We start from the raw sequence: 61,349 nt of genomic DNA, 5'->3' as shown, positions 1-61,349 counted from the left end.
CCCCCGACCCCTCTGTATATAGATCAGTGACCCCCCCGACCCCTCTGTATATAGATCAGTGACCCCCGACCCCTCTGTATATAGATCAGTGACCCCCGACCCCTCTGTATATAGATCAGTGACCCCCGACCCCTCTGTATATAGATCAGTGACCCCCCCGACCCCTCTGTATATAGATCAGTGACCTCTAACCCATCTGTATATAGATCGGTGGACCCTGACCAATCTGTATATAGATCAGTGACCTCTAACCCATCTGTATATAGATCGGTGGACCCTGACCCATCTGTATATAGATCAGTGACCCCCCCGACCCCTCTGTATATAGATCAGTGACCCCCCCGACCCCTCTGTATATAGATCAGTGACCCCCCGACCCTCTGTATATAGATCAGTGACCCCCCCGACCCCTCTGTATATAGATCAGTGACCCCCGACCCCTCTGTATATAGATCAGTGACCCCCGACCCCTCTGTATATAGATCAGTGACCCCCGACCCTTCTGTATATAGTTCAGTGGCCCTAGACCCCTTTGTATATAGATCAGTGACCTCTGACCCCTCTGTATATAGATCAGTGACCTCTGGTGATCTGTACATTATTGATTAGTGATTCTCTGGTGATTTGTAGAATTATTGATCTCTTATAATTTTCAGTCACATCCTCCATAATAATATAAACAGAGCGGCGCTCAGCGGGCAGCCTCGGACTGTACCATCGTAGTGATGCCGGGGGTGGGGGGAAGACAGGCGGTGTCGGTGCCCTGTACTGCTCCGGTGGGATTTTTAATCCTCCCGTATAATGGAGGCGCCGGATGAGAAATTGGGGGTCATTCTCTGTACCCCGCTCCCCTAATCTGTATAGGAGTTCCTCCCCAGACCTAGTGGTTCAGTCCTAACTTTGCGCAGCCGCAGTATGCTCGGATCACCCCTGCCCATGCGCAGTGCGGGTGGTGGAGGCTTCGCCCGCCATGTTGGCTCCTGGCAGGGGACGGTTTACTAACAGACGGTGACTATGGACACCCGCCGTACATGTGAGAGCAGAGCGGAGCCGCCCGTTATCGGACAGCCGTCCCCGTCCCGGTGTGCTCCATGACCCGCACCCCCAGCACCGGTGAGTGTTTACATCGCCCCCCCTGTGCGGTCTGTGAGCGTTAACCCTTCACTGTGCGCTCTGTGAGCTTTATACAGCCAGCCAATGGAGCTCAATGATATTTCCAGAGTAAACCAGGACCTGCTGAGTAGAAAAGCCTGTCCCCTGCCAGCCTGCAGCAGAGAGGGAGCTGTATTCATTGTGGGGAAGCAGTGGCCTCACTGCAGAGATCCTACACGCCCCCTGCTGGTGAAAGCAGCCACAGCCTGAGTAGAAAAGCCTGTCCCCTGCCAGCATGCTGTAAAGAGGGAGCCGTATTCCTTGTGGGGAAGCAGTGGCCTCACTGCAGAGATCCTACACGCCCCCTGCTGGTGAAAGCAGCCACAGCCTGAGTAGAAAAGCCTGTCCCCTGCCAGCATGCTGTAAAGAGGGAGCCGTATTCCTTGTGGGGAAGCAGTGGTCTCTCTGCAGAGGTCCTACATGCCCCTCTTGCTGAAAGCAGCCACAGCCTGAGTAGAAAAGCCTATCCCCTGCCAGCATGCAGCAGAGAGGGAGCCGTATTCATTGTGGGGGAAGCGGTGGACTCTCTGCAGAGATCCTACATGCCACCTCCTGGTGAAAGCAGCCACAGCCTGAGTAGAAAAGCCTGTCCCCTGCCAGCATGCTATAAAGAGGGAGCTGTATGCATTGTGGGGAAGCAGTGGCCTCACTGCAGAGATCCTACACGCCCCCTGCTGGTGAAAGCAGCCACAGCCTGAGTAGAAAAGCCTGTCCCCTGCCAGCATGCTGTAAAGAGGGAGCCGTATTCCTTGTGGGGAAGCAGTGGCCTCACTGCAGAGATCCTACACGCCCCCTGCTGGTGAAAGCAGCCACAGCCTGAGTAGAAAAGCCTGTCCCCTGCCAGCATGCTGTAAAGAGGGAGCCGTATTCCTTGTGGGGAAGCAGTGGTCTCTCTGCAGAGGTCCTACATGCCCCTCTTGCTGAAAGCAGCCACAGCCTGAGTAGAAAAGCCTATCCCCTGCCAGCATGCAGCAGAGAGGGAGCCGTATTCATTGTGGGGGAAGCGGTGGACTCTCTGCAGAGATCCTACATGCCACCTCCTGGTGAAAGCAGCCACAGCCTGAGTAGAAAAGCCTGTCCCCTGCCAGCATGCTATAAAGAGGGAGCTGTATGCATTGTGGGGAAGCAGTGGTCTCTCTGCAGAGGTCCTACATGCCCCTCTTGCTGAAAGCAACCACAGCCTGAGTAGAAAAGCCTGTCCCCCGCCAGCATGCAGCAGAGAATGAGTCGTATTCCTTGTGGGGAAGCAGTTGTCTCTCTGCAGAGGTCCTACACGCTCCCTCCTGGTGAAAGCAGCCACAGCCTGAGTAGAAAAGCCTGTCCCCTGCCAGCATGCAGCAGAGAAGGAGCCTTGTTACTTTTGGGGAAGCAGTGGTCTCTCTGCAGAGGTCCTACAGGCCCCCTCCTGCTGAAAGCAGCCACAGCCTAAGCAGAAAAGCCTGTCCCCTGCCAGCATGCAGCAGAGAAGGAGCCGTATTCCTTGTGGGGAAGCGGTGGTCTCTCTGCACAGCCCCCTCCTGGTGAAAGCAGCCAAAGCCTGTCCCCTGCCAGCATGCAGAGGAAAAGGAGCCATATTCCTTGTGGGGAAGCAGTGGTCTCTATGCACAGGTCCTATACCCCTCCCCATTGGTGAAAGCAGCCACAGCCTGATTAGAAAAGCCTGTCCCCTGCCAGCATGCAGAGGAAAAGGAGCCGTATTCCTTGTGGGGAAGCAGTGGTCTCTATGCACAGGTCCTATACCCCTCCCCATTGGTGAAAGCAGCCACAGCCTGATTAGAAAAGCCTGTCCCCTGCCAGCATGCTATAAGACGGAGCCGTATTCCTTGTGGGAAAGCGGCGGTCTCTCTGCAGAGGTCCTACACGGCCCCTCTTGCTGAAAGCAGCCACAGCCTGAGTAGAAAAGCCTGTCCCCTGCCAGCATGCAGCAGAGGAGCCTTGTTCCTTGTGGGGAAGCAGTAGTCTCTCTGCAGAGGTCCTATACGCCCCCTTCTGGTGAAAGCAGCCACAGCCTGAGTAGAAACGCCTGTCCCTTGCCAGCATGCTGCAAAGAAGGAAACATTGGTCTCTCTGCAGAGGTCCCCCCCTCCCATACTGAGTCAGACCTATTGCTCTGAATTTAGCAAGCTCATGCTCTCTGCTGATTGGAGGGCTCTGACTCCGCAGAGGGCGTTCCGGACCCCTGCGGAGAGACCTACTGCCTTCCCTCTCTGAAGTTTGCTGGCAAAGGACAGGCTTTTCTGTGCAGGCTGTGGCTGCTTTCAGCAGCAGGGACATGAAGGACCTCTGCGAAAAGACTACTGCTTCCACACAGAGGCTCCTGCTCTGCAGCAATGGCGGCAAGGGACAGGCTTTTCTATCTAGGCTGTGGCTGCTTTCAATGTAGGGGGGGGGGCATGTAGGACCTCTGCAGAGAGACCACTGCTTCCCCACAAGGCTCCCTCTCTGCAGCAATGTTTGCAAGGGACAGGCTTTTCTACTCAGGCTTTGGCTACTTTCAGCAGGAGGGGGGCATGCAGGACTTCTGCAGAGAGCCCACTGCTTCCCCACAAGAAACGAGGCTCCCTCTCTGCTGCATTCTGGCAGGGGACAGGCTTTTCTACTTCGGTTGTGGCTGCTTTCAGCAGTGGGGGCATGTAGGACCTCTGCAGAGAGACCACTGCTTCCCCGCAAGGAACAAGGCTTTCTCTCTGCAGCAATGCTGGCAAGGGACAGGCTTTTTTACTTAGCCCGTGGCTGCTTTTAATGGGGGGGGGGGAAGGGGGATGGCATGTAGGACCTCTGCAGAGAGACCACTGCTTCCCCACAAGGAACAAGGCTCCCTCTCTGCAGTAATGCCGGCAGGGCACAGGCTCTTCCCTTCAGGCTGTGGCTGCTTTCAGCAGTGGGTTGCATTTAGGACAGTTGCGGAGAGACCACTGTTTCCCCCCAGAGCAAGGCTCTTCCTCTGCAGCAGTGCTGGCGGGGGACCGGCTTTTCTACTTCGGTTGTGGCTGCTTTCAGTAGTGGGGGCATGTAGGACCTCTGCAGAGAGACCACTGCTTCCCCGCAAGGAACAAGGCTCTTCCTCTGCAGCAGTGCTGGCGGGGGACCGGCTTTTCTACTCGGGCTGTGGCTGCTTTCTAAATAAAACCAACTGTAGGGAACTGTTTGCATGTCGCTGTTCTTATGCCGCCCCCCCCCCCACATTGGGTTGTCCAAAAAAAAAAAAAACGGTTGGTGTTCTGTCAGCTGACCCCACGCCGCCCGTTTTCTTCTCTGACGTCATCGGGAGCCGGCGGCCCTTTCCGGATTGTCATGCCGCAGTGAATAGGCGCCATCAGGGGCCGGCTGTGTCTGCGGGTTTTAAATAGAAAATAAAAAAAATATAATAAAAGCAGTGATTGCATTCACGATCAAACCGTTAAGCGCCACCTATGGACACTTTTAGGTACTGCAGTTTATCCCGGATTCACAGGGATGTGCAATTTTGACACGTTTGGTATCTATTTACTCGATGCAACTTCGTCTTTTATATTTTGGAACAAAAAAAACCTGAGTGTTATATTGGGTTTGTGCGCACTGAAAAAAAAAAAAGTAAAAATCTGGCCCTCCAGGCCATTTCACGTGGCCCTTGCACCTCTCCTGCAGGTACCCCTTTGTCTCCGCCCCCCACCCTGTCTCAGCAGTCGGCGTCGACTTACACAGCCAAAATGGAAGGAATGACTCCGGCTCGCTCACCTTCGGCATCCTCGGGGTTAATCCCGCCAGGCAGCCCTTCCAGGGCGGTGAATCCCCGCAGGACGCCGTATTTATAGCGAGCGCTTATTTATGCCTCAGGAAGTCCCAGAGGTGGCGCTGCTCTCTTGTCTCACAGCCCGCGGCGATCTGAGGGCACCGCGCTCCCAGAACGCAAAGCCAGCCAATCACGGTGCTTTAATATGTTCTAAGAATACACGGTGAGTGAAGAGTTAATGGGCCCCCCCCCCCCAACCCCAAGCGCTCCACATTTTTCTGGGCACCTCCACTTTTTTGGCGCCCTTGCAGCTTTTTCTCAAGTTGCGAAACGTCCGCCATCTTTCTTTTTTTTTTTTAAGGAAGTCCTTGCAGATGCGACTCCACTTTTGTGGTGGACAGGTGGGAAAATATTGAAATAAAATATAGGGGGCACCTCCACTTTTTTGGCGCCCTTGCAGCTTTTTCTCAAGTTGCGAAACGTCCGCCATCTTTTTTTTTTTTTAAGGAAGTCCTTGCAGATGCGACTCCACCTCTGTGAACAGGTGGGAAAATATTGAAATAAAAATATAGGGGGCGTCGCTCTGGGTCTGGCAGTCTCCTGTTTCCTGGCAATGTACAGAAAAGCTCCGCCCACTATTGTTTACAGGGTCATGTGACTGGCCAGAAACACTGCGAAAATCCTGCTGACTTTGGAAGCTGAGTATTATGTTGAATGCATGGACGATCACTGATGTTGTTTTTTTTTTTTTTTCTCAGGGGGACCCCAATCCATCAGGTCCACAATGCCGCAGGTCTGCGAAGCCAGATTTGGGCGGGGCCGCGACCCCTCGCTGGTCACCTCCCAACCTCCCACCGCCGGCAAAATCCTCACCTCTCTCCGTACCGTCAGCCAAGAGCGATCGGCCTTCTCCACCACGGTTTTCAGCAACGGCATCCCGAAACGGCGCCCCCTGCCTCCACCTCCGGTACTGGAGGAGAAGATCAAGGCGGAGCGCGGACGCAGCACTCAGCGGGTGGAGTCCTCCAGCAGGAAGGGACCCATAAAGGCCGACCACTTTCTGGCAGTTGGCAGCGGCGCTCCCGTCACCAAACCGCCGGCTCAGCCTCTGGCGCCAAGGCCGGGAAGCTTGTCGCGGTCTAAGTCGGTCAGTTATGGAGACCTCAGCTCTGCCGGAAACAAAGTGGAAGAGATCAGCAAAGGACTGTCACGGGTGACGCTCAGGGAGCGGAGCGCCTCCTCCAGTAGGAAGCTGCCGTTGGACCCCGCCGTGCTGAAGAGGAGCAGCTCGCTAAAGAGGCTGAATTCCTTACCAACAATGGAGGCTCAGCACCAACCCGGCGCCGTCTCCGTGACGCCATTACGACCCAACGCTTCCACCAAACCGGCACCCCGAGAGGCACAGGAGAGGAAAGACTCGCAACAGACCCGACCCTCCTGCAGCTCGCCGACCACAGACACCCCAACCGTCATCAATGGGACCAAGACGCAGGAGAGGCGACCGACATCATCTACACCAGTACGTGTGTCGGAGGTAAACCTGTCAGAGGAGCTTACGCTCTAATGTGTCCCCTCCCCCACAGTCCCATCAGTCTGTACCAGAGGAGCTTACACTCTAATGTCCCCTCCCCCGCAGTCCCATCAGTCTCTGTACCAGAGGAGCTTACACTCTAATGTCCCCTCCCCCGCAGTCCCATCAGTCTCTGTATCAGAGGAGCTTACACTCTAATGTCCCCTCCCCCGCAGTCACATCAGTCTCTGTACCAGAGGAGCTTACACTCTAATGTCCCCTCCCCCACAGTCCCATCAGTCTCTGTACCAGAGGAGCTTACACTCTAATTGTCCCCTCCCCCGCAGTCCCATCAGTCTCTGTACCAGAGGAGCTTACACTCTAATGTCCCTCCCCCCACAGTCCCATCAGTCTCTGTACAGAGGAGCTTACACTCTAATGTCCCCTCCCCCACAGTCCCATCAGTCTCTGTACAGAGGAGCTTACACTCTAATGTCCCCTCCCCCACAGTCCCATCAGTCTCTGTACAGAGGAGCTTACACTCTAATGTCCCCTCCCCCACAGTCCCATCAGTCTCTGTACAGAGGAGCTTACACTCTAATGTCCCCTCCCCCACAGTAACATCAGTCTCTGTACAGAGGAGCTTACGCTCTAATGTCCCCTCCCCCGCAGTCACATCAGTCTCTGTACAGAGGAGCTTACACTCTAATGTCCCCTCCCCCACAGTCCCATCAGTCTCTGTACAGAGGAGCTTACACTCTAATGTCCCCTCCCCCACAGTAACATCAGTCTCTGTACAGAGGAGCTTACGCTCTAATGTCCCCTCCCCCACAGTCCCATCAGTCTCTGTACCAGAGGAGCTTACACTCTAATGTCCCCTCCCCCACAGTCACACACTATTATTATAGCTCTGACGTACACTGTGGCTCTGTACTGTGGCCGGTGTGGTGTCGGGGTAGAAGTGGTAGGTGGTTGGTGACACAGCTGTGTGTACATCACCAAGGTCATATCGCGCTCCCTGCGCGCTCGTAGCGTACGTTCCCCTCCCGTCCGCGGAGAGAGAAAGCAGCGTGACTCCACAGCTAATTAATCCCAAGGAGATGAGCTCTCTGATCCACCTTGAACAGTCCCAGGCACAATCCTCTGAGAAGGATGATGAGAGGTTGTCCCTTTAATCCCCGTCATTCTCCCGAGGACAAGCGAGCAGTCAGGACGGGCTGGCCCCCTTGCAGAGCCGCAACATGCCAGGGCTGCCGGGGACCGGTCTGGTTGAACTGCCCCAGAAGCTCCAGCACATGCTGTCCGACAAGAAGGAGGTCCAGGGGAAAGGTGTGGATATCTCGGAGTCTGTGGTCCATACCGCCATGATGGGACTCCTGCTCATGACCAGCGAGGTAATACTGGAAGTCACGGGTTACACAGGGGGCACTAGAAGTCAGATGACACAGTGTTCTGGGGTGCTCTTGATATCTCGGGGTACTCAGAGGGCACTAGGAGTCATTAGATCGCACAGAATGCTTGGGGGTGGTCCTGAAATCACAGGGTACACAGGGGGCACTAGGAGTCAGTAGATGACACAGGAGGATGCTCAGGGGCGGTCCTGAAATCACTGGATGCACAGGGGGCACTAGGAGTCCGATGACACAGGATGCTTGGGGGCGGTCCTGAAATCACGGGGGGCACTAGGAAACATGACACAAGATGCTCAAGGGCGGTCCTGAAATCACCAGATACACAGGGGGCACTAGGAGTCCGATGACACAAAATGCTTGGGGGCAGTCCTGAAATCACGGGGCACTAGGTGTCAGATGACACGATGCTTGGGGGCGGTCCTGACATTACAGGGTACACAGGGGTCACTAGAAGTCAGATGACAGAGGACACTTGGGGGCAGTCCTGAAATCATGGGGTACATGGGGCACTAGGTGTCAGATGACACAGGATGCTCGGGGGCGGTCCTGAAATCACAGGGCACACAGGGGGCACTAGGTGTCAGATGACACAAGATGCTCGGGGGCGGTCCTGAAATCACGGGGTACACAGGGGGCACTAGGTGTCAGATGACACAAGATGCTCGGGGGCAGTCCTGAAATCACGGGGTACACAGGGGGCACTAGGTGTCAGATGACACAAGATGCTCGGGGGCGGTCCTGAAATCACGGGGTACACAGGGGGCACTAGGTGTCAGATGACACAAGATGCGCGGGGACGGTCCTGAAACCACAGGGTACACAGGGGGCACTAGGTGTCAGATGACACAAGATGCTCGGGGGCGGTCCTGAAACCACAGGGTACACAGGGGGCACTAGGTGTCAGATGACACAAGATGCTCGGGGGCGGTCCTGAAACCACGGGGTACACAGGGGGCACTAGGTTTTTTAAACCTTTTTCCTTTAATTCTTCTCTATGGCTGTGCCAATCATAGGAGTTGTGGCCTGATTTGCTGTGGCACTGATCATGGCCACCGTCTCCTGATTGGATGTTCTGATCATGGCCACCGTCTCCTGATTGGATGTTCTGATCATGGCCACCGTCTCCTGATTGGACGTTGTGATCATGGCCACCGTCTCCTGATTGGACGTTCTGATCATGGCCACCGTCTCCTGATTGGACGTTCTGATCATGGCCACCGTCTCCTGATTGGACGTTCTGATCATGGCCACCGTCTCCTGATTGGACGTTCTGATCATGGCCACCGTCTCCTGATTGTACGTTCTGATCATGGCCACCGTCTCCTGATTGGACGTTCTGATCATGGCCACCGTCTCCTGATTGGACGTTCTGATCATGGCCACCGTCTCCTGATTGGACGTTCTGATCATGGCCACCATCTCCTGATTGGACGTTCTGATCATGGCCACCGTCTCCTGATTGGACGTTCTGATCATGGCCACCGTCTCCTGATTGGACGTTCTGCTGGGACTTCAGACGAATTCCCGAGTTCTCGGATGATTGGTAATTTTGGTGATGATTTCCTTCCTGAGTGGTGGAAATTTTTTCAGATTTTTATGTGACACCAATCCCTGTAGAGTTTTTGTTGGAAGTCTTGTTGTCATCCCAACAGAATCCGTATTCCACGCGGTTCTCCCGTGTGCTCTGTGATCTCTTCAGAGGGTGAAGATTCAGGACTGCGATTGGCTAGATCGTCTCCATACATCTGATTGGTCGCAGACTGAATTGTATCTGAATGATTTCTCTTGTCTGTTCTTCCCCGCAGCCTGCTCGTGTTCCCGTCCTCGGATCCGGCCATGTTGGGCTGCGGAATTTAGGCAACACGGTGAGTATCTGGGGGGTGGGTTGTCTGATAGACTTGTAAAGGGTCACCATCCCCCCCATAGTGGGAACCCCTCATAATGGGCACAGCGAGCGTACAGACCCGGGAACTCGGCACAGGGATGGTGGGAACCCCTCATAATGGGCACAGCGAGCGTACAGACCCGGGAACTCGGCACAGGGATGGTGGGAACCCCTCATAATGGGCACAGCGGGGGGGTACAGACCTGGGAACTCGGCACAGGGATGGTGGGAACCCCTCATAATGGGCACAGCGAGCGTACAGACCCAGGAACTCAGCACAGGGATGGCGGGAACCCCTCATAATGGGCACAGCGGGCGTACAGACCCGGGAATTCGTCACAGGGATGGTGGGAACCCCTCATAATGGGCACAGCAGGCGTACAGACCCGGGAATTTGTCACAGGGATGGTGGGAACCACTCATAATGGGCACAGCAGGTGTACAGACCCGGGGACTCAGCACAGGGATGGTGGGAACCCCTCATAATGGGCACATCGGGTGTACAGACCCGGGAACTCGGCACAGGGATGGTGGGAACCCTTCATAATGGGCACATCGGGTGTACAGACCCGGGAACTCAGCACAGGGATGGTGGGAACCCCTCATAATGAGCATAGTGGGCGTACAGACCCGGGAACTCAGCACAGGGATGGTGGGAACCCCTCATAATGGGCACAGTGGGCGTACAGACCCAGGAACTCCCGGAGGATGGAGGGGAGGAGCCGGTACACCAGGAGGATGGAGGGGAGGAGCCGGTACACCCAGGAGGATGGAGGGGAGGAGCCGGTACACCCGGAGGATGGAGGGGAGGAGCCGGTACACATGGAGGATGGAGGGGAGGAGCCGGTACACTCGGAGGATGGAGGGGAGGAGCCGGTACACCCGGAGGATGGAGGGGAGGAGCCTGTACACCCAGAGGATGGAGGGGAGAAGCTGGTACACCCGGAGGATGGAGGGGAGGAGCCGGTACACCCGGAGGATGCAGGGGAGGAGCCGGTACACCCGGAGGATGGAGGGGAGGATCTGGTACACCCGGAGGATGGAGGGGAGGAGCCGGTACACCCAGAGGATGGAGGGGAGGAGCCGGTACACCCAGAGGATGGAGGGGAGGAGCCGGTACACCTGGTGGATGGAGGGAGGAGCCGGTACACCCGGAGGATGGAGGGGAGAATCCGGGACACCCGGAGGATGGAGGGGAGGAGCCCATACACCCGGAGGATGGAGGGGAGGAGCCTGTACACCTGGAGGATGAAGGCAGGATCTAAAAATTTCTATGATCATTACTGTGTTGGGTTTGATTTTCCTTTCAGTGTTTCCTGAACGCCGTCCTGCAATGTTTGAGCAGCACCAAACCGCTCCGGGATTACGTCCTGCGCCAGGAATACCGCCAGGAGCAACACACAAGCTGCCGGACGCAGCAGGAGCTCACCGAAGGTTTGTTGCAATCCTTTCTCCTCCTCTCTGGCTGCATTCTTGCAGCCAATGAGAAATACTGTGAGAGCTGCGATTGGTCACAGCTTTTCACATGGTACAGGGCTGTTGTGAATAGCCCTGAACCATGTGATCTCTGTGATCATTCACAGATTTCACACGTAGTAAGTAATGATGTCAGGAAGTGACATCGTGTTTACTACTGTTCATGTGATCACTGATTGGCCAATCAGTGATCATGTGAATCGGGACCTCACACAGAGGGTCCTGTACAGCGATCTGGTCACAGTGAGCACCGGATCGCAGTGCCGCACACTCCCGGGGTGCGCGCACAGGCAGTGAATGCGGAGGCCATTTATAAACTGCCTCCCGCTCCTGCCCTGCTCCCGTTGGGCCGTTTATGTACATGAGCCGGACGGGAAGTGGTTAAACATCTAACAGGAGGCTCCGCCCAGTGCGCCAATAACACCCGCAGCTCACAATTTAAGGCCGATGAAAGGATAGCGCACATCCCCTCCCTTTTGTCCACTGAGGCCCAATTTATGGATTTCCCCTAGAACTCAGCGCAATGATGTCACTAGCCGCAAGCGAATGGATTCGTTCCTTCACAATTGTCTGTCCTCCTCCATCTTTTATTCGATGTGCCGCCATTTCCGATCGTCTATTTATGTACATAAAACAAGGGCGCTTGCAGGTAATCCACTTAAACCCCGAACTAAGAATAGCGGCGGATTTACTCCCACAATGCCGCAGTGCTCTGGTGCCGGAGAAGTGTCGTTCTTAAAGGGAACATCCCCCACCCCACCAGGGTTTGCCGTATATCCATGGGATTGTTCCCCCAGAATAAGTCTGCCCAGTGCTTTTTCATCGTTACAACTGGAAGTGGGTGGAGTATATTAGGCAGAAAGCGAACATGTTGTCTCTGAAGTCGATGTGTTGAAAGCCAAAACGAAGTTCATCGCAGTTGAGATGAGATTACATTGGTAAAGCCCCCATTAATATTGCACTTGTAACGCCTTCATTGGGATTGCATTGGTAAAGCCCCCATTGGGATTGCACTGGTAAAGACCCCATTGGGATTGCATTGGTAAGCCCCCATTGGGGTTGCATTGGTAAAGCCCCCCATTGAGATTACATTGGTAAAGCCCCCCATTGAGATTACATTGGTAAAGCCCCTCCATTGGGATTGAATTGGTAAGCCCCCATTGAGATTACATTGGTAAATCCCCCATTGTGATTGCATTGGTGAAGCCCCCTTTGGGATTGCATTGGTAAATCCCCCATTGTGATTGCATTGGTGAAGCCCCCATTGGGATTGCATTGGTGAAGCCCCCATTGGGATTGCATTGGTGAAGCCCCCATTGGGATTGCATTGGTGAAGCCCCCATTGCATTTACATTGGTAAAGCCCCCATTGAGATTGGCAAAGCTGCCACTGAAATTGCATTGATAAAGCCCCCATTGAGATTGCATTGGTAAAGCCCCCATTGGGATTGCATTGGTAAAGCCCCCATTGGGATTGCATTGGTAAAGCCCCCATTGGGATTGCATTTGTAAAGCCCCCATTGGGATTGCATTGGTAAAGCCCCCATTGAGATTGCATTGGTAAAGCCCCCATTGGGATTGCATTGGTAAAGCCCCCATTGAGATTGCATTGGAAAGCCCTCATTGAGATGACATTGGTAAAGCCCCCATTGGGATTGCATTGGTAAAGCCCCCCATTGGGATTGCATTGGTAAAGCCCCCCAATGGGATTGCATTGGTAAAGCCCCCCAATGGGATTGCATTGGTAAAGCCCCCCAATGGGATTGCATTGGTAAAGCCCCCCATTGGGATTGCATTGGTGAAGCCCCCCATTGGGATTGCATTGGTGAAGCCCCCCATTGGGATTGCATTGGTAAAGCCCCCCATTGGGATTGCATTGGTAAAGCCCCCATTGGGATTGCAATGGTAAAGCCCCCCATTGGGATTGCATTGGTGAAGCCCCCCATTGGGATTGCATTGGTAAAGCCCCCCATTGGGATTGCATTGGTAAAGCCCCCCATTGGGATTGCATTGGTAAAGCCCCCATTTGGATTGCAATGGTAAAGCCCCCCATTGGGATTGCATTGGTAAAGCCCCCCATTGGGATTGCATTGGTGAAGCCCCCCATTGGGATTGCATTGGTAAAGCCCCCCATTGGGATTGCATTGGTAAAGCCCCCCATTGAGATTGCATTGGTAAGGCCCCCCATTGGGATTGCATTGGTAAAGCCCCCCAATGGGATTGCATTGGTAAAGCCCCCCATTGGGATTGCATTGGTGAAGCCCCCCATTGGGATTGCATTGGTAAAGCCCCCCATTGAGATTGCATTGGTAAGGCCCCCCATTGGGATTGCATTGGTAAAGCCCCCCATTGGGATTGCATTGGTGAAGCCCCCCATTGGGATTGCATTGGTAAAGCCCCCCAATGGGATTGCATTGGTTTAGCCCCCCAATGGGATTGCATTGGTAAGCCCCCCATTGGGATTGCATTGGTTTAGCCCCCCAATGGGATTGCATTGGTAAGCCCCCAGCTGTTGTCCCTAAAGCCTTGGAAGCCGGTGTTGGACAGTGACAGTTCTTGTCCCTCTGCAGCCTTCGCTGATGTCGTCGCTTCCCTTTGGAGTCTGGAGGCTCCAGACGCAGCAAACCCGTCCCGTCTGCGATCGGTGTTCCAGAAATACGTCCCGTCTTTTACTGGATACAGGTGAGATCATCATCGGCACAAATACTGACAATCAAACCACAAGTGCGACTTTCATGCGACTTTAGGGTCTGTGGGACTCGAGTCGCATTAAAGTCGCATCAAAGTAGTTCAGTAACCTTTTTAAACGTCGCTGCGACTTGAGTCGACTTGATTGGAACGGCTGCCATTGAAATTGATGGGTTTCCTCTTGTCACGAGACGCTGGGGTCGCAAGTCGCATGCCAAGTCGCAGCAGTGTGAACCGAGGCATAGCCATTGGGGATTGTAAACTCCACATTACATTCTATGGTGGGCAGTGGTTGGGACCTCTACCTTGCATCACCAAGGTCCTGGGTTTAAATCCCAGCCATGACACTACCTGCATGGAGTTTGATGTTCTCTCTGTGTTTGTACGGGTTAGTTGCTGGGCAGTGGCCTAGTGGTCGGGACCTCTACCTTGCATTACTGAGATCCTGGGTTGAAATCCCAGCCATGACACTACTTGCATGGAGTTTGCATGCTCTCTCTGTTACTTGCTGGGCAGTGACCTAGTGGTCGGGAGCTCTGCCTGGAACCACCGGGGTCCATGGTTTAAATCCCAGCCATGACACTGCCTGCATGGAGTTTGCATGTTCTCTCTGTGTTTGTACGGGTTACTTGCTGGGCAGTGGCCTGGTGGTCGGGACCTCTACCTTGCATTACTGAGATCCTGGGTTTAAATCCCAGCCATGACTCTACCTGCATGGAGTTTGCATGCTCTCTCTGTGCTTGTACGGGTTACTTGCTGGGCAGTGGTTGGGACCTTCACCTGGCACCACTGGGGTCCTTGGTTTAAATCCCAGCCATGACACTACCTGCATGGAGTTTGCATGCTCTCTCTGTTACTTGCTGGGCAGTGGCCTAGTGGTCGGGAGCTCTGCCTGGCACCACCGGGGTCCTTGGGTTAAATCCCAGCCATGACACTGCCTGCATGGAGTTTGCATGCGCTCTCTGTGTTTGTACGGGTTACTTGCTGGGCAGTGGCCTAGTGGTTGGGACCTTCGCCTGGCACCACTGGGGTCCTTGGTTTAAATCCCAGCCATGACACTACCTGCATGGAGTTTGCATGCTCTCTCTGTTACTTGCTGGGCAGTGGCCTAGTGGTCGGGAGCTCTGCCTGGCACCACCGGGGTCCTTGGGTTAAATCCCAGCCATGACACTGCCTGCATGGAGTTTGCATGTTCTCTCTGTGCTTGTACGGGTTATTTGCTGGGCTTTGGCCTAGTGGTCGGGACCTTCGCCTGGCACCACCGGGGTCCTTGGTTTAAATCCCAGCCATGACACTACCTGCATGTTCTCCCTGTGCCTGCGTGGGTTTCCTCCAGGTACCCTGGTTTCCACCCGCACCCCAAAGGTGAAATCTCTTCCTCCTCTTACAGCCAGCAGGACGCTCAGGAATTCCTCAAGTTCTTCATGGACCGGATCCATGTGGAGATCAACAGGAAGTGCAGGAAAACTCCCAGCATCCTCTCTGATGCCAAGCGGCCCGTGTCACTGGAGCCTCAAGACTCACTCAGGTAAGCAGTTGCTGTTCCGACCTGTGTTGGGTCCAGCAGGCTTCCATGGTCCATAAAGCTGTTTCCAGTTTGGAAATGAGGTGGATTTTTGTATTTGCACAAAAAAAATCCAGAAAATACTCACCGTAAGGTGAACCTGTCCTAGTAGATCCAGATATAGGCGGCTAAATGTACACTATGTGGTCAGAAGTATTGGCCCCGCCCTCCCAATCATGTGATTCAGGTGTCCCAATCCCCTCCATATCATGTGATTCAGGTGCTCCAATCCCCTCCCAATCATGTGATTCAGGTGTTCCAATCCCCCCCAATCATGTGATTCAGGTGTTCCAATCCCCTCCATATCATGTGATTCAGGTGTTCCAATCCCCTCCATATCATGTGATTCAGGTGCTCCAATCCCCTCCCAATCATGTGATTCAGGTGTTCCAATCCCCTCCATATCATGTGATTCAGGTGTTCCAATCCCCTCCATATCATGTGATTCAGGTGTTCCAATCCCCTCCATGTCATGTGATTCAGGTGTTCCAATCCCCTCCATGTCATGTGATTCAGGTGTTCCAATCCCCTCCATATCATGTGATTCAGGTGTTCCAATCCCCTCCATATACACAGGTGTATACAATCAAGCCCCTAGGCATGCAGACTGCTTCTACAAACATTGGTGAAAGAATGGGTCGCTCTCAGGAGCTCAGTGACTCCAAGCGTGGTCCCGTGATAGGTGGCCACCTGGGCAATAAGTCCATCCGTGACATTTCCTGGCTACTAAATATTCCACGCTCAACTGTTAGTGGGATTATAACAAAGTGGAAGCAACTGGGAACAACAGCCACTCAGCCACCAAGTGGTAGGCCACGTCACATGACAGGGCGGGGTCAGCGCATGCTGAAGCGCACAGTGCGCAGAAGTCGCCAACTGTCTGCAGAGTCAATAGCTAAAGACCTCCAAACTTGGTGTGGCCTTCAGATGAGCCCAACAACAGTGCGTAGAGAGCTTCATGGAATGGGTTTCCATGGCCGAGCAGCTGCATCCAAGCCTTCCATCACCAAGTGCAATGCAAAGCGTCAGATGCCGTGGTGTAAAGCACACCGCCACTGGACTCTAGAGCAGTGCAGATGTGTTCTCTGGGCTGACCAATCACGCCTCTCTGTCTGGCAATCCGATGGACGTGTCTGGGTTTGGCGGTGGCCAGGAGAACGGTACCTGCCTGACTGCATTGTGCCAAGTGTAAAGTTTGGTGGAGGGGGGATTATGGTGTGGGGTTGTTCCTCAGTGGTTGGGCTTGGCCCCCTAGTTCCAGTGAAGGGACGACATTTTGGACAATTTCCTGCTCCCAACACTGTGGGAGGAGTTTGGGGATGGCCCCTTCCTGTTCCAACATGACTGCCCACCAGTGCACAAAGCAAGGTCCATAAAAACATGGAGGAGCCAGTTTGGGGTGGAGGAACTTGACTGTCCTGCACAGAGTCCTGACCTCAACCCCATAGAACACCTTTGGGATGAATTAGAGCGGAGACTGCGAGCCAGACCTCCTCCCCCGACATCAGTGCCTGACCTGACAAATGTGCTTCTGGAAGAATGGTCCAACCTTCCCATAGACACCCTCCTAAACCTTGTGGGGGGCCTTCCCAGAAGAGTTGAAGCTGTTATAGCTGTAAAGGGCGGGGCCAACTCAATATTGAACCCTACGGACTAAGACTGGGGGGCCATTAAAGGTCATGTGTGTGGAAAGGGTGGGGCCAACTCAATATTGAACCCTACGGACTAAGACTGGGGGGCCATTAAAAGTCATGTGTGTGGAAAGGGTGGGGCCAACTCAATATTGAACCCTACGGACTAAGACTGGGGGGCCATTAAAGGTCATGTGTGTGGAAAGGGCGGGGCCAACCCAATATTGGACCCTACGGACTAAGACTGGGGGGCCATTAAAGGTCATGTGTGTGGAAAGGGCGGGGCCAACTCAATATTGAACCCTACGGACAAAGACTGGGGGGCCATTAAAGGTCATGTGTGTGGAAAGGGCGGGGTCAACTCAATATTGAACCCTACGGACCAGGGGCGGACTGACCATTGGGGAACTCGGGCACTGCCCGAGGGCCCGGGGTCAGTAGGGGGCCCCATGAGATGTCCCTGGTACCTTTCATAGGCACCTTTTTTGGGTGTGGTTTGAGTGTGGGCGAGGACACAGGGGCCCCATGATCCCCTATGAGTTGTCAGTCCGCCCCTGCTACAGACTAAGACTGGGAGGCCATTAAAGGTCATGTGTGTGCGTGTGTGTATATATATGTTCTCCTCATGGACCACATGGAACGGGTTGAGATTTTTGTGACCTGATTGACTCCGAGATATTTCTCTTCTACAGCGACGATGAACGAGCCAATCTGATGTGGAAGAGGTACCTGGAGAGAGAGGACAGCAAAGTTGTAGGTGAGCGTGTGACTATGTACAGGCGTGTATTATCGCCAGGCGTGTGACTATGTACAGGCGTGTATTATCGCCAGGCGTGTGACTATGTACAGGCGTGTATTATCGCCAGGCGTGTGACTATGTACAGGCGTGTATCATCGGCAGGCGTGTGACTATGTACAGGCGTGTATTATCGGCAGACGTGTGACTATGTACAGGCGTGTATTATCGGCAGGAGTGTGACTATGTACAGGCGTGTATTATCGGCAGGAGTGTGACTATGTACAGGCGTGCTTTATCGACAGGCGTGTGACTATGTACAGGCGTGTATTATCAGCAGATGTGTGACTATGTACAGGCGTGCTTTATCGGCAGACGTGTGACTATGTACAGGCGTGTATTATCGGCAGACGTGTGACTATGTACAGGCGTGTATTATCGGCAGACGTGTGACTATGTACAGGCGTGTATTATCGGCAGGCGTGTGACTATGTACAGGCGTGTATTATCGGCAGACGTGTGACTATGTACAGGCGTGTATTATCGGCAGGCGTGTGACTATGTACAGGCGTGTATTATCGGCAGGCGTGTGACTATGTACAGGCGTGTTTTATCGGCAGACGTGTGACTATGTACAGGAGTGTATTATCGGCAGACGTGTGACTATGTACAGGCGTGTATTATCGGCAGACGTGTGACTATGTACAGGCGTGTATTATCGGCAGGCGTGTGACTATGTACAGGCGTGTATTATCGGCAGACGTGTGACTATGTACAGGCGTGTATTATCGGCAGACGTGTGACTATGTACTGGCGTGTATTATCGGCAGACGTGTGACTATGTACAGGCGTGTATTATCGGCAGACGTGTGACTATGTACAGGCGTGTATTATCGGCAGGCGTGTGACTATGTACAGGCGTGTATTATCGGCAGACGTGTGACTATGTACAGGCGTGTATTATCGGCAGACGTGCGACTATGTACAGGCGTGTATTATCGGCAGACGTGCGACTATGTACAGGCGTGTATTATCGGCAGGCGTGTGACTATGTACAGGCGTGTATTATCGGCAGACGTGTGACTATGTACAGGCGTGTATTATCGGCAGACGTGTGACTATGTACAGGCGTGTATTATCGGCAGACGTGTGACTATGTACAGGCGTGTATTATCGGCAGATGTGTGACTATGTACAGGCGTGCTTTATCGGCAGACGTGTGACTATGTACAGGCGTGTATTATCGGCAGACGTGTGACTATGTACAGGCGTGTATTATCGGCAGGTGTGTGACTATGTACAGGCGTGTATTATCGGCAGGCGTGTGACTATGTACAGGCGTGTATTATCGGCAGACGTGCGACTATGTACAGGCGTGTATTATCGGCAGACGTGCGACTATGTACAGGCGTGTATTATCGGCAGACGTGTGACTATGTACAGGCGTGTATTATCGGCAGGTGTGTGACTATGTACAGGCGTGTATTATCGGCAGGCGTGTGACTATGTACAGGCGTGTATTATCGGCAGACGTGCGACTATGTACAGGCGTGTATTATCGGCAGGCGTGCGACTATGTACAGGCGTGTTTATTATCGGCAGACGTGTGACTATGTACAGGCGTGTTTATTATCAGCAGACGTGTGACTATGTACAGGCGTGTATTATCGGCAGACGTGCGACTATGTACAGGCGTGTATTATCGGCAGACGTGCGACTATGTACAGGCGTGTATTATCGGCAGGCGTGCGACTATGTACAGGCGTGTATTATCGGCAGACGTGTGACTATGTACAGGCGTGTATTATCGGCAGGCGTGTGACTATGTACAGGCGTGTATTATCGGCAGACGTGTGACTATGTACAGGCGTGTATCATCGGCAGGCGTGTGACTATGTACAGGCGTGTATTATCGGCAGACGTGTGACTATGTACAGGCGTGTATTATCGGCAGACGTGTGACTATGTACAGACGTGTATTATCGGCAGACGTGTGACTATGTACAGGCATGTATTATCGGCAGACGTGTGACTATGTACAGGCGTGTATTATCGGCAGACGTGTGACTATGTACAGGCGTGTATTATCGGCAGACGTGTGACTATGTACAGGCGTGTATTATCGGCAGGAGTGTGACTATGTACAGGCGTGCTTTATCGACAGGCGTGTGACTATGTACAGGCGTGTATTATCGGCAGATGTGTGACTATGTACAGGCGTGCTTTATCGGCAGACGTGTGACTATGTACAGGCGTGTATTATCGGCAGACGTGTGACTATGTACAGGCGTGTATTATCGGCAGACGTGTGACTATGTACAGGCGTGTATTATCGGCAGGCGTGTGACTATGTACAGGCGTGTATTATCGGCAGGCGTGTGACTATGTACAGGCGTGTTTTATCGGCAGACGTGTGACTATGTACAGGAGTGTATTATCGGCAGACGTGTGACTATGTACAGGCGTGTATTATCGGCAGACGTGTGACTATGTACAGGCGTGTATTATCGGCAGGCGTGTGACTATGTACAGGCGTGTATTATCGGCAGACGTGTGACTATGTACAGGCGTGTATTATCGGCAGACGTGTGACTATGTACAGGCGTGTATTATCGGCAGACGTGTGACTATGTACAGGCGTGTATTATCGGCAGGCGTGTGACTATGTACAGGCGTGTATTATCGGCAGACGTGTGACTATGTACAGGCGTGTATTATCGGCAGGCGTGTGACTATGTACAGGCGTGTATTATCGGCAGACGTGCGACTATGTACAGGCGTGTATTATCGGCAGGCGTGTGACTATGTACAGGCGTGTATTATCGGCAGGCGTGTGACTATGTACAGGCGTGTATTATCGGCAGGAGTGTGTCTATGTACAGGCGTGTATTATCGGCAGACGTGTGTCTATGTACAGGCGTGTATTATCGGCAGTATAATTCCTAAGCGATGTATTATGACATAGACTGTCATTGGAGCTACACGGGAGATTTATAATCAATCTTAAAACTTAAGTTTAATCAGCTTATGTGTGCCTTCCCTGACCCCTCCCCCCTTCTCCCTCCCCCTCCCTTCCCCCTCCCCCTCTCCCTCCCCCTCCCTTCCCCCTCCCCCTCTCCCTCCCCCTCCACCTCTCCATCCCCCTCCCCCTCTCCCTCCCCCTCCCCCTCTCCATCCCTCTCCCCCTCTCCATCCCCCTCCCCCTCTCCATCCCTCTCCCCCTCTCCATCCCTCTCCCCCTCTCCATCCCCCTCCCCCTCTCCATACTAATGACATTTATTAAATAAAGCCTTTCCATTTTCATCACATACTTTACCTTGGAGCCAGTGGCATCATTACAGGGTCTCTGTGCTTCTCTATGTAATGCAGGCAGATCATGGCTGGTGGGAGGAGCCAGTATATGTGTTAGGAGGGAGGATTGGGGGGATATGTGTTAGGAGGGGGGATCTGTGTTAGGAGGGGGTATTGGGGGGATATGTGTTAGGAGGGGGGATTGGGGGGATATGTGTTAGGAGGGGGATTGGGGGGATATGTGTTTTTTTTTTTTTTTTCAAAATGTTTGGACTTTTTCATTTATATAGCAAAAAAATAAAAATCCCAGCGGTGAATAAATACCACCAAAATAAAGCTTTATCTGTCTCAAAAAATGATCAAAAAGTGTCCGGAATGGAAGGGGGGGAAAGTGTCCGGACTGGAAGGGGGGGAAAGTGTCCGGACTGGAAGGGGAGGAAAGTGTCCAGACTGGAAGGGGGGGAAAGTGTCCGGACTGGAAGGGGGGAAAGTGTCCGGACTGGAAGGGGGGGGAAAGTGTCCGGACTGGAAGGGGGGGAAAGTGTCCGGACTGGAAGGGGGGGAAAGTATCCGGACTGTAAGGGGGGAAAGTGTCCGGACTGTAAGGGGGGGAAGTGTCCGGACTGGAAGGGGCTGAAAGTGTCCGGACTGGAAGGGGGGGAAGTGTCCGGACTGGAAGGGGCTGAAAGTGTCCGGACTGGAAGGGGGGGAAGTGTCCGGACTGGAAGGGGCTGAAAGTGTCCGGACTGGAAGGGGGGGGAAAGTGTCCGGACTGGAAGGGGGGAAAGTGTCCGGACTGGAAGGGGGGGAAAGTGTCCGGACTGGAAGGGGAGGAAAGTGTCCGGACTGGAAGGGGGGAAAGTGTCCGGACTGGAAGGGGGGGGAAAGTGTCCGGACTGGAAGGGGGGGAAAGTGTCCGGACTGGAAGGGGGGGAAAGTATCCGGACTGGAAGGGGGGAAAGTGTCCGGACTGGAAGGGGGGGAAGTGTCCGGACTGGAAGGGGCTGAAAGTGTCCGGACTGGAAGGGGGGAAAGTGTCCGGACTGGAAGGGGGGGGGAAAGTGTCCGGACTGGAAGGGGGGGAAAGTGTCCGGACTGGAAGGGGGGGGGAAGTGTCCCGACTGGAAGGGGGGAAAGTGTCCGGACTGGAAGGGGGGAAAGTGTCCGGACTGGAAGGGGGGGAAAGTGTCCCGACTGGAAGGGGGGAAAGTGTCCGGACTGGAAGGGGGGAAAGTGTCCGGACTGGAAGGGGGGGAAGTGTCCGGACTGGAAGGGGGAGGACCATAGACAAGAATGGGCTCAGTGCTGCCCCGTGGAATTCTGGGATATCAGGCCATGAGCACCTTTGTTCTGATTGGTTTTCACATCCTAACCTTTTCCTTCTCCTCCTCCGCAGATCTGTTCGTTGGCCAGTTAAAGAGTTGCCTTAAGTGCCAATCGTGTGGCTACCGGTCGCCGACCTTCGAGGTGTTCTGCGATCTCTCCCTCCCCATCCCGAAGGTATGCAGGAGCCCCGCGGCACAGAAACTTCCCAGCACGCTGGGTCACTCATTCCGGTGATGCTGCAGATTCTCAGAAACAATAAACACCTGGAAGAGTCACCGAGCATGCTGCACAGAACCGGGAACGTATGTCTGATGACAGGTCCACTTCACAGTCAAGGTCAAATGAAACTTTATTTAAAAAGTAGACAAAGGAAGAATTTTGTTCTTCCTTTGTGTAATTTTTAAATAAAGTTTCATTTGAATGTGAAGTGGGCCTGTCATCAGACACGTTTCTGGTTTTGTCTTCCATTCCTCTCCGCTGCGGTCACCATTTTATTATGTCATAAAAATATATTTTTTGACAACATTATAATAATTATACATTATGGAGGTTTATTTACCAAAATGATTATTATTATATATTATGAATCAAACCAATAAAAAAAATAATAAATCCAACTGACGTTTCGGGCGCCCAAACTGCCAATTATAATACACTTCATTTTATTGGTGGCGTCAGATTAGAACGATCTAAGAATGGTGGTGAAGCGCGTTCCTGCCCAGCGTATATTATGGCGGACTGATCCGAGGGGTGCGGCGCTCCCAGCTACACAGGAAATCATACTCATAGGGTCTGGGGGCGGGGTCATTCACAAACTTCGCGCGTTTCTCGGAATCGTCAGGAGACGGGAGGAAGTCAGGATAATGCAGGCCATAGATGGGTCGAAAAGTGGCCGATTCTTCAGCCGAAAAAAAATCGGCCGATTTTCGGATCGTTAGTGGGTTAATCGGTCGGCCGTTTTTTGTGATTTTGACACTTTTTTTTTGTCGGTGATGTTGGAAAAAAATCGGCCAATTTTCGCGGCAATGATGGACAAATCGGCCGATCTTTTTACCGGTTAAAAAAAAATGCGCATGAGCCGTGACCTGCAAGAAGAAGGTAAAGAAGAAAAGAAGATGAAGAAGAAGAAAAAGAAGAAGATGAAGAAGAAGAAAAAGAAGAAGCAGAAAAAGATGAAGAAGAAGAAAAAGAAGATGAAGAAGAAGAAGAAAAAGATGAAGAAGAAGAAAAAGAAGAAGATGAAGAAGCAGAAAAAGATGAAGAAGAAGAAAAAGAAGATGAAGAAGAAGAAGAAAAAGAAGAAGATGAAGAAGAAGAAAAAGAAGAAGATGAAGAAGAGGAAAAAGAAGAAGCAGAAAAAGATGATGAAGAAGAAAAAGAAGATGAAGAAGAAGAAGAAAGAGAAGAAGAAGAAAAAGAAGATGAAGAAGAGGAAGAAAGAGAAGAAGAAGAAGAAGAAAAAGAAGATGAAGAAGAAGAAGGAAAAGAAAAGGAAAAGAAGAAAAAAGAATTCCAGTCCACTATTATATTTGACATGAAAAAGTCTTGCGGTTGCAACAATGTATCTGTTTGTATCCGAATAAAAACATCTGTATCCGAAATGGATACAAATAGATACATTGTTGCAACCGCAAGACTTTTTCATGTCAAATATAATAGCGGAGCTCTCAGCAGGGACACTCCGCTATTATATTTGTCGGCTGTAGACGGGACGAAAATCAGCCGCGTTTTTTAATATTACCAATGGTGGTACCGTTGGCTGATCGAACGACCGATTTTTCTGGTTTTTTTTTAAAAAAGACGGCCGGTTTTTGTGTGTGTATATATGTATATCTGTATACACACACACATATATTGCTACTAATAAAAATACAAATATATGTAACATAATACTACTACTAATAATTATAAAAATACAAACAAATATAATACATATCCTACTGCTACTAGTAATAAAATTTTTTATATATATATATATATATATAAATATATATATATATATATATACACACACACACACATATATGTATGTATATATATATATATATATATATATAAAAATATGATACTATTACTACTAATAAAAGTACAAAAAATATATAGTAAATATAACACTACTGCTATCAATAAAAATACCAAAAAATATGAATATATATATAATACTAACAGTAAAAACACAAATATATAAAATATTACTGTTATTAATAAAAATACAAAAACAATACATATATATATATATATATATATATATATATATATATATATATATATATATGTGTGTGTGTGTATTTTTTTTGTATTTTTATTAATAACAGTATTTTATCGATTTTTTGTACTTTTTTATTATTAGCTGAAGTATTATATTTATTATATATTTATTGTATTATTATTAATATTATTATTAGTAGTAGTATGTTTATTATACATTTTTGCATTATTATTTTTTATTATTATTAGTAGTAGTAATAGTATTATGTTTATTATACATTTTTTGCATTATTATTAATTTTTTTTTTTTTAAATTATTATTAGTAGTAGTAGTAGTAGTAATAGTATTATGTTTATTATACATTTTTTGCATTATTATTATTATTATTTTTTTTTTTACTTATTTATTTTTATTATTAGTAGCAGTATATTTATTATATATGCTTTATATTTTTATTATTATTATTATTAGTAGTAGTAGTATGTTTATTATATATTTTTTGCTTTATTAATATTATTTTTTTATTTATTCTTTATTATTAGTAGCATTTATTATATATGTTTTATATTATTATTATTAGTAGTAGTAGTAGTATGTTTATTATATATTTTTTGCTTTATTATTATTTTATTTTTATTTATTTTTTATTATTAGTAGCTGTATATTTATTATATTTTTTATATTTTTATTATTAGTAGTAGTAGTAGTATGTTTATTATATATTTTTTGCTTTATTATTATTTTGTTTTTATTTATTTTTATTATTAGTAGCCGTATATTTATTATATATGTTTTATGTTTTTATTATTAGTAGTAGTAGTAGTATTATGTTTATTATATATTTTTTCTTTATTATTATTTTATTTTTATTTATTTTTTATTATTAGTAGCCGTATATTTGTTATATTTTTTTATATTTTTATTAGTAGTAGTAGTAGTAGTAGTAGTATGTTTATTATATACTTTTTGCTTTATTATTATTTTATTTTTAGTTATTTTTATTATTAGTAGCAGTGTATTTATTATATATGTTTTATATTTTTATTATTATTAGTAGTAGTATTATGTTTATTATAGATTTTTTGCTTTATTAATATTTTATTTGTATTTATTTTTTTTATTAGTAGCCATATATTTATTATATTTTTTTATATTATTATTATTAGTAGTAGTATGTTTATTATATATTTTTTGCTTTATTATTATTTATTTTTATTTATTTTTATTATTAGTAGCCGTATATTTATTATATATTTTTTTATATTATTATTATTAGTAATAGTAGTAGTATGTTTATTATATATTTTTTGCTTTATTTTTATTTATTTTTATTATTAGTAGCCGTATATTTATTATATTTTTTTATATTATTATTATTAGTAGTAGTATGTTTATTATATATTTTTTGCTTTATTATTATTTATTTTTATTTATTTTTATTATTAGTAGCCGTATATTTATTATATTTTTTTATATTATTATTATTAGTAGTAGTATGTTTATTATATATTTTTTGCTTTATTATTATTTATTTTTATTTATTTTTATCATTAGTAGCCGTATATTTATTATATTTTTTTTTATATTATTATTATTAGTAATAGTAGTAGTATGTTTATTATATATTTTTTGCTTTATTATTATTTATTTTTATTATTAGTAGCCGTACATTTATTATATATTTTTGCATTTTTATTATTCATGTTAATAATAATATTCTTAGCAGTATTGGTATTATACAATATTTGTATCATTTTATATTATTAATTATTCATTGTTATTTATTGTATTCTGCGTACTAATAATAATAATATAGTATTAGTATTCTGTTACATAATAATTATTCTCCTATATTTAGTTTATTATTATTAATAATAATAATAATAATAATAATAATAATAATAATAATAATAATAATAAACATTATTATAATAGAATATGAATAATACATTATTGCTGATATTCTGTATGAATGTCTGTGTGACTCCTCCTCCTGTCTCTGTGTGACTCCTCCTCTTCCTGTCTTTGTTTCTCTCTCTCCATAGAAAGGTTTCAGTGGCGGGAAGGTCTCCCTGTATGACTGTTTCAGCCTTTTCGCCAAAGAGGAGGAGCTAAACTCAGAGAACGCGCCCGTGAGTGCCTATCCGCTCCATTGCCATGACTCCGCCATTTTATCGTAGTCCAGATTTCCCCCTTACATGTTGTGTCACCAAGACAGGAAGTGAAGGGAAATCCAAAGTTTTACAGTTTTCACCAGAACAGGAAATCGTCCAATGGGGACACTTGTTCTGGGTAGAAGGATTTCCCTTACTTTGGAGGATTTCTACTCACTTCCTGTTGTGTCTCTGGGACAGGAAGTGAAGGGAAATTTCTCTAAGCAAAAAAAAAAAAAGGGTCCAACTCATTTCTGACTTCATTCAAAACCACCAGAGGGGGAGGGGCCTAAGACTTAAGTCAGAACTCCGGGCGCAGACCCCCTCAATCAGGACCCGGAGTTGTGACGTAGGGGGGCGTTTTCACCGCCGATGGCGACTAATTGTGACGCTCATTTTCACACAGATCTGCGACCGCTGCCGGCAGAGGACCAAAAGCACAAAGAAGCTGACCATCCAGCGCTTCCCCCGAATCCTCGTCCTACGTATCCTTTTATGTCGCCGACCCCGAGGTATAATAAAATATATAATTAAAATAATAATAAACGATCATATGAAATAAAAGTAATAATTGATCATTTCAAATAATTTAATAAAAACAATAAAATATATAATAAAAATAATAATCAATCATTTAAAATAATATAATCAAATAATAATAAATTATCATATAAAATAAAAGTAATAAATAATCATTTCAAATAATTTAATAAAAACAATAAAATATATAATAAAAATAATAATCAAATAATAATAAATGATAATATCAAATAAAAGTAATCGATCATTTAAAATAATTTAATAAAAACAATCAAATATATAATAAAAATAATAATCGATAATTTAAAATAATATAGTAAAATAATAAATTATCATATAAAATAAAAGTAATAATTGATCATTTAAAATAATTTAATAAAAAAAAAAAATAATAATCGATCATTTAAAATAATATAATAAAATAATAATAAACGATCATATAAAATAAAAATAATAATTGATCATTTAAAATAATATAATAATATAATAAAATAATAAACGATCATATAAAATAAAAGTAATAACTGATCATTTAAAATAATTTCATAAAAACAATCAAATATATAATAAAAATAATCAATATTTTATAATAATCTAATAAAATAATAATAAACGATAATATCAAATAAAAGTAATTGATAATTTAAAATAATTTAATAAAACAATAAAATATAGAATAAAAATAATAATCGATCATTTAAAATAATAAACGATAATATCAAATAACAGTAATAATTGATAATTTAAAATTATTTAATAAAAACAATAAAACATATAATAAAATAATCGATAATTTAAAATAATATAAAATAATAATAAACGATCATATGAAATAAAAGTAATAATTGATCATTTAAAATAATTTAATAAAAACAATAACATATATAATAATCGATAATTTAAAATAATATAATAAAATAATAATAAAGGATTGTATAAAATAAAAGTAAAAATTGATCATTTAAAATAATTTAATAAAAACAATAAAATGTATAATAAAAATAATCGATAATTTAAAATAATAAACATTCATATCAAATAAAGGTAATAATTGATCATTTAAAATAATGTAATAAAAACAATAAAATATGTAATAAAAATAATAATCGATAATTTTAAATAAAATAATAATAAATGATAATATAAAAGTAATAATTGATCATTTTAAATAATTAAATAAGAACAATCAAATATATAATAAAAATAATAATCGATAATTTAAAATAATATAATAAATTATTAAAGGTTCATATAAAATAAAAGTAATAATTGATCATTTAAAATAATTTAATAAAAACAAAATATATAATAAAAATAGTAATCGATAATTTAAAATAATATAATAAAAAAAAAATAAACGATAATATCAAATAAAAGTAATAACTGATCATTTAAAATAATGTAATTAAAACAATAAAATATCTAAAAAAATAAATATAAAATATCTAAAAAAAAATAATCGATAATTTAAAATAATAAATTATCATAAATAAAAATAATAATCAATAATTTAAAATAATATAATAAAATATTAGTAAACGATCATATAAAATAAAAGTAATAATTGATCATTTAAATAAAATTAAATAAAAACAAACATAATCGATAATTTAAAACAATATAATAAAATAATAATAAATTACCAAATGCTCCGCAGGGGTGTGGTTGCGTCCTTCGTGTGGATTGTGCCTTCAGAATGGTTTGCAGGCGGCAGCTCTGGAAGGTTCCTAGGGGGCGTGGGCCGGTATTGATATTTTCGGCGGTGGAGTGCGGCACTCCCCCGGCACCGCCTTGTCAGCCGCACAGACCGCACACGGTTGGAGATTTTCCTTAATGCCCCGCCCACCAGACCTCAACCGGTTCTCCACCACGCGGTTTTCAATCAAGAAGTGCGCGGCGTCCGTGGAGTTCCCCGTTCACCGACTCAACCTGAAGGAGTTCGCCAGCGAGAAGGCCGGTGAGTACGGAGGATGCGGGGGGGCGCGTTCTGTGGTGTCACCGGTGGTGTCCGCTCCGCCCTTCATCCTCGCCAGAGGAGCTTACCATCTAATGCCGGAGCAAGAGAAGAAACTCCATCCATTGGACAGAGTGGGGGGTGGGGAAGGCTTTTTGGGATTTGGTTTTATAGCGATCTTTATCCAGCTGGAAATGAGACTTGAAAGGGATTTATTATCGTTGGAGAAATTTTGCTCACTTCCTGTCTCGGGCACCAAACAGGAAGTGAAGGGAAATGGTCATATTATGGTTGTCACCAGAACAGGGGATAAGGGGAAATTTTCTAACAGGGTCACCTTCCGGTCTCAGTTTTTTTCCCTTACTTTGGAGAGATCTTCTGACTTCCTGTTGTGTCCCAAGGACAGGAAGTGAGGGGAAATATCCCCAAGGATGAGCCTTTTTAGCTTCTGTTGGGTCCCTAAGACAGGAAGTGAGGGGAAATCTCCCTAGCGAAGAGCCTTTTCAGTTCCTGTTGTGTTCCCAGGACAGGAAGTGAGGGGAAGTTTCCCCAGTGACGAGCCTTTTCAGTTCCTGTTGTGTCCACAGGACAGGAAGTGAGGGTATATCTCCCCAGCGATGAGCATTTTCAGTTCCTGTTGTGTCGCCAGGACAGGAATTGAGGGGAAATCTCCCCAGCGATGAGCCTTTTCATTTCCTATTGTGTCCACAGGACAGGAAGTGAGGGGAAATCTCCCCAAGGATGAGCCTTTTTAGTTTCTGTTGTGTCCCCAGGATAGGAAGTGAGGGGAAATCTCCCCAATGATGAGCCTTTTCAGTTCCTGTTGTGTCCATTGGACAGGAAGTGAGGGGAAATCTCCCCAGCGATGAGCCTTTTCAGTTCCTGTTGTGTCGCCAGGACAGGAAGTGAGGGGAAATCTCACCGGCGATGAGCAATTTCAGTTCCTGTTGTGTCCCCAGGACAGGAAGTGAGGGGAAATCTCCCCAATGATGAGCCTTTTCAGTTCCTGTTGTGTCCCAAGGTTAGGAAGTGAGGGGAAATCTCCCCAATGATGAGCCTTTTCAGTTCCTGTTGTGCTCCCAGGACAGGAAATGAGGGGAAGTCTCCCCAGCGATGAGCCTTTTCAGTTCCTGTTGTGTCCACAGGACAGGAAGTGAGGGGAAGTCTCCCCAGCGATGAGCCTTTTCAGTTCCTGTTGTGTCCCAAGGACAGGAAGTGAGGGGAAATCTCCCCAGCTATGAGCATTTTCAGTTCCTATTGTATCCCCAGGAACCATCTTATGGTTGTCACCAGAACAGGGGGGTAAGGGGAAATTTTCTAACAGGGTCACCTTCCAGTCTCAGGGTTTTTTTTCCTTACTTTGGAGAGATCCTCTGTCTTCCTGTTGTGTCCCCAGGACAGGAAGTGAGGGGTAATCTCGCCAACGATGAGCCTTTCCAGTTTTTGTTATGTCCCCAGGACAGGAAGTGAGGGGAAATCTCCCCAACGATGAGCCATTTCAGTTCCTTTGTGTCTCCAGGACAGGTAGTGAGGGGAAATCTCCCCAGCGATGAGCCTTTTCAGTTCCTCTTGTGTCCCAGGGACAGGAAGTGAGGGGAAATCTCCCCAACGATGAGCCTTTTTGGTTCCTGTTGTGTTTCCAGGACAGGAAGTGAGGGGAAATTTCCCAAACGATGGGCCTTTTCAGTTCCTGTTGTGTCCCCAGGACAGGAAATGAAGGAAAATCTCCCCCAATGGGGCAGCAAATGCGTTTCTACCATCCCTACTCCATCCAATGTCTTTGGAGGAATTTTGCTCACTTCCTGTCTCCGGCAGCACATAGGAAGTGGAGGGAAATGGCCACCAAGACAGAGAGGGTGGATCCCCAATGTGATGCCCTCTCTACATGTCTAAGTGACCTTTGTCCCCTTCCAGAAATTGATAGACAATCCCAGATCATATGGTTGTCACCAGAACAGGAAGTGAGGGGAAATCTTCCAACAGGGACACCTTCTGGTCTAAGAGGGGGGTTTCCCTTACTTTCAAGAGATGTTCTCACTTCCTGTTGTGTCTCCAGTAGAGGAAGTGAAGGGAAATCTCCCCAATGGGACAGTGAAAGCGTTTCTACCATCCCTACATCCTCCAAACCCCTTGGGAAAGTTTTGCTCACTTCCTGTCTCCAGCAGCACACAGGAAGTGGAGAGAAATGGTCACTAGAACAGGAAGTGAGGGGAAATCTTCCAACAGGGACACCTGTTTGTCTCTGATTGGGTTTCCCTTACTTTCAAGAGATCTTCTCACTTCCTGTTGTGTCTCCAGTAGAGGAAGTGAAGGGAAATCTCCCCAATGGGACAGTGAAAGCGTTTCTACCATCCCTACATCCTCCAAACCCCTTGGGAAAGTTTTGCTCACTTCCTGTCTCCAGCAGCACACAGGAAGTGGAGAGAAATGGTCACCAGAACAGGAAGTGAAGGGAAATCTTCCAACAGGGACACCTTCTGGTCTAAGAGGGGGTTTCCCTTACTTTCAAGATATCTTCTCACTTCCTGTTGTGTCTCCAGTAGAGGAAGTGAAGGGGAAATCTTTCAACAGCGACACCTTCTGGTCTACAAGGGGGTTTCCTTTACTTTCAAGAGATCTCACTTCCTGTTGCGTCTCCCAGTACAGGAAGTGAAAGGAAATCTCCCCAATGGGACGGTGAAAGCGGTTCTACTATCCCTACATCATCCAAACCCCTTGGAGAAAGTTTGCTCACTTCCTGTCTCCAGCAGCACACAGGAAGTGGAGAGAAATGGTCACCAGAACAGGAAGTGAGGGGAAATCTTTCAACAGGGACACCTGGTCTACAAGAGGGTTTCCCTTACTGTCAAGATATCCTCTCACTTCCTGTTGTGTCTCCAGTAGAGGAAATGAAGGGAAATCTCCCCAATGGGACAGCAAATGCGTTTCTACCATCCCTACTCCATCCAATGTCTTTGGAGGAATTTTGCTCACTTCCTGTCTCCGGCAGCACATAGGAAGTGGAGGGAAATGGCCACCAAGACAGAGAGGGTGGATCCCCAATGTGATGCCCTCTCTATATGTCTAAGTGACCTTTGTCCCCTTCCAGAAATTGATAGAAAATCCCAGATCATATGGTTGTCACCAGAACAGGAAGTGAGGGGAAATCTTCCAACAGGGACACCTTCTGGTCTAAGAGGGGGGTTTCCCTTACTTTCAAGAGATGTTCTCACTTCCTGTTGTGTCTCCAGTAGAGGAAGTGAAGGGAAATCTCCCCAATGGGACAGTGAAAGCGTTTCTACTATCCCTACATCCTCCAAACCCCTTGGGAAAGTTTTGCTCACTTCCTGTCTCCAGCAGCACACAGGAAGTGGAGAGAAATAGTCACCAGAACAGGAAGTGAGGGGAAATCTTCCAACAGGGAGACCTTCTGGTCTACGAGGGGGTTCCTCTTACTTTCAAGATATCTTCTTACTTCCTGTTGTGTCTCCAGTAGAGGAAGTGAAGGGAAATCTCCCCAAAGATAGTCGCTTCGGAAGCAGGTTATGAATCTGCTTCTAGAAGTCTCATTCCCGGCGCTGCACACGTGGCGTCACACAGAATTGCTGTCCTTGTACCTTCCCGCGGGTAACGGGCGTGCTTTGCGATTTCAGGGAGCCCCGTGTACAACCTGTACGCCCTCTGCAACCACTCGGGCAGCGTCCACTACGGCCACTACACCGCCTACTGCAAGGACACGTCCGGCTGGTACGCCTACAACGACTCCAGGTGAGCCCCGCCTCCCGTCTCTGCCTGCCCCAGAGGGTTCTGGGAGTCCTCTAGTGACACCTGTCCCCCTTCCTGTCCACAGGGTGACACCCATCAGCGAAAGCACGGTGCAGTCCAGCGAGGCCTACGTCCTGTTTTACGAACTGGAAGACTCCTGTCTGAAGAAGTGACCGGCGGGGACACCACACACCCCCGGGGTGTCACCCGATTCCCGGGAGGGGTCAGCATTGCACTAGCAGAGGACTCTAGCAATAAAACGGTCCCAGCGAGTTGGTTTCACAACTTCCGATTGGACCAAAGACTTGATGGTTTTTGTTTTATTTAAAAGAGACGCACATGGTCGGTTCTGGTCACCGGAGTCCATTGTTCTGGCCTGATCGGTCCACCACGCACATGGGCGATTCAGGTCACCGGAGTCCATTGTTCTGGCCTGATCGGTCCACCACGCACATGGTCGATGCAAGTCACCGGAGTCCATTGTTCTGGCCTGATCGGTCCACCACGCACATGGGCGATTCATGTCACCGGAGTCCATTGTTCTGGCCTGATTGGTCCACCACGCACATGGGTGATTCATGTCACCGGAGTCCATTGTTCTGGCCTGATCGGTCCACCACGCACATGGGCGATTCATGTCAACGGAGTCCATTGTTCTGGCCTGATCGGTCCGCCACGCACATGGGCGATTCATGTCAACGGAGTCCATTGTTCTGGCCTGATCGGTCCACCACGCACATGGGCGATTCATGTCACCGGAGTCCATTGTTCTGGCTTGATCGGTTCACCACGCACATGGGCGATTCTGGTCACCGGAGTCCATTGTTCTGGCCTGATCGGTCCACCACGCACATGGGTGATTCATGTCACCGGAGTCCATTGTTCTGGCCTGATCGGTCCACCACGCACATGGTCGATGCAAGTCACCGGAGTCCATTGTTCTGGCCTGATCGGTCCACCACGCACATGGGCGATTCTGGTCACCGGAGTCCATTGTTCTGGCCTGATCGGTCCGCCACGCACATGGGCGATTCATGTCACCGGAGTCCATTGTTCTGGCCTGATCGGTCCGCCACGCACATGGGCGATTCATGTCACCGGAGTCCATTGTTCTGGCCTGATCGGTCCGCCACGCACATGGGCGATTCATGTCACCGGAGTCCATTGTTCTGGCCTGATCGGTCCACCACGCACATGGGCGATTCATGTCACCGGAGTCCATTGTTCTGGCCTGATCGGTCCACCACGCACATGATCGATTCAGGTCACCGGAGTCCATTGTTCTGGCCTGATCGGTCCGCCACGCACATGGGCGATTCATGTCACCGGAGTCCATTGTTCTGGCCTGATCGGTCCACCACGCACATGATCGATTCATGTCACCGGAGTTCGGCATAAAAGGTCAAAAAGAGGACAGGTCATCTGCACTTGAAATAAAAACTTTATCAAAAAAAGCTGTTGACGTCACAGATCTGGGAGGAGCTTGTAAAATGAAGATTAGCTGATGTGTTACAGCGGACACCCAGAAAAAAATTTGTCTGGGCCCGCCCACTTTTAAAGTCACTGGCAGTTATACTGTGTCTGGGCCTGCCCACCTTTAAATTCATAGGAATTCATACTGTCTGGATCCGCCCACCTTTAAGGTCATTGGGAGTCATACTGTCTGGGTCCGCCCACCTTTAAGGTCATTGGGAGTCATACTGTCTGGGTCCACCCACCTTTAAGGTCACTGAAAGTCACACTGCCTTTGCCCGCCCACCTTTAAGGTCACTGGGAGTCATACTGTCTGGGCCCGCCCACCTTTAAGGTCATTGGGAGTCATACTGTCTGGGCCCGCCCACCTTTAAGGTCACTGGGAGTCATACTGTCTGGGCCCGCCCACCTTTAAGGTCACTGGGAGTCATACTGTCTGGGCCCGCCCACCTTTAAGGTCATTGGGAGTCATACTGTCTGGATCCGCCCACCTTTAAGGTCACTGGGAGTCATACTGTCTGGATCCGCCCACCTTTAAGGTCAGTGGGAGTCATACTGTCTGGGCCCTCCCACCTTTAAGGTCATTGGGAGTCATACTGTCTGGGTCCGCCCACCTTTAAGGTCACTGGGAGTCATACTGTCTGGATCCGCCCACCTTTAAGGTCACAGGCAGTCATACTGTCTGGCTCCGCCCACCTTTAAGGTCACAGGCGGTCATGCTGTGTTTGATCCCACCCACCTTACCGCCAGGTGCTAGAATTACGGCTCTCGCTCTGACGTTTGCGACAATACCTCGCGTTTGGTGCGATCGTTTTCATATGCGCACGGGAGCGGCGTATGCGTTCTCATTTGCATGTGAGCACAAGGGGGGTGGGGGCACTTTTTTAAATATTTATTGCAATTGTTTTTTCCTCTGTACCTTTTTTTTTTTTCATCAACTCGGACAAACAACATCCCTCGTGATAGGATGGGCCAGGACAGGTCCTCTTTATGGAGAGATCTGGAGTCCATGAGACCCCAGATCTCTCCTCTGGCCTACAAAGCATCAGATCCAACCGAGAGACGGGAGAGCCTGGTGAGACGGCCCAGGAAGCTGGCGGGGGCTGGGCTTGTAAGAGTGATCCAGCAGCTATTTAGCCACTTGGGTCGCTTTTACTTTATTCAGAATCACTGGATGAAAAAAAAAGATACGGGGGTCATGACTGCAGTCGTGACCCCATTATAAGGGGGGGGGGGGGCTGGGCTTGTAAAAGTGACCCAGCAGCTATTTTGCCGCTTGGATCACTTTTATTTTTTTAGAACCACCGGATGAAAAAAAAAAGATACGGGGGTCATGACTGCAGCCATGGCCCTATTATAAAGGGGGCTGGGCTTGTAAGAGTGATCCAGCAGCTATTTAGCCGCTTGGATCACTTTTACTTTATTCAGAACCGCCTGATGAAAAAAAAGATTGGGGTCATGACTGCAGCCTTGGCCCTACTATAAGGGGGAGGGGCTGGGCTTATAAAAGTGACCCAGCAGCTATTTAGCCGCTTGGATCACTTTTACTTTTTTTTAGAACCACCGGATGAATTAAAAAGATACGGGGGTCATGACTGCAGCCATGGCCCTATTATAATGTGGGGGGGGGGGACTGGGCTTGTAAAAGTGATCCAGCAGCTATTTTGCCGCTTGGATCACTTTTACTTTTTTTAGAACCACCGGATGAAAAAAAAAAGATACGGGGGTCATGACTGCAGCCATGGCCCTATTATAAAGGGGGTTGGGCTTGTAAGAGTGATCCAGCAGCTATTTAGCCGCTTGGATCACTTTTACTTTATTCAGAACCACCTGATGAAAAAAAAGATTGGGGTCATGACTGCAGCCATGGCCCCATTATAATGGGGGGGGGGGGCTGGGCTTGGCTTGTAAAAGTGATCCAGCAGCTATTTAGCCGCTTGGATCACTTTTACTGTATTCAGAATCACCGGATGAAAAAAAAAAGATACGGGGGTCATGACTGCAGCCTTGGCGCTATTATAAGGGGGGGGGTTGCTGGGCTTGTAAGAGTGATCCAGCAGCTATTTAGCCATTTGGATCACGTTTACTGTATTCAGAATCACCGGATGAAAAAAAAAGGATACGGGGGTCATGACTGCAGCCTTGGCCCTACTATAAGGGGGGGGGGGGCTGGGCTTGTAAGAGTGATCCAGCAGCTATTTAGCCATTTGGATCACGTTTACTGTATTCAGAATTGTCGGATGAAAAAAAAAACACTGGGGTCTTGACTGCAGCCATGGCCCCATTATAGGGGGGGCTGGGCTTGTAAAAGTGATCGTTCGGAATTCGACCCGTGTTCGGCCTGCATAAGGGACACAGGAGGTCTTTCACCTTGAGGCACACAAAAAAAAAAAATCTGTAGGCCCATCCTCATACATGGCCAATGTTATCATTTTATTTTCCCCCAACGACATCAAGGCGGGCCCGTTTCCTGGTCATGTGACGCGGAGAAGGGGGCGGGGCTCTGACACGGTTTACAAAGGGTGTCAGGCAAATCAGCTAGCTGGTCGTATATTTTTTTATTGTCTCCTGAATTGTAATTCTTTAAAAAAAAAAAAAAAGAATCCAGATTAAAAATTTCTGAAGCAATAATGATGGAAAACCGTCGAACATTTCAGCATCTCGCCGATGGACGATCGTATTCTGGACACAGGGGGCGCCCTTCAGCGTGGAGCAGGAAGGAGCCCCTCCCCCCACAGAGACGGTTTCCCTCCTCGGACGTTTCTATTTTCTATGTGCGTTTGTATCGGAGACGAGGTTTCTGTGTATATAGGTGTACATGGCGCTGGGACTTCCATTCAATTTTGTCAGTAAATTTTATTAAAAAAAACAAAAAAAGTGCCGTTTGGCGTCTCATCTGTGATTGGTTACAGTATCTCAGGTTGAAATTTGCATATGAAAGCAGTGACTCCTCCCCTTTCCTATGTACAGCTGCAACTGAGTGTTCAATTAGAGACAGGGTGTCTGAAAGCTGATAACTAGACTGTCTCTTTAGATAACCCGTAGTGCTCTGGGATTCCATAAGTAGACTGTCTCTTTAGATAACCCGTAGTGCTCTGGGATTCCACAAGTAGACTGTCTCTAGATAACCCGTAGTGCTCTGGGATTCCACAAGTAGACTGTCTCTAGATAACCCGTAGTGCTCTGGGATTCCACAAGTAGACTGTCTCTTTAGATAACCCGTAGTGCTCTGGGATTCCATAAGTAGACTGTCTCTTTAGATAACCCGTAGTGCTCTGGGATTCCACAAGTAGACTGTCTCTTTAGATAACCCGTAGTGCTCTGGGATTCCACAAGTAGACTGTCTCTAGATAACCCGTAGTGCTCTTCGATTCCATAAGTAGACTGTCTCTTTAGATAACCAGTAGTGCTCTGGGATTCCACAAGTAGACTGTCCCTTTAGATATCCCGTAGTGCTCTATGATTCCACAAGTAGACTGTCTCTAGATAACCCGTAGTGCTCTGGGATTCCATAAGTAGACTGTCCCTTTAGATATCCCGTAGTGCTCTGGGATTCCACAAGTAGACTGTCTCTAGATAACCCGTAGTGCTCTGGGATTCCACAAGTAGACTGTCCCTTTAGATAACCCGTAGTGCTCTTCGATTCCATAAGTAGACTGTCTCTTTAGATAACCCGTAGTGCTCTGGGATTCCATAAGTAGACTGTCTCTTTAGATAACACGTAGTGCTCTGGGATTCCATAAGTAGACTGTCTCTTTAGATAACCCGTAGTGCTCTGGGATTCCACAAGTAGACTGTCTCTTTAGATAACCCGTAGTGCTCTTCGATTCCATAAGTAGACTGTCTCTTTAGATAACCAGTAGAGCTCTGGGATTCCATGAGTAGACTGCCTCTTTAGATAACCCGTAGTGCTCTGGGATTCCACAAGTAGACTGTCTCTTTAGATAACCCGTAGTGCTCTGGGATTCCACAAGTAGACTGTCTCTTTAGATAACCCGTAGTGCTCTGGGATTCCACAAGTAGACTGTCCCTTTAGATAACCCGTAGTGCTCTGGGATTCCATAAGTAGGACTGTCTCTTTAGATAACCCGTAGTGCTCTGGGATTCCATAAGTAGGACTGTCTCTTTAGATAACCCGTAGTGCTCTTCGATTCCATAAGTAGACTGTCTCTTTAGATAACCAGTAGAGCTCTGGGATTCCATGAGTAGACTGCCTCTTTAGATAACCCGTAGTGCTCTGGGATTCCACAAGTAGACTGTCTCTTTAGATAACCCGTAGTGCTCTGGGATTCCACAAGTAGACTGTCTCTTTAGATAACCCGTAGTGCTCTGGGATTCCATAAGTAGACTGTCTCTTTAGATAACCCGTAGTGCTCTGGGATTCCACAAGTAGACTGTCCCTTTAGATAACCCGTAGTGCTCTGGGATTCCATAAGTAGGACTGTCTCTTTAGATAACCCGTAGTGCTCTGGGATTCCATAAGTAGGACTGTCTCTTTAGATAACCCGTAGTGCTCTTGGATTCCACAAGTAGACTGTCTCTTTAGATAACCCGTAGTGCTCTGGGATTCCACAAGTAGACTGTCTCTTTAGATAACCCGTAGTGCTCTGGGATTCCACAAGTAGACTGTCTCTTTAGATAACCCGTAGTGCTCTGGGATTCCACAAGTAGACTGTCTCTTTAGATAACCCGTAGTGCTCTGGGATTCCACAAGTAGACTGTCCCTTTAGATAACCCGTAGTGCTCTGGGATTCCATAAGTAGACTGTCCCTTTAGATAACCCGTAGTGCTCTGGGATTCCATAAGTAGACTGTCTCTTTAGATAACCCGTAGTGCTCTGGGATTCCATAAGTAGACTGTCCCTTTAGATAACCCGTAGTGCTCTGGGATTCCATAAGTAGACTGTCTCTTTAGATAACCCGTAGTGCTCTGGGATTCCACAAGTAGACTGTCTCTTTAGATAACCCGTAGTGCTCTGGGATTCCACAAGTAGACTGTCTCTTTAGATAACCCGTAGTGCTCTGGGATTCCACAAGTAGACTGTCTCTTTAGATAACCCGTAGTGCTCTGGGATTCCATAAGTAGACTGTCTCTTTAGATAACCCGTAGTGCTCTGGGATTCCATAAGTAGACTGTCCCTTTAGATAACCCGTAGTGCTCTGGGATTCCATAAGTAGACTGTCTCTTTAGATAACCCGTAGTGCTCTGGGATTCCATAAGTAGACTGTCCCTTTAGATAACCCGTAGTGCTCTGGGATTCCATAAGTAGACTGTCTATTTAGATAACCCGTAGTGCTCTGGGATTCCATAAGTAGACTGTCCCATTAGATAACCCGTAGTGCTCTGGGATTCCATAAGTAGACTGTCCCTTTAGATAACCCGTAGTGCTTTTCGATTCCATAAGTAGACTGTCTCTTTAGATAACCCGTAGTGCTCTGGGATTCCATAAGTAGACTGTCTCTTTAGATAACCCGTAGTGCTCTGGGATTCCATAAGTAGACTGTCTCTTTAGATAACACGTAGTGCTCTGGGATTCCATAAGTAGACTGTCTCTTTAGATAACCCGTAGTGCTCTGGGATTCCACAAGTAGACTGTCTCTTTAGATAACCCGTAGTGCTCTTCGATTCCATAAGTAGACTGTCTCTTTAGATAACCAGTAGAGCTCTGGGATTCCATGAGTAGACTGCCTCTTTAGATAACCCGTAGTGCTCTGGGATTCCACAAGTAGACTGTCTCTTTAGATAACCCGTAGTGCTCTGGGATTCCACAAGTAGACTGTCTCTTTAGATAACCCGTAGTGCTCTGGGATTCCACAAGTAGACTGTCCCTTTAGATAACCCGTAGTGCTCTGGGATTCCACAAGTAGACTGTCCCTTTAGATAACCCGTAGTGCTCTGGGATTCCATAAGTAGGACTGTCTCTTTAGATAACCCGTAGTGCTCTTGGATTCCACAAGTAGACTGTCTCTTTAGATAACCCGTAGTGCTCTGGGATTCCACAAGTAGACTGTCTCTTTAGATAACCCGTAGTGCTCTGGGACTCCACAAGTAGACTGTCTCTTTAGATAACCCGTAGTGCTCTGGGATTCCACAAGTAGACTGTCTCTTTAGATAACCCGTAGTGCTCTGGGATTCCACAAGTAGACTGTCTCTTTAGATAACCCGTAGTGCTCTGGGATTCCACAAGTAGACTGTCCCTTTAGATAACCCGTAGTGCTCTGGGATTCCATAAGTAGACTGTCCCTTTAGATAACCCGTAGTGCTCTGGGATTCCATAAGTAGACTGTCTCTTTAGATAACCCGTAGTGCTCTGGGATTCCATAAGTAGACTGTCCCTTTAGATAACCCGTAGTGCTCTGGGATTCCATAAGTAGACTGTCTCTTTAGATAACCCGTAGTGCTCTGGGATTCCACAAGTAGACTGTCTCTTTAGATAACCCGTAGTGCTCTGGGATTCCACAAGTAGACTGTCTCTTTAGATAACCCGTAGTGCTCTGGGATTCCACAAGTAGACTGTCTCTTTAGATAACCCGTAGTGCTCTGGGATTCCATAAGTAGACTGTCTCTTTAGATAACCCGTAGTGCTCTGGGATTCCATAAGTAGACTGTCCCTTTAGATAACCCGTAGTGCTCTGGGATTCCATAAGTAGACTGTCTCTTTAGATAACCCGTAGTGCTCTGGGATTCCATAAGTAGACTGTCCCTTTAGATAACCCGTAGTGCTCTGGGATTCCATAAGTAGACTGTCTATTTAGATAACCCGTAGTGCTCTGGGATTCCATAAGTAGACTGTCTATTTAGATAACCCGTAGTGCTCTGGGATTCCATAAGTAGACTGTCCCTTTAGATAACCCGTAGTGCTCTGGGATTCCATAAGTAGACTGTCCCTTTAGATAACCCGTAGTGCTCTTCGATTCCATAAGTAGACTGTCTCTTTAGATAACCCGTAGTGCTCTGGGATTCCATAAGTAGACTGTCTCTTTAGATAACCCGTAGTGCTCTGGGATTCCACAAGTAGACTGTCTCTTTAGATAACCAGTAGAGCTCTGGGATTCCATAAGTAGACTGTCTCTTTAGATAACCCGTAGTGCTCTGGGTTTCCACAAGTAGACTGTCTCTTTAGATAACCCGTAGTGCTCTGGGATTCCATAAGTAGACTGTCTCTCTAGATAACCCGTAGTGCTCTGGGATTCCACAAGTAGACTGTCCCTTTAGATAACCCGTAGTGCTCTGGGATTCCACAAGTAGACTGTCCCTTTAGATAACCCGTAGTGCTCTGGGATTCCATAAGTAGGACTGTCTCTTTAGATAACCCGTAGTGCTCTGGGATTCCATAAGTAGGACTGTCTCTTTAGATAACCCGTAGTGCTCTGGGATTCCACAAGTAGACTGTCTCTTTAGATAACCCGTAGTGCTCTGGGATTCCATAAGTAGACTGTCCCTTTAGATAACCCGTAGTGCTCTGCGATTCCATAAGTAGACTGGCCCTTTAGATAACCCGTAGTGCTCTGGGATTCCACAAGTAGACTGTCTCTGGGAAATGTTTGTCTGTTTGCAATGTGCATTGCCCTTCCATGTGCGCCTTACTGCAAAGCCTAGTTGTAAGATGGGGTGGTTGCTATCCCCCCCCCCGGTGATCAGGCTGTCCTTTGCGACAAGGTGAGAGACTGCAGCAGGGGGCTGATCTGTGTCAGACATTCGCAAACACAGAGAAGAACTACACAGGCGCCAGGATTTCCTGGACTGTCATCCCTGAGCTTGCATCTCAGCCCTTGGGGTTGACATCCTTCTGGAGTTAAAAGCAGATAGAGGGGCAGTCCTGAATGAAAATGGCGCAATACACTTTTTTGTCCAGTAGATGGCGGCAATTAGTCAAATTTCTTTTACTATTCTTTTCTGCTGATTTGTAGTTTTTCTTTTTCGTTTGTTTTTTTCCAGCACTTTGAGTGATTGCCATAAAGCAATAAACAGGAGCAGGATCTATTCCAGAGTTGTCATTGTAATTGTGAAGCACTCTTCTGTCATATGAATTTTAGTAGTGTGCTGTGATTAGCCCCAGGCCCATGAGATCAGGAGGGTTATAATACAATCTATGGTCTATAAATGAGAGAGAAAACACAGACCAACAAAGGACCTGACCCCCACTCCATGTCGCCCCCAACGAAGGACCTGACTCCCCCACTCCATGTCGCCCCCAACGAAGGACCTGACTCCCCCACTCCATGTCGCCCCCAACGAAGGACCTGACTCCCCCACTCCATGTCGCCCCCAACAAAGGACCTGACTCCCCCACTCCATGTCGCCCTCAACAAAGGACCTGACTCCCCCACTCCATGTCGCCCCCAACAAAGGACCTGACTCCCCCACTCCATGTCGCCCCCAACAAAGGACCTGACTCCCCCACTCCATGTCGCCCCCAACAAAGGACCTGACTCCCCCACTCCATGTCGCCCCCAACAGGCTAAAGCATGGACCAACAAAGGACCTGACACCCCCACTCCATGTCGCCCCCAATGAAGGACCTGACTCCCCCACTCCATGGCGCCCCCTAACAGGCTAAAGCACAGACCAACAAAGGACCTGACTCCCCCACTCCATGGCGCCCCCCAACAGGCTAAAGCACAGACCAACAAAGGACCTGACTCCCCCACTCCATGGCGCCCCCCAACAGGCTAAAGCACAGACCAACAAAGGACCCGACTCCCCCACTCCATGTCGCCCCCAACAAAGGACCTGACTCCCCCACTCCATGTCGCCCCCAACAAAGGACCTGACTCCCCCATTCCATGGTGCCCCCAACAGGCTAAAGCACAGACAACCATAGGACCTGACTCCCCCACTCCATGTCGCCCCCAATGAAGGACCTGACTCCCCCACTCCATGTTGCCCCCAACAGGCTAAAGCACGAACCAACAAAGGACCTGACTCCCCCACTCCATGTCGCCCCCAACAGGCTAAAGCATGGACCAACAAAGGACCTGACACCCCCACTCCATGTCGCCCCCAACAAAGGACCTGACTCCCCCACTCCATGTAGCCCCCCAACAGGCTAAAGCACAGACAACCATAGGACCTGACTCCCCCACTCCATGTCGCCCCCAATGAAGGACCTGACTCCCCCGCTCCATGTCGCCCCCAACAGGTTAAAGCACAGACCAACAAAGGACCTGACTCCCCCACGCCTTCCAAAGCCCATTTCTGATGGTTTTTGCCTGAATCCTGCTTAGAAAGTATAATTACAGGAGACTAATATAAGTACCTACATCTGTCTTCCTATTTTTCACCTGTTCAGCAGTGCTCACACTGAGAGGAAGGGGACACACTTGCAGCCAATCCGCTCTCATTTTGCACAGTGCTGTCAGTCTAACACTGGGAACAATCTTACTGGAGGAGAGAGGAGGGGGTTGACTTTATTGTCTAATCACAGGCTGGGGGGTTCCAGACCAAGTAATGCTCAACTGCAGTGTTGTCTGCAAGGAGGTCCAGGATGTGGTTGTTTGCTCCATTTCATGACCATCCCCCCCCCCCCCCCCTGAAGAGTGCAGGTACCATTAGAGTCTGGGGTGTCCCAGATTTCAGGTACAACGTCCTGCTTTCCCCCGAGGGAGGCCACAGTGATCCCTACGATGGAAGAACATAGCCCTGGGAACTCTATACCAATGAACATCACCATCACCTCCGGCCTTTGTCAGCGGATTAAAGACTTACGTCTGAGCAAACACAGCGAGTCAACACTCCGCACTCCCTGTATGGAAATGTGACATGGAAATACGGAGGAACACCTGAACAGGACTGTGTGCACCTGATACTATGAGATCTGATCCCTCCCCCCAGGAGAACTAGAAGTTCCAGCATGTCCACTGAATTACATGTGATGTCACCGCTCTCCTGTGATTGGATAGGCTGCAGTCTCAGTGATGTCACCGCTCTCCTGTGATTGGATAGGCTGCAGTCTCAGGGATGTCATCGCTCTCTAGTGAATGGATAGGCTGCAGTCTCAGTGATGTCACCCCTCTCCTGTGATTGGATAGGCGGCAGTCTCAGTGATGTCACCACTCTCCTGTGATTGGATAGGCTGCAGTCTCAGTGATGTCACCGCTCTCCTGTGATTGGATAGGCTGCAGTCTCAGTGATGTCACCCCTCTCCTGTGATTGGATAGGCGGCAGTCTCAGTGATGTCACCACTCTCCTGTGATTGGATAGGCGGCAGTCTCAGTGATGTCACTGGTCTTTAGTGAATGGGCCATCCCTCCTTCCCTTTCCCTCTCCTCATTCTTTTCTCTCCACTTTCCTCTCCTTTTTGTCCCCTTCCCCCTCCCTTAATATTCTCCCTTCCTTTCCCCCTCCATCATATTCTCCCTTCCCCCTCCATCATTTTCTCCCTTCCCTTCCCCCTCCGACATTTTCTCCCTTCCCTTCCCCCTCTCTCATATTCTCCCTTCCCCCTCCATCATATTTTCCCCTCCCTTCCCCCTCTCTCATTTCCCTTCCCCTCCATCATATTTTCCCCTCCCTCATATTCTACCTTCCCTTCCCCCTCCATCATATTTTCCCCTCTCATATTTTCCCTTCCCCCTCCATAATATTTTCCCCTCCCTTCCCCCTCCATTATATTTTCCCCTCCCTTCCCCCTCCATCATATTTTCTCCTCCCTTCCCCCTCTCTCATATTTTCCCCTCCCTTCCCCCCTCTCATATTTTCCCCTCCCTTCCCCCCTCTCATATTCTCCCTTCCCTTCCCCCTCTTTCATATTTTCCCCTCCCTTCCCCCTCCATCATATTTTCCCCTCCCTTCCCCCTCTCATATTCTCCCTTCCCTTCCTCCTCTTTCATATTTTCCCCTCCCTTCCCCCTCCATCATATTCTCCCTTCCCTCTCTATCATATTTTCCCCTCCCCCCCGACACCCTGAGAAGGACCATCTCTCCCACTCTCGGGGGTCCCATGTCTCTGATTCCTCTTCCTTAGAGCTGATCTCCGCCGTCTCACGCTGTGTCCATGTGACCTTGTCATGTGACTTCAGGGAAATGAGACTCATCTGAGCTCTGCACAAATATATCCTCATATTCGGCTCAACCCAACCCGATGGAAGTCACGATATAGAACGGTTAATCATTTAGCCATAGTAACGGTTACCATGGAAACCTTCCTGAATCTTGTGGAAGGACTGGGGTGCCCGTGCAATCCGGAATACAATATGACCAATGGAAGAACGTCCTGAGTGTGACCTCTTCCTGAATGAAGGCGGCTCTTCCCATGGTTGACTATGGGGCTCCTCAAACAGCGCCACCTATGGACAAAACAGTCCTCTGGCTTTCCGGACTTTCCCAGTCCTCCTCCTGTCCCGACTCTCCCAGTCCTCCACCTGTCCCGACTCTCTCAGTCCTCCTCCTGTCCCGACTCTCCCAGTCCTCCTCCTGTCCCGACTCTCCCAGTCCTCCAACTGTCCCGACTCTCCCAGTCCTCCAACTGTCCCGACTGTCCCAGTCCTCCAACTGTCCCAACTCTCGCAGTCCTCCACCTGTCCCGACTCTCCCAGTCCTCCAACTGTCCCGACTCTCCCAGTCCTCCTCCTGTCCCGACTCTCCCAGTCCTCCAACTGTCCCGACTCTCCCAGTCCTCCTCCTGTCCCGACTCTCCCAGTCCTCCTCCTGTCCCGACTCTCCCAGTCCTCCTCCTGTCCCGACTCTCCCAGTCCTCCTCCTGTCCCGACTCTCCCAGTCCTCCTCCTGTACCGACTCTCCCAGTCCTCCTCCTGTCCCGACTCTCTCAGTCCTCCTCCTGTCCCGACTCTCCCAGTCCTCCTCCTGTCCCGACTCTCCCAGTCCTCCAACTGTCCCGACTCTCCCAGTCCTCCACCTGTCCCGACTCTCCCAGTCCTCCAACTATCTTGACTCTCTCAGTCCTCCACCTGTCCCATTTCTCCCAGTCCTCCTCCTGTCCCGACTCTCTCAGTCCTCCTCCTGTCCCGACTCTCCCAGTCCTCCTCCTGTCCCGACTCTCCCAGTCCTCCTCCTGTACCGACTCTCCCAGTCCTCCTCCTGTCCCGACTCTCTCAGTCCTCCTCCTGTCCCGACTCTCCCAGTCCTCCTCCTGTCCCGACTCTCCCAGTCCTCCAACTGTCCCGACTCTCCCAGTCCTCCTCCTGTCCCGACTCTCCCAGTCCTCCTCCTGTCCCGACTCTCCCAGTCCTCCAACTGTCCCGACTCTCCCAGTCCTCCTCCTGTCCCGACTCTCCCAGTCCTCCAACTATCTTGACTCTCCCAGTCCTCCAACTATCTTGACTCTCCCAGTCCTCCACCTGTCCCGACTCTCCCAGTCCTCCAACTATCTTGACTCTCTCAGTCCTCCACCTGTCCCATTTCTCCCAGTCCTCCACCTGTCCCGACTCTCTCAGTCCTCCTCCTGTCCCGACTCTCCCAGTCCTCCAACTGTCCCGACTCTCCCAGTCCTCCAACTGTCCCGACTGTCCCAGTCCTCCAACTGTCCCAACTCTCGCAGTCCTCCACCTGTCCCGACTCTCCCAGTCCTCCAACTGTCCCGACTCTCCCAGTCCTCCTCCTGTCCCGACTCTCCCAGTCCTCCAACTGTCCCGACTCTCCCAGTCCTCCTCCTGTCCCGACTCTCCCAGTCCTCCTCCTGTCCCGACTCTCCCAGTCCTCCTCCTGTCCCGACTCTCCCAGTCCTCCTCCTGTCCCGACTCTCCCAGTCCTCCTCCTGTACCGACTCTCCCAGTCCTCCTCCTGTCCCGACTCTCTCAGTCCTCCTCCTGTCCCGACTCTCCCAGTCCTCCTCCTGTCCCGACTCTCCCAGTCCTCCAACTGTCCCGACTCTCCCAGTCCTCCTCCTGTCCCGACTCTCCCAGTCCTCCAACTATCTTGACTCTCCCAGTCCTCCACCTGTCCCGACTCTCCCAGTCCTCCAACTATCTTGACTCTCTCAGTCCTCCACCTGTCCCATTTCTCCCAGTCCTCCTCCTGTCCCGACTCTCCCAGTCCTCCACCTGTCCCGACTCTCTCAGTCCTCCACCTGTCCCGACTCTCCCAGTCCTCCACCTGTCCCGACTCTGCCAGTCCTCCAACTGTCCTGACTCTCCCAGTCCTCCTCCTGTCCCGTTTCTCCCAGTCCTCCTGGTGTCCCGACTCTTCCAGTCCTCCTGGTGTCCCGACTCTCCCAGTCCTCCTCCTGTCCCGACTCTCCCAGTCCTCCACCTGTCCCGACTCTCCCAGTCCTCCTCCTGTCCCGACTCTCCCAGTCCTCCACCTGTCCCGACTCTCCCAGTCCTCCTCCTGTCCCGACTCTCCCAGTCCTCCTCCTGTCCCGACTCTCCCAGTCCTCCTCCTGTCCCGACTCTCCCAGTCCTCCTCCTGTCCCGACTCTCCCAGTCCTCCTCCTGTCCCGACTCTCCCAGTCCTCCACCTGTCCCGACTCTCCCAGTCCTCCACCTGTCCCGACTCTCCCAGTCCTCCTCCTGTCCCGACTCTCCCAGTCCTCCTCCTGTCCCGACTCTCCCAGTCCTCCTCCTGTCCCGACTCTCCCAGTCCTCCTCCTGTCCCGTTTCTCCCAGTCCTCCTCCTGTCCCGACTCTCCCAGTCCTCCTCCTGTCCCGACTCTCCCAGTCCTCCACCTGTCCCGACTCTCCCAGTCCTCCTCCTGTCCCGACTCTCCCAGTCCTCCACCTGTCCCGACTCTCCCAGTCCTCCTCCTGTCCCGACTCTCCCAGTCCTCCTCCTGTCCCGACTCTCCCAGTCCTGCAACTCTCCCAGTCCTCCACCTGTCCCAACTCTCCCAGTCCTCCAACTGTCCCGACTCTCCCAGTCCTCCAACTCTCCCAGTCCTCCACCTGTCCCGACTCTCCCAGTCCTCCAACTGTCCCGACTCTCCCAGTCCTCCTCCTGTCCCGACTCTCCCAGTCCTCCTCCTGTCCCGACTCTCCCAGTCCTCCAACTGTCCCGACTCTCCCAGTCCTCCTCCTGTCCCGACTCTCCCAGTCCTCCAACTATCTTGACTCTCCCAGTCCTCCACCTGTCCCGACTCTCCCAGTCCTCCAACTATCTTGACTCTCTCAGTCCTCCACCTGTCCCATTTCTCCCAGTCCTCCACCTGTCCCGACTCTCTCAGTCCTCCTCCTGTCCCGACTCTCCCAGTCCTCCTCCTGTCCCGACTCTCCCAGTCCTCCAACTGTCCCGACTCTCCCAGTCCTCCAACTGTCCCGACTGTCCCAGTCCTCCAACTGTCCCAACTCTCGCAGTCCTCCACCTGTCCCGACTCTCCCAGTCCTCCAACTGTCCCGACTCTCCCAGTCCTCCTCCTGTCCCGACTCTCCCAGTCCTCCACCTGTCCCGACTCTCCCAGTCCTCCTCCTGTCCCGACTCTCCCAGTCCTCCTCCTGTCCCGACTCTCCCAGTCCTCCTCCTGTCCCGACTCTCCCAGTCCTCCTCCTGTACCGACTCTCCCAGTCCTCCTCCTGTCCCGACTCTCTCAGTCCTCCTCCTGTCCCGACTCTCCCAGTCCTCCTCCTGTCCCGACTCTCCCAGTCCTCCAACTGTCCCGACTCTCCCAGTCCTCCTCCTGTCCCGACTCTCCCAGTCCTCCAACTATCTTGACTCTCCCAGTCCTCCACCTGTCCCGACTCTCCCAGTCCTCCAACTATCTTGACTCTCTCAGTCCTCCACCTGTCCCATTTCTCCCAGTCCTCCTCCTGTCCCGACTCTCCCAGTCCTCCACCTGTCCCGACTCTCTCAGTCCTCCACCTGTCCCGACTCTCCCAGTCCTCCACCTGTCCCGACTCTGCCAGTCCTCCAACTGTCCCGACTCTCCCAGTCCTCCTCCTGTCCCGTTTCTCCCAGTCCTCCTGGTGTCCCGACTCTTCCAGTCCTCCTGGTGTCCCGACTCTCCCAGTCCTCCTCCTGTCCCGACTCTCCCAGTCCTCCTCCTGTCCCGACTCTCCCAGTCCTCCACCTGTCCCGACTCTCCCAGTCCTCCTCCTGTCCCGACTCTCCCAGTCCTCCACCTGTCCCGACTCTCCCAGTCCTCCTCCTGTCCCGACTCTCCCAGTCCTCCTCCTGTCCCGACTCTCCCAGTCCTCCTCCTGTCCCGACTCTCCCAGTCCTCCTCCTGTCCCGACTCTCCCAGTCCTCCTCCTGTCCCGACTCTCCCAGTCCTCCTCCTGTCCCGACTCTCCCAGTCCTCCACCTGTCCCGACTCTCCCAGTCCTCCACCTGTCCCGACTCTCCCAGTCCTCCTCCTGTCCCGACTCTCCCAGTCCTCCTCCTGTCCCGACTCTCCCAGTCCTCCTCCTGTCCCGACTCTCCCAGTCCTCCTCCTGTCCCGTTTCTCCCAGTCCTCCTCCTGTCCCGACTCTCCCAGTCCTCCTCCTGTCCCGACTCTCCCAGTCCTCCACCTGTCCCGACTCTCCCAGTCCTCCTCCTGTCCCGACTCTCCCAGTCCTCCACCTGTCCCGACTCTCCCAGTCCTCCTCCTGTCCCGTTTCTCCCAGTCCTCCTCCTGTCCCGACTCTCCCAGTCCTCCTCCTGTCCCGACTCTCCCAGTCCTCCTCCTGTCCCGACTCTCCCAGTCCTCCTCCTGTCCCGACTCTCCCAGTCCTCCACCTGTCCCGACTCTCCCAGTCCTCCTCCTGTCCCGACTCTCCCAGTCCTCCACCTGTCCCGACTCTCCCAGTCCTCCTCCTGTCCCGACTCTCCCAGTCCTCCTCCTGTCCCGACTCTCCCAGTCCTCCTCCTGTCCCGACTCTCCCAGTCCTCCTCCTGTCCCGACTCTCCCAGTCCTCCTCCTGTCCCGACTCTCCCAGTCCTCCTCCTGTCCCGACTCTCCCAGTCCTCCACCTGTCCCGACTCTCCCAGTCCTCCACCTGTCCCGACTCTCCCAGTCCTCCTCCTGTCCCGACTCTCCCAGTCCTCCTCCTGTCCCGACTCTCCCAGTCCTCCTCCTGTCCCGACTCTCCCAGTCCTCCTCCTGTCCCGTTTCTCCCAGTCCTCCTCCTGTCCCGACTCTCCCAGTCCTCCTCCTGTCCCGACTCTCCCAGTCCTCCACCTGTCCCGACTCTCCCAGTCCTCCTCCTGTCCCGACTCTCCCAGTCCTCCACCTGTCCCGACTCTCCCAGTCCTCCTCCTGTCCCGTTTCTCCCAGTCCTCCTCCTGTCCCGACTCTCCCAGTCCTCCTCCTGTCCCGACTCTCCCAGTCCTCCTCCTGTCCCGACTCTCCCAGTCCTCCTCCTGTCCCGACTCTCCCAGTCCTCCTCCTGTCCCGACTCTCCCAGTCCTCCTCCTGTCCCGTTTCTCCCAGTCCTCCTCCTGTCCCGACTCTCCCAGTCCTCCTCCTGTCCCGACTCTCCCAGTCCTCCTCCTGTCCCGACTCTCCCAGTCCTCCTCCTGTCCCGACTCTCCCAGTCCTCCACCTGTCCCGACTCTCCCAGTCCTCCTCCTGTCCCGACTCTCCCAGTCCTCCTCCTGTCCCGACTCTCCCAGTCCTCCTCCTGTCCCGACTCTCCCAGTCCTCCTCCTGTCCCGTTTCTCCCAGTCCTCTGGGTTAGGAATCTAACCGTCTCTCCTAATGGGAGTCTCCTGGGTGGAGCCCATCCCTGTCTCCCGATGGGTGCCCTGAGCTATGCTCCACCCTCTCATTATGAGGACTTGGCACACCGGGACACACCCTGCAGGTCTTCTGCAACACTTGCACCCCGGGGTGGAGATTCTTCGAAATCTCCAAACTCCTGAGCGACATCTGGGGGAAGCAATAAAAACAGTTTTCTCCACTCATAATCGATACCCCAAAGTCCTCCAATCTGCATATATGCAAATATCTTCTCTACCATTCCCGCATCGGCCGGGCCCCGCACTGTCCCCACGTGATCAGATGACAATGATGCAGCTGAGAATACGATGGCTACATTGTTGTACCAATAGTATCAGTTGGCTGCAACAATGGAGAATCGGCTTTTATTTTCCCACATCCATGCTGCCGTCTACAGAAATGATTGGACATCATTGACAGCGAACCGTCACCATCCTCAGAGCGAAATGATCGATCGCAGAATATAGAACAAACGAATCCCCTGAAATGTTTATATACAACTCAATGTAACCAACGAGATCGCTCATCCTTTGTTATGTCCAGGAATGTTTACAGTATAAATATTGATCCCGATAAGAGGAAATGTCTGCGACATACGAGAGCCGAATGTGACAACCGATTGTATGGAAACAAAGACTCTGCCACGTGTGTCACCAAATGTATACATGATATATCCGACAACCGCCACACGTGACCGCAAAACTCCAAATATTACATCACCGCCCTCCGGATATAAGATATATTATACAGGAGTGACATCACCGCCCTCCAGATATAAGATATATTATACAGAGTGACATCACCGCCCTCCAGATATAAGATATATTATACAGAGTGACATCACCGCCCTCCAGATATAAGATATATTATACAGAGTGACATCACCACCCTCCAGATATAAGATATATTATACAGAGTGACATCACCGCCCTCCAGATATAAGATATATTATACAGGAGTGACATCACCGCCCTCCGGATATAAGATATATTATACAGAGTGACATCACCGCCCTCCGGATATAAGATATATTATACAGAGTGACATCACCGCCCTCCAGATATAAGATATATTATACAGAGTGACATCACCGCCCTCCAGATATAAGATATATTATACAGAGTGACATCACCGCCCTCCGGATATAAGATATATTATACAGAGTGACATCACCACCCTCCGGATATAAGATATATTATACAGAGTGACATCACCGCCCTCCAGATATAAGATATATTATACAGAGTGACATCACCGCCCTCCGGATATAAGATATATTATACAGAGTGACATCACCGCCCTCCGGATATAAGATATATTATACAGAGTGACATCACCGCCCTCCGGATATAAGATATATTATACAGAGTGACATCACCGCCCTCCAGATATAAGATATATTATACAGGAGTGACATCACCGCCCTCCAGATATAAGATATATTATACAGGAGTGACATCACCGCCCTCCAGATATAAGATATATTATACAGGGTGACGTCACACTTCCATGTTCTCTTCTTTCTCTCATTATCGGATGGACTTTGATTTTCTGACGTCTGTAATTAATTGCCTTTTCCACAACCAATCCAATATTTGTTTTGTCTGCCTGCAGTTCCCGGGATTGTCCAGCAGGGGTCAGGAGTGGCGCTCCCCGGAGAGAAGCAGAAATTCAGGTTTCACCGTTTTTGAGAACATTTCTCCCAGCGACCCGAGGAGACGATTCATGTTTAGTAAATAGAGAACCTGCCAACCGGACGTCACGGAGCTCACCGAACCGGACATAGGAATGTCACCCCACAGAGCACGGGGGTCCCACCCCTAATACTGCCACAGGGATGGTGGGAACCCCCAATAATGGGAACAGGGATGGTGGGAACCCCTCATAATGGGCACAGGGATGGTGGGAACCCCCCATAATGGGCACAGGGATGGTGGGAACCCCTCATAATGGGAACAGGGATGGTGGGAACCCCTCATAATGGGCACAGGGATGGTGGGAACCCCTCATAATGGGCACAGGGATGGTGGGAACCCCTCATAATGGGCACAGGGATGGTGGGAACCCCTAGTAATGGTCACAGGGATGATGGGAACTCCCTCATAATGGGCACATGGATGGTGGGGACCCCTCATAATGGGCACAGAGATGGTGGCAACCCCTCAAAATGGGCACGGTGGGGGTACAGACACGGGAACTCAGCACAGGGATGGTGGGAACCCCTCATAATGGTCACAGCGGGGGTACAGACCCGGGTACTCGGCACAGGGATGGTGGGAACCCCTCATAATAGGTACGGCGGGTGTACAGACCCGGGAACTCAGCACAGGGATGGTGGGAACCCCTCATAATGGGCACGGCGGGCGTACAGACCCGGGACCTCGGCACAGGGATGGTGGGAACCCCTCATAACGGGCACGGCGGGGGTACAGACCCGGGACCTCGGCACAGGAACGGTGGGAACCCCTCATAACGGGCACAGCGGGCGTACAGACCTGGGAACTCGGCACAGGGATGGTGGGAACCCCTCATAATGGGCGCAGGGATGGTGGGAACCCCTCATAATGGGCGCAGGGATGGTGGGAACCCCTCATAATGGGCACAGCGGGTGTACAGACCCGGGACCTCGGCACAGGGATGGTGGGAACCCCTCATAATGGGCACAGCGGGTGTACAGACCCGGGAACTCGGCACAGGGATGGTGGGAACCCCTCATAATGGGCACAGCGGGTGTACAGACCCGGGACCTCGGCACAGGGATGGTGGGAACCCCTCATAATGGGCACAGCGGGTGTACAGACCCGGGACCTCGGCACAGGGACGGTGGGAACCCCTCATAATGGGCGCAGGGATGGTGGGAACCCCTCATAATGGGCGCAGGGATGGTGGGAACCCCTCATAACGGGCACAGCGGGCGTACAGACCCGGGAACTCGGCACAGGGACGGTGGGAACCCCTCATAATGGGCGCAGGGATGGTGGGAACCCCTCATAATGGGCGCAGGGATGGTAAGAACCCCTCATAATGGGCACAGTGGGTGTACAGACCCGGGAACTCAGCACAGGGATGGTGGGAACCCCTCATAATGGGCACAGCGGGTGTACAGACCCGGGAACTCAGCACAGGGATGGTGGGAACCCCTCATAATGGGCACAGGGATGGTGGGAACCCCTCATAATGGGCACAGCGGGTGTACAGACCCGGGACCTCGGCACAGGGATGGTGGGAACCCCTCATAATGGGCACAGCGGGCGTACAGACGTATCCTTTTAGGTGGACTGATCCTTTAAGCAGCCAATGTTTGTAGATTTCTGTGACTTTGCGGATGGAATTGTTCCCCTGCGGCCCTGTGAAGGCCTTCTATTATTCCGGAGTCTCGGGGGGGGGGGGGGGGGGGTTGGGGGGGCGCAGGCGATATTTGGGAGATATAAATAGAAGAGGCAATATTCTGCATGCGGAGTGTTTGCTTTGCTGACAACAGAGAGCAGGTGGGAGGGGGAGGGGAGGAGGAGCAACATGGAGGAGGAAGGTGGGATGAGCTGCAGCCATCACAGAGGAAGGGAGGGGAGCCATGACACAGGCCACTTGATCTCAGCAGCCTTCAGCAGGGATCATCCGGCACCTATTCCTCCATAATACCCAGGTAAGCCGGGATTCCCCCGGGGCCTGAAACATGTTGCTGACTCTGTGACCTCCTAGCCCCCCCCGCAGGATACACTGACCCCCCCCCCCCCCCCCGCCACCCTCCTCTGCAAAAAATCCTCCAAACTGCTATTCCTACGTCTACCTGGAGGGATTAGACTGCAAGCTCTGCGGCTCGGGAGGCAGTTGCTTTATAAAAAGTGGGGGGAGGGGAGGGGGCAGCTTTTCTCATTACACCCCCACACCGAGACTTCCTGCACCCTGGGCATGCACAGATTAGATTGCAAGTTCTGCAGGCGGGGGGGGGGGGGGGGGCTGGGGGGAAGTGCCTGTGCTGTGTGTATCCATATCCTATAGCCTTTTTGGGTGATTAGATTGCAAGCTCTGCAGGCCGGGGCCCGATGGTCAAAAATCGCCGCGCTGGTATTGGTGTTGAACTGCGGAGAGATAAAAACCCGTCTTTGCAGCAGTGCCGTTAAATGACGGGTTCCCACCATCCCTGTGCCGAGTTCCCGGGTCTGTACGCCCGCTGTGCCCATTATGAGGGGTTCCCACCGTCCCTGTGCTGAGTTCCCGGGTCTGTACGCCCGCTGTGCCCATCATGAGGGGTTCCCACCGTCCCTGTGCCGTGTTCCCGGGTCTGTACGCCCGCTGTGCCCATTATGAGGGGTTCCCACCGTCCCTGTGCTGAGTTCCCGGGTCTGTACGCCCGCTGTGCCCATTATGAGGGGTTCCCACCGTCCCTGTGCTGAGTTCCCGGGTCTGTACACCCGCTGTGCCCATCATGAGGGGTTCCCACCGTCCCTGTGCCGTGTTCCCGGGTCTGTACGCCCGCTGTGCCCATTATGAGGGGTTCCCACCGTCCCTGTGCTGAGTTCCCGGGTCTGTACCCCCTGTGCCCGTTATGAGGGGTTCCCACCATCCCTGTGCTGAGTTCCCAGGTCTGTACGCCCGCTGTGCCCATTATGAGGGGTTCCCACCATCCCTGTGCTGAGTTCCCTGATCTGTACACCCGCTGTGCCCATTATGAGGGGTTCCCACCATCCCTGTGCCGAGTTCCCGGGTCTGTACTCCCGCTGTGCCCATTATGAGGGGTTCCCACCATCCCTGTGCTGAGTTCCCGAGTCTGTACTCCCGCTGTGCCCATTATGAGGGGTTCCCACCATCCCTGTGCTGAGTTCCTGGGTCTGTATGCCCGCTGTGCCCGTTATGAGGGGTTCCCACCATCCCTGTGCTGAGTTCCCGAGTCTGTACTCCCGCTGTGCCCATTATGAGGGGTTCCCACCATCCCTGTGCTGAGTTCCCGAGTCTGTACTCCCGCTGTGCCCATTATGAGGGGTTCCCACCATCCCTGTGCAGCTCAGAGCCAGGCTGCCGGCCATAAGCACCACTTCATTTGGGGTAAGCAATGCCCCCCGGCCGTCCTTGCACCCCGCATATCACATCCTCTACAACTGGTACAGCAACAGGACAGACTAGAGTGCAAGCTCTGCAGGTCAGGGCCCACTTGTCGGACGGCACTGTTTTTTTTATTGTTTTTTCTTTTGTTTGTTTTTTTGTTTCGTTTTTTTTTTTTTTTTTGTTTCGTTTTTTTATTGTTTTGTATTTGTTTGTTTTTTTGTGACAAATTTGAAGCGACGCAAAGTGACACAATCCGTAGGGGGCGCTGGACTCCTTCAAAGCCGCTGCTACGTAACGATTGGTCGCAGTTTGCGTCTTTTTTTTCTCGCGACATCTTCGCGCTTCCATCCCCCGCTCAGGATTTCCCGCCGATCGGGCCCGGCGCATACGTAGAACTTTCCGCAAGTCACGTAGAACTCTACAAACGGTCGCCGGGACGCAAAAGATTATTTGTAGCATTTTGCGAACTTTTTTTGCAACAGTTTTGAACGGCACAACCGCGGGGCCCTTTGATGAAAACACGGGGCCCAACAGTCGGCGTCGAGTGAGAAATTCTGAACGGGGAATTCAGTGCCGCCAAAAAAAGTTCGCCGATGGCGTCCCAGCGACCATTATAGAGTCCTGCGTCCAGGGGCGGACTGACCGTTCGGAAACTCGGGCACTGCCCGAGGGCCCGGGGTCAGTAAGGGGCCCCATGAGATGCCCCTGGTACCTTTCATAGGCTTTTTTGGGTGTGCTTTGAGTGTGGGTGAGGACACAGGGGCCCCATGATCCCCTATTGCCCGGGGGCCCCATGAGTTGTCAGTCCGCCCCTGCCTGCGTCGCTTACAGCCAATCCCGGGCATGCAAAATATTCGAAGGGCCCGACTGAACTTCGGGAAATTCTGAGCGGGAAACAAATGCAACATTGTTGCAAAAAAGTGCAAAACGCAACAAACCATCTTTTTCATCCCAGCAACCATTTATAGAGTCCTGCGTTGCTTACCGCCAATCCCGCGCATGCAAAATATTCGGGGGGCCCAATCGAACTTCGGGAAATTCTGAGGGGGAAATAAATGCAACATTGTTGCAAAAAAGTTTGCAAAATGCAACAAATAACGACCGTTTTATAAAGAGTTCTCCATGACTTGCGGCAAGTTCTACGTATGCGCAAGGCCCGATCGGCGCATAATCCTGAGCGGGGGATGGAAATGCGAAGTTGTCGCGAAAAGAAGACGCAAACTGCGACCAATCGTTACGCTGCAGCGGCTTTAAAGGAGTCCAGCGCCACCTACGGCTTGTCGCAGTAATGCGCCATAAATTGATGCGGCCTTTTCAGATAGAAGATGCGTGAATTGCGACATTCCTCTGAAATGTTCGTATTTCTGACGCACGCCGTTTCCCAACCCCCATTCCACCGTCATCTACAAAATGATAGAAGCTGCCCCTTTTAATGCCTGCCTAATACGGAGGTAAGCCGGGATTCCCCAGGGCCTGAAATATGTTGGCGACTTTGAGCCTCAAAACCCCCTTCTGACCTCACATGAAAAATTCCATCAACTGCCTTTCTTGCACCTGCCCAATACGAAGGTCAGCCGGGATTCCCCCAGGGCCTGAAATACGTTGGTGGCTCCCAGCCCCCGCAGCGTCTCCTAACCCCCCTCAATCTCTGGAGGCTGCGGTCACTCCGAGCCGCGGTTTCGTTTTCACGACATTTCGCTCAAATTGCGACCGATGGGGGGGTTTCGTTATTTCTGATGTTCTACAAGAACATGCGTTGCGTTTTTTGTTTTATTTGTCGCAATCTGCGCTATTTTACTATCGTGCCGCCGATCGGTTTCTCATGCCGCAATATTTTTAATAACCCATCACGCAAATTGCGACATTTATCTGAAACGCCGCCGCTAGGGGGTTTTCCCGATTTCCGAAGCGCGTCGTGGTGTAATTGGCGCAGTAGTAAACGTTGCATCGACGATCGTTCATCGGGCCCATAGAAGGAGGTGATGGATTGCAAGCTCTGCAGCTCAGAGCCCAGCGGTGCTTCATTTGGGGTAATGCCGCCATTTTTTGGGGAAGTGGTGCTCCCCGCGTCGTCCTTGTACCATTGTCAGACCTCTGTAAAGGGGACGCATTAGAGTGCAAGCTTTGCTGCCCGGGGCTGTAGAACGCCTGCCACCCGGAACCGTTTTCTGTGTTCAGGTGAGGATATCTGAGGAACGTTGCCCCGGCCGGCCATGTCTGCAGTCTTCTAGATGTGCGTCAGATTATTACGGCGACTGTGGAAGGCGAGAATAGATTGCAAGCTCTGCTGCCCAGGGAGCGATTGGTCGTGGCTTTCAATTTTATATATTGGTTCGGACGACTTACATTTGTGCAATTCATCCTACATGGGTCCAAAATGTTCATATGAGGTAGAGCTGAAGATGAGGAGACCCTAATGGAGACCAATGGAAGGAGTGGACTGACAACTCATGGGGCCCCCGGGCCATAGCGGATCATGGGGCCCCTCTGTTCTCGCTCAGACATAAAAAAAACCTATGAAAGGTACCAGGGGCATCTCATGGGGCCCCCTACTGACCTTGGGCACTGCTGGAGTTCTCGAATGGTCAGTCTGCCCCTGGGTAGAGGGATGAACTGGACATCTCTTGACGTCCTACAGGGGTCTCCAAACTATGGACCTCCCAGTTGTTGAAGTACTACAAGTCCCATCATGCCTCTGGAAGTCTTGCCGGTGGCTGTCAGAGTCTTGCAAGGCCTCATGGGACTTGCAGTTCCTCAACACTTGGAGGGCCATAGTTTGGAGAGCCCTGCAACAGGTACGCTCCTACTTTTCACGTTCACCAAAAACTGACTGATTTACGATCGATCTGTTTATGTTTGGTTGCTGCTCTTCACCACCTGTAGCCGTGTCCACATCACCGGGATGTTTGTTGCTTTTTATTGTCACACCTGAATTATGGGCTGATCTTAATCTTTACTACTCCTGCTGTCTGATTGTGGTGTGGAAGGTTTGCTCTGCAAGTCAGTCGTCCTTTCACTGACTCCTGATGACCCCCCCCCCCCACCCATAACCGTACAAAGCTAGACCACCCTTTATGGGGAAAGCATGTGGTTGAGGGGGCACATAGCTGGGGTTCAAGTGGGCTCCTTTAAATTAGGTGGGCTCCTTTAAATTAGGTGGGCTCCTTTAAATTAGGTGGGCTCCTTTAAATTAGGTGTGCTCCTTTAATTAGGTGGGCTCCTTTAATTAGGTGGGCTCCTTTAAATTAGGTGGGCTCCTTTAAATTAGGTGGGCTCCTTTAAATTAGGTGGGCTCCTTTAAATTAGGTGGGCTCCTTTTACTCAGGTGGGCTCCTTTAATTAAGTGGGCTCCTTTAATTAAGTTGGTGCACTTCAGCTCTGCACTTCGGCGATTTCACGAAGTGAAAAATCCACAGCAAACTACTACCAAACAGACCGCAGGTGGCCTTGTTTCCCCCATTCGGCTCTCTTTCCATTCTGTGACATGCGCCCCCTACCTCTCCTTCTCACAGTTGTCCTCTCTCCTTAAACTCTTTCCTTCCCCCCCCTCTTCTCCACCCCACAGCTTATCTAGATCGCCCTCACTTCTGTCCTCTCCTTATTACTGCACTCAACACCTCCTCCTAATCCTAAACCCACATGCTGATGAAACCTCAAGGACGCCGGGGCATGGCCCGCCATATACATTTTATTCCCATATTATCTCCCTCACCCTTCTTCTCCTAACCTCCTGGAGGTATTTCTCCAAAGCCTGGGCCTCCATCATTTTGCTGTTCCCAAAACACCTGTCCCCATATTATCTTCCTTACCTCTGGAGGTATATCCCCAAACCCTGGGCCTCCATCATTTAACTTCACCCAACACACCCATCCCCATATTATCTCCCTCACCCTCCTTCTTTTCCTAACCTCTGGAGGTATACCCCCGAACCCTGGGCCTCCATTATCTAACTGTGCCCAACACACTCGTCCCCATATTATCTCCCTCATCCTTCTGCTTCTCCTAACCTCTGGAGGTATATCCCCAAACCCTGGGCCTCCATCATTTAGCTGTTCCCAACACACCCATCCCCATATTATCTCCCTCACCCTTCTGCTTCTCCTAACCTCTGGAGGTATATCCCCAAACCCTGGGCCTCCATCATTTAACTGTGCCCAACACACCCATCCCCATATTTCCCTCACCCTTCTCCTAACCTCTGGAGGTATATCCCCAAACCCTGGGCCTCCATCATTTTAGCTGTGCCCAACACACCCGTCCCCATATTACCACCCTCACCCTTCTGCTTCTCCTAACCTCTGGAGGTATATCCCCAAACCCTGGGCCTCCATCATTTTAGCTGTGCCCAACACACCCGTCCCCATATTACCACCCTCACCCTTCTGCTTCTCCTAACCTCTGGAGGTATATCCCCAAACCCTGGGCCTCCATCATTTAACTGTGCCCAACACACCCATCCCCATATTTCCCTCACCCTTCTCCTAACCTCTGGAGGTATATCCCCAAACCCTGGGCCTCCATCATTTAGTTGTTCCCAACACACCCATCTCCATATTATTATCTTTCTCACCCTTCTTCTCCTAACCTCCTGGAGGTATATCTCCAAAGCCTGGGCCTCCATCATCTAACTGTGCCCAACACACCCGTCCCAATATTATCTCCCTTACCGTTCTGCTTCTCCTAACCTCCTGGAGGTATACCCCCAAACCCTGGGCCTCCATCATTTAACTGTGTCCTACACACCCATCCCCATATTATCTCTCTCACCCTTCTTCTCCTAACCCCTGGAGGTCTATCCTCAAACCCTGGGCCTCCATCATTTTAACTGTGCCCAACACACCCATCCCCATATTATCTCCCTCACCCTCCTTCTTTTCCTAACCTCTGGAGGTATACCCCCGAACCCTGGGCCTCCATTATCTAACTGTGCCCAACACACCCGTCCCCATATTATCTCCCTCATCCTTCTGCTTCTTCTAACCTCTAGAGGCATATCCCCCAAACCCTGGGCCTCCATCATTTTAACTGTGCCCAAAACACCCTTCCCCATATTATCTTCCTCACCCTTCTCCTAACCTCTGGAGGTATATCTTCAAAGCCTGGGTCTCCATCATTTAGCTGTTCCCAACACACCCATCCCCATATTTCCCTCACCCTTCTAACCTCTGGAGGTATATCCCCAAACCCTGGGCCTCCATCATTTAACTGTGCCCACCCCCCCCCCCCCCCCAACCTCTGGCAAACAAACTTGGTTTCCACT

The 61,349-nt window shown here is 50.0% G+C and overlaps 2 protein-coding genes across 3 annotated transcripts in view; both read left to right on the top strand.

Moving 5' to 3' along the window:
• The first annotated feature begins 957 nt into the window (after window positions 1–957).
• LOC149433097 (ubiquitin carboxyl-terminal hydrolase 21-like) lies at window positions 958–33,291 on the top strand. 2 transcript variants are annotated; one of them, XM_089664665.1, is made up of 13 exons: window positions 958–1,113; window positions 5,623–6,383; window positions 9,592–9,651; window positions 10,982–11,105; window positions 13,717–13,828; window positions 15,225–15,362; window positions 17,722–17,786; window positions 22,453–22,556; window positions 26,637–26,723; window positions 27,151–27,229; window positions 29,134–29,241; window positions 32,871–32,985; window positions 33,068–33,291. In XM_089664665.1, the coding sequence occupies exons 1-13, from the start codon at window positions 1,092–1,094 to the stop codon at window positions 33,153–33,155; spliced, it is 1,863 nt and encodes a 620-aa protein (XP_089520791.1). In that variant the 5' UTR covers window positions 958–1,091; the 3' UTR covers window positions 33,156–33,291. The 2 variants fall into 2 exon arrangements, with proteins under 2 accessions (XP_089520791.1, XP_089520790.1); XM_089664664.1 differs by having other exon boundaries at window positions 5,623–6,398.
• A 21,262-nt stretch (window positions 33,292–54,553) lies between these two features.
• The window catches only part of LOC149433096 (beta-1,4-galactosyltransferase 3-like), a 35,220-nt gene continuing 28,424 nt past the window's right edge, over window positions 54,554–61,349 (top strand). Inside the window, exon 1 of the mRNA XM_089664663.1 lies at window positions 54,554–54,689. The gene's annotated coding sequence lies outside the window, so the exon portion shown is untranslated. The remainder of the gene's footprint in view (window positions 54,690–61,349) is intronic.

Source organism: Staurois parvus, unplaced genomic scaffold, assembly GCF_062004578.1.
Source record: "Staurois parvus isolate SC_StPar_1 unplaced genomic scaffold, SC_StPar_1.0 ptg001979l, whole genome shotgun sequence".
Taxonomy (NCBI): Eukaryota; Metazoa; Chordata; class Amphibia; order Anura; family Ranidae; genus Staurois; species Staurois parvus.
Note: the sequence above shows the minus strand (reverse complement) of the source record. Positions and strands in the feature narration are given on the sequence as shown.

Bases quoted from the DNA above. Each gene is read 5' to 3' on its own strand.
- LOC149433097 (XM_089664664.1), top strand. From the start codon at position 1,092: ATGACCCGCACCCCCAGCACCG. The intron at 1,114-5,622 runs GTGAGTGTTTAC...TTTTTTTCTCAG, and splicing joins GACCCGCACCCCCAGCACCG to GGGGACCCCAATCCATCAGG. The intron at 9,652-10,981 runs GTGAGTATCTGG...TTTTCCTTTCAG, and splicing joins TGCGGAATTTAGGCAACACG to TGTTTCCTGAACGCCGTCCT.